Source organism: Bidens hawaiensis, unplaced genomic scaffold, assembly GCF_021521415.1.
Source record: "Bidens hawaiensis isolate Kalapana, Puna unplaced genomic scaffold, B.hawaiensis_p1.1 tig00022295_1, whole genome shotgun sequence".
Taxonomy (NCBI): Eukaryota; Viridiplantae; Streptophyta; class Magnoliopsida; order Asterales; family Asteraceae; genus Bidens; species Bidens hawaiensis.
Window position 1 is genome coordinate 154487 of NW_027493461.1, and position 72089 is coordinate 226575.

The 72089-nt window shown below is 39.3% G+C and overlaps 2 pseudogenes across 1 annotated transcript; both read right to left on the minus strand.

The window, feature by feature from the left end:
* Positions 1-15922: 15922 nt before the first annotated feature.
* LOC143565176 (U6 spliceosomal RNA) lies at positions 15923-16035 on the minus strand (annotated as a pseudogene).
* A 2303-nt stretch (positions 16036-18338) lies between these two features.
* On the minus strand, positions 18339-21582 carry LOC143565167 (G-type lectin S-receptor-like serine/threonine-protein kinase At4g27290; annotated as a pseudogene). The gene is made up of 7 exons (XR_013141010.1): positions 20809-21582; positions 19960-20682; positions 19716-19855; positions 19313-19523; positions 18968-19205; positions 18720-18870; positions 18339-18644 (listed from the first exon to the last, which is right to left on the minus strand). The product of XR_013141010.1 is annotated as a G-type lectin S-receptor-like serine/threonine-protein kinase At4g27290 (transcript).
* Between the last annotated feature and the right edge of the window lie 50507 nt (positions 21583-72089).

The following is a 72089-nucleotide window of genomic DNA, read 5'->3' on the forward strand; positions in this document are numbered from 1 at the left end:
TACCAAAGTTGAGAGATCAAAAAGTATATATATGAAACTTTTGTGATATAAGTTTTGTGATATAAGTTTGATAAATTAAAGTTTGTGATTAAAGTAGATGAGCAGAAATCATATCTATTAAACTTGCATTGCAAATAGCGAACTAAAATTGATTAATTAAAGTAGAGGGCCAAAAATTATATTCATTAAACTTGTGTGACAAAAATGAACTAAAGTTAAAAAATCTTAATGCATGTAGAGACCTGTACTATATGCAAAAAGTCAGGTATATTTGATGAATAATAATAAATGTGAGTGAGAGATATTTTGGTTTTTAATAATAATAATGGTGCCTTTACGCCTCCAGGCATTGTATCATCTGCAGCTCAACATTTCAAAGTTCTGTAAGGCTGAGGGGTGTGGAGCGCTAGGAAGGGCGCAAGAGGCCAGACGCTCGCGCCCCGGGGCGCGAGCACCACACCACCGAGGCGCGAGAGGGGCGCGAGAGCGGAAAACGAGGCAGGCGCCAGGGTGCTAGCGGCTGAGAATGGCGTGAAGTTTTCTTGGAAAGCGTGAATAGAGCCGTTGGGGGGGTGATTTATTAAAAAAAAAAACGTTTTTTTTTTCCTATATATAATAACAAACCCATATCAAACCTATATCAAACCCGATTTTGTTTCTCTGTATTAAACATATATCAAACCCAAACCAATAACACATACCAATATCACATACCACACCCAAAACCCGAAATCACCCCATCTTCCAAACCTTTTTTTAAAAACATGGCTGGAAATTGGTACCCAAACCTAGATTCAGATTACAGTTACAACGATATATGGTCGGCACCCCGGACCAACCGATGTTTTATTCGGGGTCGCAACAACCATCCGGCTTTCAACCATCCAACATACAACCGTCTCCTAACTTTGTAGTTCCGGAGACACAAGAACCAGAACCAGAAGGTGAAGCTGCGGGACAAAGAAGACGCGTCCACCGGAAAAAACAAGTTGCAACGGACGGGTCGGGTTCGGCTTCGACTGGAAGGGCGAAACGGAAAATCACTCCGTGGTCATCGGATGAGAAGGAAGCCCTGTGTCGGGCTTGGATAGCCATTTCTGAGGATCGGCGTTGCGGTAATTGTTTTAACGTTTTTAAAAATGATTTTAAAAAAAAGTTAAATAAAAAAGTTAAATGACTTACAAATTTATTTATGCATTTTGCAGCCGACTACCAAAAGAGCAAGGTCTTTTGGACAAAGGTTAGGGAGACGTTCTATTCGCTCGTTGGGAGTACAGAGCGGAACCCCGATATGATTTCGGGTCGGTGGACCGAAATCAGAAAATTTGTCGGCTTGTTTACTAATCTGTTCAACAGGAACGCCGGTCGTATGAGACCAAGTGGCAGTGACGATTTGGCGGTCTATAATTTCACTGTCGAAGAGTGGAAGCAGGAGTGCCTGCGGAGGTATGGGACGGTGAAGACGTGGGACGGTGTAAAGGTGTGGGAGAGGTTGAGAAGGTGTTCCAAGTGGGTTGAGCTGGTGGCGCCGGACCTTGATGCGGAAGTAGGGCCGAAACGGACTAAAACTAGTTCGTCTGGAGCGTACAGCACTTCCGCCGGGTCGGATTGCCGGGTTGGATTCGACCTAAACGTTGCGGGGGAGGAAACGTCTTCACCGCCGAGGAGGCGGCCATTGGGAAGGGACGCCAGGGGGAAAAAACCGGCTGAGGGGGAAGCCGTAAACATCAACGATCTTGTTGAATCCCTCAATAAATTCAACAAAACCATGGAGGTGGTCTCTATTGACAAAAAGGAAAAAAAAAAGAATGAGAGATTTGGACTTCCTTGCAAGAGACTTCAGCCACCTAAATCCGGTCGACCAAATGCTGATGGAAAAACAAAAGGAACGTATCCGGAAGAGGTTGATCGAAGAAGACGAAGCCGAATAATAAGAATAATGTTTTTCTTTAGTACTTTAATTTTTTTTTATATATTAATGTGTTTTTTTAATTAATGTGTGTTTTTTTAAATAATTTCTTGTTTTTTTAATAATACGTTTTTTTAATACGTTTATAAAAAAATAAAAAAATAAACCGCTCGCGCCCCCTCTCGCGCCCCTCCACATCATGGCCCGGGGCGCTATCACCACTACCAACACCCATCTTATCAAGTTTCTCTCTCTGCCACACGTCACAATATTATTGGCTGGCGCCCCCACTCACGCCCCCTCTCGCGCCCCCCACAAGGCTGAGGGGTGTGGGGGGGCGCGAGTGGGGGCTCCAGCCAATAATATTGTGACGTGTGGCAGAGAGAGAAACTTGATAAGATGGGTGTTGGTAGTGGTGATAGCGCCCCGGGCCATGGTGTGGAGGGGCGCGAGAGGGGGCGCGAGCGGTTTATTTTTTTATTTTTTTATAAATGTATTAAAAAAACGTATTATTAAAAAAACAAGAAATTATTTAAAAAAACACACATTAATTAAAAAAACACATTAATATATAAAAAAAAATTAAAGTACTAAAGAAAAACATTATTCTTATTATTCGGCTTCGTCTTCTTCGATCAACCTCTTCCGGATACGTTCCTTTTGTTTTTCCATCAGCATTTGGTCGACCGGATTTAGGTGGCTGAAGTCTCTTGCAAGGAAGTCCAAATCTCTCATTCTTTTTTTTTTTCCTTTTTGTCATTAGAGACCACATCCATGGTTTTGTTGAATTTATTGAGGGATTCAACAAGATCGGTGATGTTTACGGCTTCCCCCTCAGCCGGTTTTTTCCCCCTGGCGTCCCTTCCCAATGGCCGCCTCCTCGGCGGTGAAGACGTTTCCTCCCCCGCAACGTTTAGGTCGAATCCAACCCGGCAATCCGACCCGGCGGAAGTGCTATACGCTCCAGACGAACTAGTTTTAGTCCGTTTCGGCCCTACTTCCGCATCAAGGTCCGGCGCCACCAGCTCAACCCACTTAGAACACCTTCTCAACCTCTCCCACACCTTTACATCGTCCCACGTCTTCACCGTCCCATACCTCCGCAGGCACTCCTGCTTCCACTCTTCGACAGTGAAATTATAAACCGCCAAATCGTCACTGCAAAATGACCTTGCTCTTTTGGTAGTCCGCTGCAAAATGCATAAATAAATTTGTAAGTCATTTAACTTTTTTATTTAACTTTTTTATTAAAAATCATTTTTAAAAACGTTAAAACAATTACCGCAACGCCGATACTCAGAAATGACTATCCAAGCCCGACACAGGGCTTCCTTCTCATCCGATGACCACGGAGTGGTTTTCCGTTTCTTCCTTCCAGTCGAAGCCGAACCCGACCCGTCCGTTGCAACTTGTTTTTTCCGGTGGACGCGTCTTCTTTGTCCCGCAGCTTCACCTTCTGGTTCTTGTGTCTCCGGAACAACAAAGTTCGGAGACGGTTGTATGTTGGATGGTTGAAAGCCGGATGATTGTTGCGACCCCGAATAAAACATCGGTTGGTCCGGTGCCGACCATAAATCGTCGTAACTGTAATCTGAATCTAGGTTTGGGTACCAATTTCCAGCCATGTTTTTAAAAAAAGGTTTCGAAGATGGGGTGATTTTGGGTTTTGGGTGTGGTATGTGATATTGGTATGTGATATTGGTTTTGGGTGTGGTATGTGATATTGGTTTATATAGAGAAAAAAAATTTTTTTTTTAATAAACATTATGAGCCCAACGGCTCTATTTACGCAACCCAAGACTCCTTCACGCGTATTCCCAGCCGCTACCACTCTTGCGTCTGCCTCTTTTTCCGCGCTCGCGCCCCTCTCGCGCCTCGGTGGTGTGGTGCTCGCGCCCCGGGGCGCGAGCGGATGGGCTCACGCGCCCCCTGTCGCGCTCCACACCCCTCAGCCTAAAATAATGGTGTAGTTAAAACTTAACAGCAATCATTACTCAATTGTTTTTTATTTGCATTTTGAATTTTTTTAATTAAAACTAAACAAATAATATTTCGTTGAAAAATAGAAATTACATTAATTTTCGCCTATTGTCAATTACGTACAAATCGTTAACTCCGTCAGTTTTTTAATGTTACATGAGGGGTATTTTTTTCCAGTTATGCTTTCTAGAGGTAGGATCAAATAAAAAAGGTTTTTTTTTTTTTATTATGAGAATGATAGAAACCAATCATAAAAATGCAAATGGAAATTAATAATTAAACAAAAAAGGGAAGTATAGTTATACGTCAAAATAAAAGTTATCATAATTCCTATAATCCTGCAAAGTCTACCGCAATCGGTTACAAAACATCATTTCATGAATTACTTAATGGCTATACGATCATATTCATATTCAATTAGTCTACGATTTTCTTCCATGATCCCAATTGCGTTCGTTCAATTTTTCACTTTTATAATGGATGATCCGATTCCAGGTGTGCATGTATGTTTGTCATGTTTTTGTTGTTTGTCGATCATTGTGGTTAGCGATTATATCATTCTGATGTCGTTTTAGATCAATCATACATTTTGGGGCTTTAGTTTTTTTTTTTTTTTTTTATTTTGTACCACTTAAGAATTGGATAAAACAAAATGAAAGCTATCTGGTAATGTATAAGACTTTATATATCAGCACATTTAGTATTTGTACTTTGAGAACATAACTAAGGAGTGGAAGACGTGTTTAATGAATTTTACAACATTTTCTTCTTGTTGTAATGATAAACAACATAATAAATTTCAAGGTGTTGCTCTTACATGGTGTTGTTAATAAGTGTGCTGGTTTAATACAATCTCATCTTGTGCTTATTTAATTCTCCATTTTCTCCATCTTTTATGACTGACTATTCTTTTGATTTTTGAACGAGCGAGCTGTTAACAAGTGTGTTGTTAAGGAGGATGCTTTAAGGAGTGTGTTGTTAACGAGTGTGCTGCTAATGAGTGTGTTGTTAACAATTGTGCTATTTACGCGTTCAATGAAATGAGAGCGCCAGACGAAGCCAAGTAAATGACTAATCCAAATTCTGCAATGTTTCATTTTTTATTATATATTTTGCTGAAAAAATTTGAAGTTGTATGTTTATATTTGTTACTGTTAATACAAAGGCTATGGTTTATAGTGTTGTTTTTGTCATCTATCTTTAGTGTTGGCTTAGTTATATCGGATGTGTTGTTTATATACACTCATTGAAAGTATTGTTTTATAGATAAGTCTAACCTACGGTTTTTACTCATGTATCATTCATCAGTCATTTCATGCATTAGTGTCTTCATGTTTATTCTTTGCTTCATGGATAATATCCTCCACCTATATGGAAATATCAAGTTGTTCACCCATCTTCTCAAATAGTTATTTCCATTCCTGCGAAATAGATCATGAGTAACTTTAATGCACACCTCAGATTATGAGACAACCTATTTCCATCACAATTTAACTATTATAACTAAAATAAGACCATACTAAATAAACCATACCCGCACAAACAAAACTATGCATACCCCCAAATAAACCATACTCGCACCTACATCACACCCATACTAGCCCATTTATTTGATGCAACTATATAAGCAAATAAAAGTCGAAATCAAATCCGTAAAATAGCACATTATGGATTCTATTAACAGCAACAAAAGATCTGCACATTATCAACACTAATAAAGAATCAGCACATGATGGTTTCTACCAATACCACACCAGATCGAAAAACATCACCCAATAAGCAAATCGCATAATATCACAGTATGGTTTCTGTCAACACCAAATAAAAAATCACCCAATAAACATCACACTAGATCGACTGACACCATATTACAATATTGTGAATATCATAACCTTCACTATTGTAGAAACATGAAATGAATCTGACCTGATCCATGACGATGTTCCCGGGTCTTCGGGATGAACGAACCACGTCTTGATCTTCTTCTCCGGTTGCCTGAGATCTGCAATGGCCTTTCGGGGGTGTGGAGGTGACTGCTAAGAAATCTCGAGGATCTCTTGTTTACAGACACAAAAATGGTTATGGTGGTGGCTCTTATTGAGCATGACCCCCTTAATAAGGAGGTGGAGACCTCCTTATATAGGGAGCCTCATGGCCACCATCATGGTACCCTAATGGGCCTAGCCCAGTTAGGGTTACCTCCACAAAACCCCCTCAGCCCAATAATATTGTATTAGTCCATATAATAAAGTAAGCCCAAACATAATACATTAAGGTCGTGAGCCGGGTTTAGTACCATACCTCTACAAGCCCCCCAAGTCCAGTGTTGCTCCTAGGCGTGCAAGCGTTTAGGTGGAGCGCTGGACTTCATAAGGTGTGTTAGGATATGAGGCGGTTTTTTCCCCTTTCTTCGGCCTTGTCTTTATTGTCTTTGAGTTTTGAGAGGTTTTCTCCATGATGGTGACATGTTGTGATCCTTATGATAATGATGGTGCACTGACATAAATAAGATATAGCACGCATCATAACAATAGTGGCGCGGGGCCTGATAAAAGATAGAGTGCGCATCTCGATAATAATGTAATGCAACTTGCGCGCGAGGCAGCTTACGAGCTATAAAAATAATTAAGCTTGCGCGCGAGGCGACTTACGAGCTATAAAAATAATTAAGCTTGCGCGCGAGGCGACTTACGAGCTATAATATGATGATAATGACTGGCCCACAAGGGCCTCTTCTGCGCAGGATGACTATCCCGGCTTGTCTCCAAAATAATAATGGGGGCACAAACGACCAGAATAATAATGATGTCATAGGTGCTTGTGCGACTCGTAGCCGAACCTGCAAAAACATATCAACTAAAAGTGGATTTATTACAAGGTTCCCATCCTCGGGCAAATTATGAGGTGTACCCAACCTACGTTGGCGCGTGGCCGTTTTGGAATATTATTAGGCTCCCGACCTTTATGTTTGGCGCATGGCCATGTGGGATATTATTAGGCTTCCGACCTTTATGTTTGGCGCGTGGCCATGTGGGATATTATTAGGCTCCCGACCTTTATGTTTGGCGCGTGGCCTTATGGGTTTATGAGGATTCCCAACCTTTAAGTTTGGCGCGTGGCCTTATGGGTTTATGAGGATTCCCAACCTTTAAGTTTGGCGCGTGGCCTTATGGGTTTATGAGGATTCCCAACCTTTAAGTATGACGCGTAGCCGTATAGGTTTATAAGGATTCCCAACCTTTAAATTTGGCGCGTGGCCGTATGTTCTACATTAATATAAGCACAATTTTTTGTGCCATTTCATGCAAATCTTATATACTCATACTTTTCGTTTTGTTTTTATTTTGATTGTTAAACCAAAATCAATATAGGCAAAAAGTTTGAGGTTTTGTAAAAACTTGTGAAGTAATTCACTTGAGGAATTTGTAACCAAGCATGTGCTATTGTTAGCGCTCTGGGATTTGGTCGCGAGGATTCCACGCTTCCGACACGAGTGTTCCGTGCCTCTGACGCGAGAATTGTTTTCGCTTTGCCATGAGAATTCCACGCCTCTAACGCAAGTGTTCTGCGCCTCTGACGCGAGACTTCTTTCAGATCGAGGAAGGTTTCCTTGTTATACTTGTAGAGGGGGGGTAAATGTCAACAGCTTAAATCCTTATTTTGTTATCATAATAAATATGACTCAAGAGTTGAGGGGGCGTGTCGGAGCAGAATAAGACCTCCGCCCCAGTTTGTCGATTTTAAAAAGTTGCGTTGCGAAGATGTATGCGTTCTTTAGTGATCAGTGTTGGTCTAATCGGAGTGTTGATCTGCGGTGCGCGCATGCATGGAGGCGGAGTGGTGATCCAAGGTCGCGTATGCATGGCGGGAGTTGAGCGCGCATGCATGGCGGGAGTTGAGCGCGCATTCATGGCGGGAGTTGAGCGCGCATGCATGGCGGGGGTTGAGAGCGCATTCATGGCGGGAGTTGAGCGCGCATGCATGGCGGGGGTTGAGCGCGCATTCATGGCGGGAGTTGAGCGCGCATGCATGGCCGGGGTTGAGCGCGCATTCGTGGCGGGGGTTGAGCGCGCATTCGTGGCGGGGGTTGAGCGCGCATGCATGGCGGGGGGTTGAGCGCGCATTCGTGGCGGGGGTTGAGCGCGCATGCATGGCGGGGGTTGAGCGCGCATTCGTGGCGGGGGTTGAGCGCGCATGCATGGCGGGGGTTGAGCGCGCATTCGTGGCGGGGGTTGAGCGCGCATGCATGGCGGGGGTTGAGCGCGCATGCATAGCGAAGGGTTGCGCGCGCATGCATGGCATTAGAGTCTTGACCCTCAGCACTGTGCATGCGTGGCGTCGGGGTGTTCCTCCAATGCGGCGCATGCATGGCCGGGAGAGTTCGTCCGCAACGCACTTGCTATGACATCGGAGTGGTGATCCGTGAGTGCGCATGCATGGCGGCAGAGTGTTGGTCCGCGGGCGCATGCATGGCGACGGAGTGATGACTCGCGGGCGCGTGTGCACGGCAGTGGAGTCTTTTACATAAAACCAAGGTATGGAGTCGTCTTCCCACTTGAACAGCGATGCGGATGCAAGAAACCAAATTTTTGGAGGCGCCCATCCATAATGACGCGGTGTTGTTCCGCGACGGCGCCCACGCATGTGGCGTAGTGTTCTTTTGACGTGATTGCGTAGTGGTGATCCGCAAGTATGATGGCGGTGTGTTGTGAAAATGAGTAAAGGACTTAGAATATATTTTCTTGCCTGCCTCCAACTGTGGAGGTGGTGTGATATTTCTATTAGGGTTTCCAATGATTGGGCTCAGACCCAATTAGGGCCTTTTTGGCCTCCTACTATTGCTTCGCGCCACGTGTACTTAGGACGCCTGGTGCTTTTTCATTGATTATTCTCTGACCAAGGTATTTCACCTGACCCATGTGTCATCACGTGGTGGCACATGGGCATTGCTGAGTTGTCCACCCTTCATTGGCAGCTGTCAACATCAGCATATTCTTTATTCCTTAAAAGATACCTTCTGAAAGGTTGTCTGATGAGCACAATCATGGTTGTCCTTATCCTGATTTGGATAAGGACGTGGTTGGTTGTGCATATGTGATATGCGCCTATCCTGGGGATGCGCGAGGTCCTCTTTATTCTCACGCGCAGATGTGATATGCGTGAGCATATGTGATGTGCGTGAGCATATGATATGCGTGAGCATATGTGATATGCGCCACGCGCAGATGTGGTATGCGTGAGCATATGTGATATGCGCCTATCCTGGGGATGCGCGAGGTCTTCTCTTTATTCTCACGCGCAGATGTGATATGCGTGAGCATATGTGATGTGCTACGCACAGATGTGGTATGCGTGAGCATATGTGATATGCGTGAGCATATGTGATATGCGCCACGCGCATAGGTTTTGGCTTTGTGTCTTCATGACATCCTGATTTCAAGCCTCTTGTCTATATCTTGTGGGTTGACCCGCCCCGCTTGATGTTAAGGCGGGTGCATATCCCTTCAAGCCCCCCCAGTCTAATGTGTCTTGTCTCGCGCGAGCAAGGTAAGATAGATATTAGACTTAATAGTTTGCTTTTTTAATAGGGCTTGTTTTTTCTTTTTCTTTTCTTGTACGCGCGTTGCGCGAAATTCCATCCCTTTGGTTAAAACGAATCGTCAATGCATGTGGTTGGTTGGTGTTGACATGCATCAGAGATGGAGACGTTATGTGTCAGACCTTTCGTGTGCTCGGCGCCAGTGCGCATGCGTGATGGCGCGCTGCTGCTTCATAGCAGTGAAACTCATGCATGGTGGCATGCATCATGGCGGCCAGATGGTTACCCGCGGTGGCGTGTACGCGTGGTGGCGCAATGACATTACGCGGTGGCGAGGTTCACTTGTCGTGGCGCGTATGAATGTTGACGGAATGTTAATCCGCGACTGTGCGCGTGTATGGTGGGAATGTATTGAACTGCGGTGGCGCATGAATGGTGGCGATGTACTGTACCGCGGTGGCGCATGCGTGGTGGTGATGTATTGAATCGCGGTGGCGCATGCGTGATGGCGGTGCATCGAACCGCGGTGGCGCATGCGTGTGCTTGTTGAATATAAGATATGCTTACATATTGAAACTTGAACAAGGTTGTAAGGAAATTATTTCTACTTAATCCTTAACAGTTGTCGTATTTCAAGTTATTTTGCGATATTCTGATTATGCTGACATGTGCCTTGGCCTTTCATTATTCCTCTTTTGCGCGACGTTATCGTGCATTTATTATAGGGAATTATGAATGAGTTTTTTAGCCTTTACGTGTCAGTATGTGTTACTCTGCCTATATCCATTATAATCCCATGCGCGGCCCCGACCTGAGACCTTAACAACTATGCTTTGGCATGTGTTTTGCCTTAGTTGTGCTTAGGTATTTTTATGGTCCAGCTGCGCAATGCGTAGGATGGATGCTATGAGTAATTTGAGCTAAGGCTCATATTATTGGGCTAAGGCCCTGACGTTTTAGAGTTAAAACTCGTTAACGCATCTGAGCTTGAAGCTCGCGCATGTATGTTTTACTTCGTTTTATTTTTAGTTTGATGTCAATACAATGTTGTCATATTGCTCAAAATTAATAAAGGGAAGTGTGAAACATGTATGCAAAATCAAAATCAAGCTCGCACATGCATGGCGGCGGAGTCGTGACTCGCGGGCGCGCATGCATGCCGAGAGTTGAGCGCGCATGCATGGCGGGAGTTGAGTGCACATGCATGGCGTTGGAATCTTTCATAGGTGGTGGAATGTTGATCCGCTGGCGCATGCATGGCAGCGGAATCTTGATCCTTGGTAATGCGCATGCATGGCGGCGGAGTGGTGACTCGTGGGCGCACATGCATGGTGGCGAAGTCTTGATCTTCGGCACTGCGCATGCATGGAAGCGGAGACTTGATCTCCGGTGGCGCGCATGCATGGTAGCAGAATCTTGATCCTCCACATTGCCCTTGCATGGTGGCGGAGTGGTGACTTGCGGGCGCGCATGCATGGCGGTGAAGTCTTCTGCGCAAAAAGCAAAGGCCTGGAGTCGTCTTCTGACCCACATGGTGGGTTTTTGTGAACGCGCATGCATGGCGGAGGAGTCTTCTGCGCCAAAGGCATGGAGTCGTCTTCCAACCCACATGTTGGTTTCCGCGGGAGCGCATGCATGGCTGCGGAGTGAGGATCCGCGGGCGCGCGTGCATGGCGGCGGAAGTCTTGTAATTTTTGGATCTACAAATTGAGAGTTAGATCTGTAATTTTAAACCTAAAATCCAGATCTGTAACCTAGATCTAGATCTGTAAACCAGATCTAGATAGATCTGAAGCTCGGAGTGGAGAGAATTTAAAACCATCACAGATCCGGAGGCTTGATCATCCGAATCAGGTAGTTTCTTTTTTGGATCTACAAATCTTTTTCAGCTTCATTTTTGCACAGATCTGGAAGCATCTTTTAGATCTATGGATCTTTTTGAGCTTTAATAGAACAAATCTTGAAGCATCTTTCTGTAAACTTCCAGATCTGAATTTTTCTTGGGAGAGATCTGAGAACCGAGACGAAAATCGAAAGGTAGCTCGTTGCCGTCCCACGGATGGCGCCAATGTAGAAACATGAAATGAATCTGACCTGATCCATGACGATGTTCCCGGGTCTTCGGGATGAACGAACCACGTCTTGATCTTCTTCTCCGGTTGCCTGAGATCTGCAATGGCCTTTCGGGGGTGTGGAGGTGAATGCTAAGAAATCTCGAGGATCTCTTGTTTACAGACACAAAAATGGTTATGGTGGTGGCTCTTATTGAGCATGACCCCCTTAATAAGGAGGTGGAGACCTCCTTATATAGGGAGCCTCATGGCCACCATCATGGTACCCTAATGGGCCTAGCCCAGTTAGGGTTACCTCCACAAAACCCCCTCAGCCCAATAATATTGTATTAGTCCATATAATAAAGTAAGCCCAAACATAATACATTAAGGTCGTGAGCCGAGTTTAGTACCATACCTCTACAACTATCATAGCAACACCTAGGTATACCAGCACAACCCCTAAATAACAGGACCAAGATGGCCTGCATACAAACCCAAACATCCCTAACCATCACATAACCTTCATTGTTATAACAACACCTAGGAAACACAAACAACACATATATAATGTGGACAAATCCAACCAAACCAACACATATATAAAAGCAGCACAGTCATAACCATGATAATCATCACACCAACTGCATGCACATCAACAAAGAAATTGTAGGTCCCGAAACCGGATCCAACAACGAATGGCTTTGTTCTTGATAAGTGCTCGAGACGGGTGCGGTGAAACAAACGACCGAACATAAATAATATAAAGATAAAATAAAAGAACGATCTCGTAACCGGTACGAAAGATTCATAATATTAAAATGAACCGATCCCACCCAAGGTGAGTTCCCCTTGGGTGGTTGTTTACACCATCAAAACACACACATAAATAAAAATACACATGACATATTTATAGCCTAACATGCATATTCTTTCTAAAAGCCTTATCCCATTGAAGCTAAGCGCGCGTGCCGAAGCCCTTGTTTTGTGTCCGGTTTTCTCGCCGACATAAATTATTAACTTGACCATAAATATATAATGGGTTTCATACTTTGATATCGCAAGTCACATTTTTGGCCTTACAATCACCCCCTTGACTTGTGATCTCAAAACATCATCGAACCGTGTCTCGCATTTTCGCAAATCATCCAGATAACCGAAGCTTCTTCAATCACCCCCTCAAGGTATGATTCACCTAATTCATTCATAAAGACGTTCTCGCTTCTTTATCCATCTCGGATCTTAAGCAATATAGGTTCAAAAGAGCTTGACGAAATACCGGGGACAACGATCAAATAACAAAGCTTATTATTTTCGTGAATAAAATTATTTAAGTACCTCACCCCTAATAAATAAGTATCCCAGATACTCGTATCCCACATTTTCAGGTTGAGAGCTTAAACAATTTAATTCCCTATTAAATTCAACTTGTTCAAAAATTATCACCTGAATAAATAAGCATCCCGGATGCTCGTAGCCCACGTTTTCAGGATCTAATTCTCGAACACTTTGAAAATAATATATAAATAATATGCTTTGACCACTGTCCAATAATAACGAAAAACCCAATCAACTTTTACTTTATTCAGTTTGGTCAATCCGAACATATAATTATTTCTCGGTCAAGTAGTGTTCTCCTATTCAACAAAATCAATATTAACACTCATTTGTATTTGTAGGTGCAGATTTAATCTCTTGTATCATCCTCTAAAGCCCAGTTATTACAAGCCCAATATCCCATTTTAAAGTATTAGTTGATCCAACAAAAAGATCTAACACAAGTCCACTAGACCCGATATTTTTATATCCAACCTAAACCCAGTCCAACCCAGCAAACCAAACCCGGATTTGTGGATCCGACCCAGCAAACCCACATTCATTGAATCTGATGACAGAAAGGAATTAGATCTTACATTTTGACTAACGTGCACCATCTTTGCCATAAATATAGTCCTCGATTTCGTCTAAGTCGTTGCAGATTTCAAATTGCAAAATTATCACCAACAAAACAAGAGTAATAACAGGAGAATCATCACTTGTATGAGCAACCGCCGCTGTCAACTTTGTAGAACCGTCATCAGGTGCCACGCTTAACGATACGAGCTTTCACCGGTGAAGAATGAACCAACGGCGTACCTTCTAGAAACCAGATTCAGGTCACCGGCAGCTGGAAAACCGATTTCCGGTGACCTGCTGCCGTCGTCTTCATTCGTCATTCACCGCCGCCATCAATCCAGCCCCGGCCAACTTCACCACAGCCATAGCCACTCCTACCGCCACTGTAACCACCGCCGCCGCGCGAACTTGCGGTTATCTCGCCGGAAAACCGAATGGCCAGAAAAACACAACCACCACCACCACCACCAGCAATTACCAGCAAACCCCTCGGTCACAGCTTTATCCAACACATCAGACATAACCGATGCTCATGCACATCAGAGTTTGATTTTTACATCTTCAACCTCGGAATTGTCGCCGGGAAGGACCGTAGGGTCGCCGGATTTTTGGCGTATGGCGGAACGGTTCCCGAAACGCTCGGATCTAGCACTTCTAGATTCCGAACATCCGGATCTACAAGGAGAAGCTTCAAACACGCTTATTTCCCACTTTATTTCCAACTTTATTTTCAAGATATTCAAACTTTATTTTCAAACTTCAATGGGTCTTTAACGTCGCGGGGGGGGGGGGGGGGGACGTGTGCCCCGGCGTTTTGGCCCAAAACACCACTCAAAACGTGCTGACTACGGGCGGTCTTATGATATTATATGTATACTTGGAGTCGCAAGCCTTTTATTGGGGCAAGTGGTGACTTTTTATTGGGCCATGCTAATTTTTTTAAAGTTTTGTTACGGTAACAAATGTAACGAAAACCAACCGAAGACGTGTAGACTTGGTGCCGCCTGAACGGTCAAGACTGACAAGGCTCGGGTTTTACACGTTCAACTTTCACTGACTGAGGGTAGGGGTGTTCACGGTTCGGTTTGAAACCGTGAAACCGCCTGAACCGGTCATCGGTTTAGTTTCACGGTTGATTTTCTTTTTTTAACTTTCGGTCGGTTGGTTTGAAAATTTTCAAACCGTAGCGAACGATTTGGTTTACGGTTTGCACCGAAAACCAACCGTATAAAACCGGACCGGCATGATTTAATCATATATATATTTTTAAGTATTTTATAATATATATATATAGATATATAATACTAGAAACATATAATATTTATAATATTAATACGTGTATATAAATATGCATTGACAGTAATTGAAGTGGGCTAAGCCCAAGTGTCCAAAACACAATAAACATTGTTCCAATCTTTAAATTTTTTAGCTGAAAACAAAATCGGTAGATGCCTGTTAGATTTTATAATTTATTAGGAACTTTACATTAAAATTCAGAAATTATTTTAGCCATTTTATATAAAATCCCGACACGCCCAAACCGTGAAACCGAACCGGAACCAAACCGTTACTAACGGTTCGGTTTAAGAGTTCAAAGGTTTGGTTTTGGTTAACGAAAACTAAAAACCGTTACCAACGGTTTGGTTATGGTTTGACCTAAAAACCGCGAAAACCGGACCGTAAACACCCCTAACTGAGGGCACCCTATTGGTCCACCTCAATTTTTATATTTTCTTCGTAATGAAACCGACCGAAGTCACGTAGACTCACTGGCTTAACACCTGGGACTGACAATGCTCAGGTTTTACCAAAGACTGTAACTCAACTGAGGCACCTCATTGGTCCACCTCAATTTTTATATATATATTTTTGATTTTTATTTTGTTTTAGATCCGGAATGTAACGAATGTGATCGAAACCGGCCGAATTCGCATTGACTCACCATGTCAACGTTTGAGAACGACAAAACTTGGGATGTTACCAACGCTTGGTTTTACCGACCGAATAAACTTCGTTTTAAAATTTTTATTTTTTATAAGTTAATTTGACAAATTTATTTTTTGGGTTTTAACGCTCAGGTTTAACCAACATTGTTCATACCATAACGAACATAACCGATACCGACTGAATCACGTCGACTCGCTGTCGTAACGCTCGAGTTTTACTAACACCTGGGTTTAAACGCCTAGCGTTTACTAATCGATTTCGTCGCGCAACGCGTGGGTAGATAACTAGTTATTCTGTATTTTCATAACACTGCCCCGGTGTTTATACGGGTCATAACTTACGGGTAACCGAAAGTTTAACCAAAAAGGATGGTAAAATATAGCAAAACAAGTAAACTTCAATGGACAGATATCCATTATTATGAAGAAATATAGGCCTTCAGTATAATTTCATAAAACCAAGAACTAGAATGTACATTGCAGAGTTTGAAAGTTCACAAAAATTCGACGGTTATCAATTTTCATCCGACAAGCAAGAGCCTTAATTGATATTTGATAATGAGCTAAATAAGGACACATGTTCATAGAATTCATACATAATAGAAATGATTAACATTTTGTTTATTTGTGTGCGTCGTCTTTGAGCGGGGTCATGCAGATTTTCTCTGTATCGTACCAATTTTATTAGATGCCCGGACAATAGATGTTCCTAGCCTCTAACCCTAAAATTATAATATTTTGCATACTCTATACTAATCTCTTTGAATTGTGTCACTTGTCTTGATGATGTTCTTAGGAGGATATCTAGAAGGAACTTTTCTTTAGGAGGATAACTAGGAGGAATTTTTCTTTAGGAAGATATAGATATAGCATTAGTGTGCCCCGAACTGAACAAAAATTTCTTAATATCATAAGAGATTTATACCGAAGGGTGGACCGATCAGTGCTAGATCTGCCGCTGGAAAATTCTAGCAAAGAAGAAATGAAGAATGGTCGTTTGATGATGGTCGCAATTGTCGATCAGTGCTAGATCAGTGCTAAGATTTATCAAGGACTAAATCTCTTTATGTAATCGTAAATTAGGACAACCCAAGCTTTAATTTATCACCCTTCTCTGATTTCTTGAACTTTTGGTAAGTAATCTTCCATGTCTTAATGTTGGAATCTTGTGCTAGGGTTACATGTTTAAATTTAAATGGTGGTGTGTGATTTTAATATCTGTTCGAGTTGCTAATGGATTAGGAATTTACAAGAAAGCATGTTTGGCATGATAAGAATACTTGTTGGATCAAATATTTGATCTGCATGTGTTAAGGTTCTTGTTAGTAGGAATCTACACTGTGAAATTAGGGTTGGAACCACATGATAATATGTTTGAGATGTGAAGTCTTAATTTTAGAGCATAAATGTACTTGCATGTCATGATCTTGAAGTGGACTGGTATGAATTATTATTATTCGAAATTGTATCATGATATGCTTAAAACTAAGTTTGCTAAGCGAATAGACACAATTGATTTGCATAGGGAAAATTGGATTTCAATAATCCATACAATTATTTATTGTTCAATAGTAATCATAACCAACAATCTAACCATCAACAATCCCAACTATTAGTTTTGTTATCAATAGCAGCCCCATTCTAATAGGCCTCTAAATTCGTTAACTTTTTGATGATGTGACGCATGATTTGGCAAAAATATTTTTAATTTTAAATTTAATAATGCCATTCATTAATTTAGTGGACCCTATCTACTAAACAAAATAAACCTAAAAATCTAAAATATCACCACCCCTACTAGGGGTGTGCATGGGTCGGTTTGGGGCGGTTTTTGACCAAACCCGTAACCATAACCTATATAGCGATTAATAAATAACCATAACCATAACCATAACCGATCCGTCATGGCGGTTTCGGTTAATCGGTTTTAACAGTTATAGCGAGTCGGTTATGGGTCGGTTAACCGTGACTAAAAAAACAATCCTTCCGTATGATTATGAACACTGAATAGTCGCTAATTGTACTGTGGATTTCATATATATTTTCTTTTTTTTTTTATTATTGCAACTTATGAAATATGCTTATCTAATTGACATATTAAATAATTGAAATGACAAATTTGGATGGAATTTCAGAACGACAATTATGGAACATTGGAATAAATATGGTAACCAATATCACTAATATTATTGGCCTAAATCCTAGTAGGCGTGGAGAATTTTTTTCTGTAACGGCAATAAGTGTAAAAATATCCTTCTCATGCATTAATTCTAATTTCCAAACTCTTATTTCTCGATTAATAGTTACATAAATGGGGCGGTTCGATTATGGCGGGTTTGGAATTAAGATTAACCAAATCGACCCACATTTGGCGGTTTTCGAAAATTCATTAAACCGACCCACGGTTATATCGGTTATCGGTTAAAATCGGTTCGGTTTGGTCGGTTATGGTTTGGTTTGCGGTTATGACGGTTAATTTGTTCACCCCTAACCCCCACCCCCTTCGTTATCCTCAACCCCCATTCCATATGCAGTTCTGTCGCCACCCACCGTTGGCTGCCACCTCGCTCCTTCACTTGTCTCCACCAAAACGATTGGAGCTCCCGTAGCCTCACATAACAAGCACCTTTTCATGTACCTTGAAGTCAAAATAGATCAAAAGCAAATTAAAATTATTAGCCGAATTCATGACTAATTTGTGGACTGACTACATTTTAATCATTATATTGTTAAAAATTTCCTTTAAATATCATTGGATTTGGGGTTAATTCCAAAGTAGATCAAAATCCAACTACATTTTAATCATTATGGGGTTGCTAGTAGTTAGATGCTAGTTGAATTAATATTGACCAATAAGTAATAGTTTGGATTATTAAAATCCAATTTTCCTGTAAATTAGTATCATTGAATTCATACTTGTAAATGTATATTGTTCTTGATAAAAATTCAATCTATATACATATATGTGCAACAAATAATACTTGTGAAACAATGATGTGATAGAAAACTTAAGTTTTCTATCGAGCATCTAGCTCTGTAATAGTACAAGCGTTCATTGAACCTTCTGTGTAAGTAACTGAAGAGATATTTGCTACATGTACTTGCCTTTCCATGAAAAATAACGGCTGCTTAGGCTGTGGTGTTACACCCTCGCCGCCCAACATTTGAATTACAGATGACATGTGTGGCCTGTCTCCTGCATTGTGTTGAACACATAACAACCCAACTTTGATTGATCTTATTACTTCAGGAGGATGACATGTATCAATGCAACTTGAATCTATTAAATTCATTGACTTGCCTTCATTATAGAGACTCCATACCTTAATATAGTTTAAAAGTTATTAGATTTGTAAAATGAATTGAAGCCATATATAGTTTGTGACGGGTGAACATACATGTTCTATAAAGTTATGTTCATTTTCAGATCGAACAAATCCTCTATTCTTCTTCCCACTCACAATCTCCAGCACCAAGACACCGAAGTTAAATACATCTGACTTTATTGAGAAAATACCATCTAGTGCATACTCAGGGGACATGTAACCACTGCAAGCACGCAACAGAATGCTTACAAGAAAAATACTAAAAGAATTCAACGAGAAGAGAAACAGGGAATGCATGAAAAGTTGGTCCAAGAAGTTACTATGTGCCAACTACTCTTTCCGTGTTTGCTTGCGTCTCGTTTCCTCCAAAGCTTCTAGCTAAGCCGAAGTCTGATATCTTAGGGTTCATATCGTGATCTAGTAAAATGTTGCCAGCTTTAAGATCCCTGTGGATGATTCTTAATCATGAATCTTGATGCAAGTAAACAAGTCCTCGAGCAATTCCTTTGATAATGTTGAAACGCTTTGTCCAATCAAGAAGTACGCTTTGAGTTTTATCTGGCCAACATACTGGTTTAGTAATGCTTTGTTTCATGCTACAAGTTCCTAAAGTTAAACCAATGTAAATAATAATGAAATATATGTACTTGGTATATGATATTTACCAAAAATAAATGAGTCCAAGCTTTTATTTGGCATGTACTCGTAGATCAACAATTTCTCATCTCCCTCTATGCAAAAGCCATGAACCTTCACAAGATTTCGGTGTTGAAGTTTCGAAATGCAGATGACTTCGTTCTTGAACTCATCTTGTCCTTGACTAGAATTCTTGGAAAGACGTTTAACTGCAATCTCTTTCCCATCTTCTAGCATACCCTGAAAATTCACCATTTTTAAATAAAAAACAAACTGCAAAGGTGACTTCTGATTTGCCTATATTTTTGTTTCACGCTTACACTGCATAGATTCATTTTCTTATCATGCATATGGACCGACCGTGTTGGATGATTTAAATGAAATATCGTGTATTATGGATCCTTCCCACATTTATTCTCATATAGTAATTACCTTATAAACTGGTCCAAATCCACCCTCTCCAAGTTTATTATCGGGTGAAAAGTTGGCGGTGGCATTAGCAATGGTGGAGAAGCTAAATAATTTTTGCTCCATGTCTTCTTCCTGGCTTTTAGAGGCAATTAAGATTTCCACTACGAAAAAGAAAAAAAAAACTTCACATATGGATAGCCTATTCAAAAGTACTCCTATTCACAGTACATACTACTCTAGTTGTTTACTGGTGAGAGACATTTACCTTCCCCTGTTGGTTTGGTTTGATTCGATTTTCTCCTTGCGTAACACAACCATGTAGTGATGCTCAAGCCCATGAGAAGAACCATGTATTACACAGCAACAAGTTAAATGCAATCATTGAGGGATGAGGCAAACATAAAAAAGTGCCTTGCACCTTATTACCTAATTCAGATGAAGCCATCCTTACAAATATATCAGAACTGCCACTACCTTCGTGTGACACTTGGATGTCTAGAAGGTCACTAAACCAATGTAAGCAGATGCTTCGAGTGTCATCTGGATTTGCATAAGCATTACAAGTACAATTCTCTAAGCATTTTGTAGCACATTCTTCAAGAGTCATGCTCATGTTAAACCAGGCATTCTCTGTGTCTGGCAGTTTTACATTAGAGTACTTTATAAACCCTTCTGATCCTCTTTTGCATTCCAACGGTGTTCGTCTAATACAACCGCCTGACCAATCAGCTGTGTCCCAATCCTTTTGGTTCTTGGGTACAAACCTTTTCTCATCTAAGCAAGTACAAAAGTGTTGATTCATATTAAAGTTGCAGGTTCCATAAGCGTTACAAATGTTGTATATATCACAGGGACCTCTTGGGAATTGCACAATCTGCTGCCAGCCTCTACTTTCTTCTACCCATGCCCAACATTCTAGATGCATAGAAGAATTCAAGGTGATTCTCGATAGGAGAGAGTCATCTTCAATATTATAAGCAAAAGACACCTCACTTTCATTAATAATTTCATGCTACTAGAAGTTTGTTTTAATGTACGTTATATTCAGCTTACATCGAAACAGAAGGCAAGCGGGCAACAAGCTGCGCCGCTACCCCTTTTTGAATCGCAAAACCCAATCTTTTACAATAATTACATCATATGTAAAAGTTATCCTCTTGCCAAATATGTAAACCCCAACAAACCGTTCATTACTCCACGGTCCATCGCGAAATATGATGGACGCTCCTTATTTTAGTTTGTTTTCAGGATAACCAAGTGTGTCCGCACCCCATGCAAGATCACCTGGAGCTGGATCTTGACTACTCTTCCACGGTGTTAGACGCCATGTGATTCCCCTTGAGTGATCTCTCCCTAACTTCATGCCGCGTAGAAGTGTATCGGTTGGGTAATCAAAACTCTGCCAGATAACCTTCTCCTGTTGATTAATCACAACAAGATTTCCGTTGTCCTGAAGCCTTGCAGTTGTGTTTCCTGAGGCGGTTATATTAGATGACCAAATCATGTTGATGTTGTGGAAGAGGCCGAGAATTCCTTGATCAACAATCTTGAACACAAGCGTTGATGCGCCAGGAAGTGGGAGGTCTCTGTTGGCAACCCAAACCACTGTTCTGTCGGCGATTTTTTTATACCAGATACCGAGATATCTGTTCTTAGAACTACCTGGCTTAAAAAATCCGAGTTCAAAAATTCCAGCAGGCGAGACCAACGTGTCTCCATCTATCAGAAACCTTGTATCTGAAATGAATGTCGAGTTCAACAGCAGTGCTTATGCAAACGAAAAGTAAGCAGCCCAGAAGTATGGCTGCTCCCTCCATTGAGATGATTTGAGACCAGCCTTTGTTTTAAGCAACTAATGTTTAAAGAATAATAGTAAAGTAAAAGAAACTATTAGAATCAACGTCCATTCATCTATCATTCTATCCCTACACAGATTAGACCACAAAACGTATGGACCTGCATTTCGGTTGACCATTGACGCCCTGATAAGGTGATAAATGGAACAAATGGTTTTGAGTTAACTTCGTTTATATGAAAAGTAGTATATGAAAAGGTTAAGTCTCATATATTTTCCAAATATCATATTCAGATTTTGAGTTAACTTCGTTTACTTTTAACTAATTATTATTTTTTTTTAGTGATTCCTAGGGTTTTCATTAAACTCAAAACGATTATAATAAAGTAGTAGGAAAACGGGCAACAAGTTGTGCCGCAGCCCCCCTTTTGAGTAGCAAAACCAATTATACTAAAAATGAAGTTTTAGGACTTAGAAGCCGATAGAGTACCATACACGACACGCTAAACCTACGTAGAAAATTTACAGTCTTCGGGCCAAAAAACCAAATGTTTACTAAAAACTATATATAGTTTAGTTTGTTTGTTAAGTTTATTTCAACACACTTCAAGATTCAAACCTTCACCTTTCGGTCACCTTGCTTGTTATATCCTTAAATTAACTTCAGTAATTACAAAAAATATCGGTTTGTTACACATTACGTTGTTTTCACTAACAAAGTTGGATTTTGTTAAGTTTTCTTAAAATTGAAAATTTTGTAATTTCATTTTCTTTATTTTTGTTTTATATTTTCTTTTAATCAATTACACTTGGGTCTTTTTTATAGGTCAACTTTTATTTTTGTTTTATATTTTTTTTAATTAATTACACTTGGGTCTTTTTTATAGATCAATTTGCAAGTTATTTTAAAAGTTGTAACACACTACATCATTTCCACTAACAAAAGTTTAGACCGTATTAAATTTCTTTTTCTTGTCTAAAAGACAATTTTATGCATACAATTGAACTAAAGAAACAATAGATCGTAAAATATAATACAATGACGAAAATATATAAAAAAACACAATGATAAATTAAAAAAGACACAGTAGATCGTAAAATATAACACAACGTTGAGAAATATAACATAATATCAAAAAAAAGGATACAATGTCAAGGAAAAAAGACACAATTAATAACGAAAATAAACAAAAAACACAATGATAAATAAAAAGACACAATGGTTTTTTTTCCTCAATATTTTTTTAGAACGAGAAACACGGAGAAAACATTTTTGTTTTTGTTTTTTTTTTTACTTTTTTCGTTTGTTTTTTTAGACAAAACAGCAAAAGACGTCCTTTATGTTTGAACGTTTTTTCAGTAGACGTCATTTCGCGAAACAAATGGTAGAAAACATACTCAATGTTTCAAATCCCTTTCACGTTACATCCTTAGCACTAACCTCGTTAGTTTTTATCGTTAAATATGGACATGTGCAAGGCACATGAGGGTATTATTGTAAATTTACATACTTATTTAATAAAAACATTAATATAATTAAAAATAAATACTTCCCCCACCCCACCCCACCCCTACCCATACCCACATCCATTCTCTTTAATCTTTATCTTCCTCTTCTCTCTCTCTCTCTAAATCCTCACCACCATCCACCACCACCAATCCCCCTGCTCACACCCACCGCGTACCCTATCGCTTCTATTTACTTAGTTTCCGAGCTTTTCACTCTTCAATCGTGGATGGCGGCAGAGGGTGGGAGGCGGCGGTGCCCCAATTTACTCCGATCGGTTGAACCCCATGCGAGTAATGTGACCACCATTAATGGTGACCATGTTGATTAGGGCTAATTCATCACTACACCATCGACCGACAACCCAAATTAGGACTAATTCACCTGAGCCGCCGTGTTTGGTTATTATAGAATATTAGAATGCAACACTAGTGGTGGTTAGCGGGTCCGGTAGAGCCAAGAGCCACCTACGGTGGCGGAGACGGAGACGGAGACGGTGGTGACTTAGGGTTCCGGCGTCACTGTGATACCCGACAAAATAAAAAGTATTATTATATTCCATAAACGAGATTAAGACATGTTTAGACTGGGTTAAGTGAGAATTAAGACCCTTAAGTTAAATATAATATTTTATGCTAAGAATGAAGGGAATATATATATTTTAAAACGCGCAAGGAGTCAGACAGAATAAACAAATTTTGGTGATAAGTTAAGACGACACAGACATTTTCGGTTAAGCGTGTAAATGTTCAACCCGACATTCGATAAAATGTCCATGGTTGAATCCATTTGAATAATGTAGAGGATTGAAAAGCAAGAGCTCCGGCGAAAATGTGACTCAATTCCAAGTTATAACGAAGCGAGAAAACGCAAATTAGTGTTTCAACAACGGTCGTAATATCACACGTATTGAGAAGATAATAAAATATATACTATTATTATATTCGAGAATTATTATTTGGATAAGATAAATCGAATAGACACCATAAGTTTGGATGGGTTGTTTTTCACTAGTTTTATTAAGTTTGGAGTAACACGGAACCGATACTGACACCGGGAAACGATCGATAATAACTTATTAGGGAAATAATAATTTAACGAGACAAATTTAAGTCGGGAACGAAATAAATATTTTGACGAAAGATACATGGAAAATATAACATCACTTAAAATAGCGAGTTCGTTGGAGCAAGAGACCGATACACGAACGGAGACCACAGAGATAAAACCGGCTATATATAGCCTTCCATCCCCTCATTCTCTCATTTTATAACATTTTAGAGAGAGAGAGACTAGAGAGAGTGAGCAGAGAGCTGCAAAGCTTTCCGGCAGCGGCGGTGGTCCGGTGGCTGTCCGGAGGCGATCCGGTGACGGCCGAAGGCCGTCGAAGCCCGTTTTCACTATGGAACCATTTTTCGACGTCCCGAACGCGATGGTAAGCTCTGATTGTCTTGATTTTGAGCTTAAGTTCATTAAAAACATCTTTTAAAATCTGGACAGATTTCTTTCAGTTTGCATGTTCTCAAAGAGCGGCCTCGTACGTGAGATTCAACCGTCCGAACATCCTTATTTCTTTTCCGAGGGTTCCTAACCCATATAACACCATTTTGAATCGGTAAAGAAAAGATTTGAAGTTGTTTAAGTATGGTTTTGATAGCCATTTTCGCAACATTTTCCAGGTTCGGATTTGAAAACACAGCTATAAAGAAATGCAGATTTCCAGAGATCTGGCCGTCGGATTGAGCTGAAATTTTCGGTGACCTTTCCTAAAACCTAAATATTTGATTCCACCAAAGGGATTGATGATCAGATGTCTGGATGGTGAGTTATAGTCTGCGTAATTTACTGGTCAGATTTTAGAACGAAAATGGTTCTTTAAAATGGTTTGCATGTAGGTTTTGAGGTGTCGTATGGACGATCCGAGACCGGAGAATTGTTATGAGGCAAAGACGAACGCGCTGGTATATCCGGATCGCGTTGCATGTAGGCTACGAGTAGATTTTTAGACGTGAACCGCACGCGAGAGGGTAAACTTTTATCTCTTAAAAGTTTGATAAAGTTAGATTTTAGATAGATTGGTTTAAACAGTGTTACCGCGTTTAGTTGGGACTGTTAAAATATGGTAGATGATTATTTTAGCTATAGTAAGTTTATGAATGAGCGTTAAAAATATACTATAAAAGTGAAGAATTAACATAAAGTAATGACCACTTGTGCTAAAAATTATACAATCGAGACTTGGACGATATCGTGTGTGTGTGTATATATGCACGATATTTGGACTGAAATAGTTTATCCGGATAGTGACCACCATTAATATAAAAAATAATAAATAAATATACTTTTAGAAAATGTAAACGTTTATATAAAATATGAAAAAAAAATTATTAAGTATATTAATATAACGCGTTTCGCTATAAATAATAATAACGGTTATATTATGTTTTGTAAAAATAGTAGTATATAATATATTTGTCAGAATTTAATCACGTTTCTCTATGATAGATAATATGTTGATAAAAGAATGTTATATTTTAAAATAAATATATACGTTTTATTAAATAACGTCCAAGTTAAGTTTTGAAAACATATATTAGTTTTACATCGATTAATTGAAACTATGTTGTTCCAATATATTTATAAGTATTGTTAGATCTATCGGGGCGACGCCCTCTACTCTTCCAGTCACTCTGGTTGAAAAGGTGGGAATATTTTGATTTTGGTATGCATTAGGTTTATCATAGTGATAGTCATACATGTGTTGTTCTCTTTGCTCGTTTACAACTAACACGTTTTGTTTAAGAAATATATTGCTATGTTTGGAAAAAGTTGGAAATTAAATTTCCATTGAAAAGAATGGTGAATGATGGAATATTGTCATTAATAAGAATGACGAATAAATGGATGTAAAGTCGAGAACTGTTACATCCCGGTTTTAATTGAGAAACTCACCAACATTCGTGTTGACAAAATTATTTTAACATACTTTTCAGGTAAATGAAGAAAATTGATGCTTTGTGAAGGATTCGGGAAAATGGTGTCGTACGTTTGAATGAATGATAGTTGGACTTGTAATTTAAAATAGAACCGTGCATGTTTGACACGTGTAAAACTCTGATATTTAATAAACTTCAACTTATGATTCATTATAATTAAATATGATTGGCTGAACAACATCTGTCACCGCCCAAATTAAGATAATTAAGTCTTCTGCTGCTAAGTTAACGATTTTGGGGTGTGACAGAAGTTGGTATCAGAGCCAGCGGTTGTAGCGAACTAGAAATTTCCGAAGAAAATTTCTAGACTATAACCGAATATTTGAAACAAACATTTTCCCACTTCACGAAGCTAAAAAAAATTAAAAAAAAAATTGATGCGAAAGAAAATGCTGCATTGAAATTGTTTGTGTATTATGTGAAATTTACTTGATAAAATTACGTGTTATTTATATTTTATTTTTATCAGGATTACTTAGTACGGATTATGTCACAAACGCCTGATTCACACACTTTAACGAAATACACAACACTAACACTAAGCTGTGGGACCGTTTCTGCCGACCTCTGTTATGTTGGCAACCATGCACGCACTTCTATAACATACTCCCCTACTAGTTTTTGGCTACATGTCTTCGTTCCGCACAAGTCAATTTGCGTTTGTTACTGTTGGGTATCCTATGGCTAATTCAAGTAATAAGTGGATTGAGGATGACAATGCGACCCTACCTCTAGCGATTCTTGAGGTTGTGTAACTCAGTTGTAGGCGCTAGTACTGTTTCAGTTAAGGTATTATAACTATTAATATAGTACTTGGACCTCCAATAACTTTCTTTTGTTGATCTAGATAGGCATCGCATGCCTTGGATATTTGAGTATGAAAAAAAAAACTTGTGATTGGTGCTGATGCGTATTCACACCTAATATAGTAGTTATTTCATTAACTCCTAAACAAGTATTATAATTTTCAAGTTAAAATGTCATGATGATCTTTGGCTGATTTATTGATTATTGTGTGAATGTGATTATTTCCTATATTTAGTCACACACATTTAATAATTAATAATGAATATTGTTTTATCTATGTTATTCAAAAATAACATAAACAACAAAATGCCACCGAAAACAAGACAACTTTTTGCTAGTATAAGATATGGATTACCGACCTACTCCGAAGGAATAGCTCAACTAATCTCTCAACACGTTAACACTGTTTTAGAACAGTGAAATATTAGCCAAGAGTACTATGACTTGGATATTAAGAACGTCTAATATTTGAGTGTAAATATTCTAACTGTGGTGAGAAAACTTGGTCAACTTTAGTGTACGCGGTTACACAAATTAAAGTCCTTATATGAATTCTAAAAATGGATGGGTGGAATATGTGATTAGTATATAATACATGTATCTCTGTGCAAACTTGTGTTATCTACAGTATGAATTTATGACCCACAATGGGAGAATACTAGAATGATCCTGTAAGGTAAATTGACAGTTACACTTGATATCACGTAATTGTGAATTTACAGGTATGAGAGAATTCTGGGAAATTCTATTGTGATGACCTATGAGTATAATGTGATAGTTAATTACTATTAGGGATGCGATAGTAATCAGCAAGTTAGCCATCAATTCATAAAAGTTTGTTCCCCTAAAACTTTGATACGTTAATAAGGAATTCGTTGCGATTACACTCTGGTTTAAAATCTTAAAGAACCCATTCTTTCGATCCCAGTGATCATTCTATCATCTTTGGGCTTAATCATGTTATATTATGGTTATCCTGGCACCATTATTACACTCGTATGTCTTCATTATATTGATCTATTGATGACATACGTGCCAGTTCTTGTCTCTTAACAAGTTTAGCTCCATATCTTAAATCTTGATAATTATATTATCAGGGTAAACGCTGTACAAATTCCTTTGCGGATTTAGGATATTACAATTGACTCTGGTAGATGCATCAAAAGATTTTGAGAATGAAGCACATATATCATATCTTTATTAAAGAAATCGTCTTCTTTGGAATTAAGGCATGAGTAGGATATTCCTATTTTCTCAAACTCAAGGATGACACCACGCATGAATGTGTTAGTTCATTGCAAAATGATAATGAATTCTTCGCTTAATATTCCAATCTGACACTTCCTTTATTCGCCTTTTGTATCATAAGTGACGTTACCTTTATATGCGTGTGATACCTAAATGTGGTGTGAAGACTAAAACAAGGACAAGTAGGCATCGTAGCTCTTGTCAAAATTCTAATACGCCTATCATAAACTCGCAACCTGAAATCTATAGATGAAGAACTAACTGCGCAACCACCTCAACAATCACTTAACCACCTTTATGATTGGAGACACTTTGAAGATTCTGAATGTACTGTCAGGTCTGGCATATTCATAGTTGTCCACTAAGCTATAAAGTTACACGTATACGTAAAATTTTGTTGACCTCCTTGTTTCAAATTCATTTCTAATGGATAAAAGATAAGTTATCGTCAACCAATCAATTGCTCATAAACATTATATGACGATCATGCTATTTTCACTAAATAGAATATATTATCGGCTTCAAAAATATTTTGATGGAATTAAGTTAAGTATGATTTTCTCAAATCAGTAGGCCCCTCACTAATGATAATGATGATGAATATAATCACATCCTTAATAATTCAAACTCTAGAACCTAAGACCAAAATTTTGGGATCAACATCTAGTAAAAAAATTTACAACTCAGCTCTCATAATGAAAACGTCGACCCTAATTCGATGTAAAATAATGATTTTGTGAGATTAAGTCTTCAAGAAAAATGTATCCATACTCGACTTTCGTTAAAAAGGAGTTATAATGCATTGATACCATTAAGGCTAAATAAAAAGTTGTTAGGTTTACAGAACCTAGTTACTTGAATAATGCTTATTATAAAAGCCTATGATAACAATCTTGTAAGATCATTACTGTATTATGTTTCCTACTACCTGACTTTAAAATGATGCGTGATCATTTGACTAATCCTTGGTAGTAATTTATATTTCAAACTCTTGCTCACCCCCGCACTTCTAAACTTTACCCGCAAACCGAAATTTCAGTCGATTTATCAATTGCCCAAAGCAATAAATATATGATCTTTCGTCTGGAATTAATCACCTATGATTTGTTATTTTCTTCCTTTAGTAATGATAACTAACACGCAGTTAGTACTAATGTTGTTACTTAGTAGCAAGATTTCGTAACATAGGATATAACTAATGCTTCTTTTCATTAATTTGAACCGAACCTCCATGGTTCTCGCAGCACCCGAGTTTCTTAGTAAGATTAAATAATATGATCTTAAACAGTTGTCTCAAATTTAGCCTAACTTCAAATTCGATCATTAGTTACATAACATGCATCATGCGCATTCATACTAATGCTCAGCCATATCTGTATGATACATTAACTTCGTATTGGTTAAAGAATGTAACCCCTCGTTAACCTCTTATCCTTTAATGAAAGGCTTGCTAATGTACATGGACCCCATCCTTGTTACTATTAGGCCCCATCGAATCTGCTATTTCAGTTGTATTCAGTATGTACATCAAATTTTGTGATTCCCTCATATAGCATCATATTGTTGCCACTTCAACATGTAATGATGCCTGTTGCTAACAATGGCGGGTCAACGTCTTATTTTGTCTACGCTTCCTTGCATTAAAAATTAGTATAGTCTCGTAAGACTTAGGTTCGAACACACATATAAGTGTGATTTACTAACGTTCTATGCTAGGTCGATCAATTCCTTAGCTAGAGATATGCTAAGTAATATGGCACGAATGAGTTATTGGTGCAATGTTCAGAATTATATTGTGACTTCTACTTCTTAGGAGGTTATGTAATCGAAGAATCAGGCATCAAAATATTTTGTATTAACAATCGTCATTGTGGAAATTTAAGCATTTTAATGAAAATGCATGTGGTTGTGCTTAGATAGAAATTATGAAAATTTCGTCGAACGCGTGTGTGTGTATAACATGAATTGTCACGTTATATTATTTTGAGCTTTTCCAAGGTACTAGTTTATAAACCAATGAGTTTTGGTAATGCATATAATTATTAAAAAAATATATTTAAGCATATCTGATCATACGCTAAAGAGTTTTATATAATACTTTTAGCACTAGGAATTAAACCTTAGTTGGTTGCTTGTATTGTGAAGTCATATTAAGTTATACCCTATACTTTCGTTATAGAAAAGTGTGATAATAGTTCACACACAAGTCTATGAAATCCAAATATCACGTATATCTATATATACGATCCATCTTTTTAAACACGGTCACGCTAAAGTATATATAGTCATGCCAATACTGTATATATAGCGATGTCGAACTCTGTGTAGGACATACGTTCCCTAATCAATTCCGATTGCATTCTTGAAAAATATTAATGAGTTGATATCTCCTTACCCATCAAAGATAGTAGTAAGGCGCTATCCTTTGTAGATTTTTCAACTCCATTGCTCTTCGAATACTGTGCAGCGTTTGCAACCACAAATTCTAAAATCTTTAATTATCGTTGTAGCTTTGTCTACTAATTCATTGACCCTATTGTGAATTCATTGTTGTCATTCTATTTGATTCCAGCATACATTATGTACCCACCTTTCATGGTAAACAAATACTAAACGTTTAGGTCCTTCTATGTGACGACATTTAGTATTTATGTCTTATTAAATGAAGGTTTATTCTTATAGTGGAATAGATCCCTTAGACTCTAGGAGATAATCTTAGGATAATATTTTTACTACTCGTTATAGAAAGAAGCAATATACAGAGAAGGCAATTGCTTAATTCCCTTTTCAAGACACGAAACATGCAGAATCAAAGTTGTCTATCTAAAGACTAGCTAATATTGTTTCGGAGAAGACTGGCTCAGAAGGATGCCAAATTTGAATACAGGCGTGGACGAGATAAAGTCTCCCCATGTCAGAGACAAGATTAACCTTAGAGAACCAGTGTATAAATTATAGGCAAGATCTAGTAGTTTACCTTGTTAGAGTTATCAAAGTTTGAGTGTGTGCTTACACAATGAGGTGGAGTATACGTTTATGCACAACAAAGTTGCACTCGTAAGATAAGTACTTGGCTTTGGATCTGTAGTTAATTAAGGATCTTGATAGAAAAGTTTATATCATGACAAGTAGCTAACTCTATTGTCTCAAGGGGGATTACTTTGTGATCAAGGAGTGATACAGTTATTAATACTGAGGATTTTATTCAGATCAGAAACGCACGCTAGATGACGATAAAGAATCTGATAATTGAGAAAACGGTATATTACCGGCAAGCTACCAAGTTAAAGCAAAACATTAGCATGTTACACCCTCTATAATCTGTCAAATCTTGAGGACGATATTCAAATAAGGTGGGGAGAATGTGATACCCGGCAAAATAAAAAGTACTATTATATTCCATAAATGAGATTAAGACATGTTTAGACTGGGTTAAGTGAGAATTAAGACCCTTAAGTTAAATATAGTATTTTATGCTAAGAATGAAGGGAATATATATATTTTAAAACGCGCAAGGAGTCAGACAGAATAAATAAATTTTGGTGATAAGTTAAGACGACACGGACGTTTTCGGTTAAGCGTGTAAATATTCAACCCGACATTCGATAAAATTTCCATGGTTGAATCCATTTAAATAATGTAGAGGATTGAAAAGCAAGAACTCCGGCGAAAACGTGACTCAATTCCAAGTTATAACGAAGCGAGAAAACGCAAATTAGTGTTTCAACAACGGTCGTAATATCACACGTATTGCGAAGATAATAAAATATATACTATTATTATATTCGAGAATTATTATTTGGATAAGATAAATCGAATAGACACCATAAGTTTGGATGGGTTGTTTTTGGGATAAACAACTAAACTAGTTTTATTAAGTTTGGAGTAACACGGAACCGATACTGACACCGGGAAACGATCGATAATAACTTATTAGGGAAATAATAATTTAACGAGACAAATTTAAGTCGGGAACGAAATAAATATTTTGACGAAAGATACATGGAAAATATAACGTCACTTAAAATAGCGAGTTCGTTGGAGTAAGAGACCGATACACGAACGGAGACCACGGAGATAAAACCGGCTATATATAGCCGTCCATGCCCTCATTCTCTCATTTTATAACATTTTAGAGAGAGAGAGACTAGAGAGAGTGAGCAGAGAGCTGCAAAGCTTTCCGGCAGCGGCGGTGGTCCGGTGGCTATCCGGAGGCGATCCGGTGACGGTCGAAGGCGGTCGAAGCCCGTTTTCACTATGGAACCATTTTTCGACGTCTCGAACGCGATGGTAAGCTCTGATTGTCTTGATTTTGAGCTTAAGTTAATTAAAAACATCTTTTAAAATCTGGACAGATTTCTTTCGGTTTGCATGTTCTCAAAGAGCGGCCTCGTACGTGAGATTCAACCGTCCGAACATCCTTATTTCTTTACCGAGGGTTCCTAACCCATATATAACCATTTTGAATCAGTAAAGATAAGATTTGAATTTGTTTAAGTATGGTTTTGATAGCCATTTTCGCAACATTTTCCAGGTTCGGATTTGAAAACACAGCTATAAAGAAATGCAGATTCCCGAAGATCTGGCCGTCGGATCGAGCTGAAATTTCGGTGACCTTTCCTAACACCTAAATCTTTGATTCCACCAAAGGGATTGATGATCAGATGTCTGGATGGTGAGTTATAGTCTGCGTAATTTACTGGTCAGATTTTAGAACGAAAATGGTTCTTTAAAATGGTTTGCATGTAGGTTTTGAGGTGTCGTATGGACGATCCGAGACCGGAGAATTGTTTGTGAGGCAAAAACGAACGCGCTGGTATATCCGGATCGTGTTGCATGTCGGCTATGAGTAGATTTTTAGACGTGAACCGCACGCGAGAGGGTAAACTTTTATCTCTTAAAAGTTTGATAAAGTTAGATATTGGATAGATTGGTTTAAACAGTGTTACCGCGTGTAGTTGAGACTGTTAAAATATGGTAGATGATTATTTTAACTATAGTAAGTTTACGAATGAGCGTTAAAAATATAGTATAAAAGTGAATAATTAACATAAAGTAATGACCACTTGTGCTAAAAATTATACAATCGAGACTTGGATGATATCGTGTGTGTGTGTATATATGCACGATATTAGGACTGAAATAGTTTATCCGGATAGTGACCACCATTAATATAAAAATAAATAAATAAATAAACTTTTAGAAAATGTAAACTTTTATATAAAATATGAAAAAAAAATTATTAAGTATATTAATATAACGCGTTTCGCTATAAATAATAATAACGATTATATTATGTTTTGTAAAAATAGTAGTATATAATATATTTGTCAGAATTTAAGCACGTGTCTCTATGACAGATAATATGTTGATAAAAGAATGTTATATTTTAAAATAAATATATACGTTTTATTAAATAACGTCCAAGTTATGTTTCGAAAACATATATTAGTTTTACATCGATTAATTGAAACTATGTTGTTCCAATATATTTATAAGATATTTCGAAACGTTAGATTCAAATACGATTTTCATAAACAATAAAAGTTTGTAATTTAATTATTAGAATTATCATAATTAAGATACGTGAGGATAAATAAATTAAGTTAGGATAATATTATATTTGTATCTACGTTTATGTGTTAATATAATTGGTAACATGGGAATCCGGTTATTATTTGGATGAATGCTAATAAGATCTTGACGTTGATTGGCATAGGTGAGTTTTCTCGTAAATCCCGTCGTTTTAATGATTTATAAATGTTTTTGGGGGAAAAGTATGTAAACTAAGGGCTTTATATTTTACAAATTGTGTTAAATGGGATGAGTCATTATGAAAGGAAAAACCGTTAACCTAGAGAGAAAGGGCCTTAAAGTATTGTTAGATCTATCGGAGCGACGCCCCCTACTCTTCCAGTCGCTCTGGTTGAAAAGGTGGGAATATTTTGATTTTGGTATGCATTAGGTTTATCATAGTGATAGTCATACATGTGTTGTACTCTTTGCTCGTTTTCAACTAACACGTTTTGTTTAAGAAATATATTGCTATGTTTGGAAAAAGTTGGAAATTAAATTCCCATTGAAAAGAATGGTGAATGATGGAAGATTGTCATTAATAAGAATGATGAATAAATGGATGTAAATTCGAGAACTGTTACATACCGGTTTTAATTGAGAAACTCACCAACATTCGTGTTGACAAAATTATTTTAACTTACTTTTCAGTAAGTGAATAAAATGGATGCTTTGTGAAGGATTCGGGAAAATGGTGTTGTGCGTTTGAATGAATGATAGTTGGACTTGTAATTTAAAATAGAACCGTGCATGTTTGACACGTGTAAAACTCTGATATTTAATAAAGTTCAACTTATGATTCATTATAATTAAATATGATTGGCTGAACAACATCTGTCACCGCCCAAATTAAGATAATTAAGTCTTCCGCTGCTAAGTTAACGATTTTGGGGTGTGACAGTCACCAGTGCTCTCTTTTCCATATCTCTAGATTTCTCCTTGCATAACATCACCAATCAAGGCCGCCACCACCACCGTGGCCTCAACTCCACCCAAAAACAAGGCATCTTCCCTCCAAAGCTACCCTGATTAGGTTCAAAAAACAAGCCGACGACTCCAACCCCAAAACCCTACCAACCATTTTTCGGTGATATTGTCAAAAGCCACAAGCAAATATTGAACTCAGATCTGACTTCACTTTGCTTTGGGACTACCGATTTGAAGGAAATCGAACTCAAATCTTTCTTTGGCTTGAAACCCTAGTCATCGGCGGAGAGGATTGCCAAAATTTATGTTGAGACCGGGTTTGTTTTGGTCTTTGGCGGTCGCCATGGTGTTCGTTTGAGCCGGTGGCGTGGCGGTTCGTATGAGACACCGGTAGTGGTGGTGTTCCTGCATTTATTCTATTGTGTGGTCTGTCTGTGTATTCTAGAGAGAGAGAGAGATTTATTTTTTAATATCATTTAATTTTTTATTTTAAGTAAAAAGACTAAATTACCCTCATGTGTCTGGCACATGACCGAATTTAACGAGAAAAATTAACTGGATTGTCACACCCCAATCTAAGGCGGAAATTCCGGGGCGTGATCCGATTGCTCACAGCTCAAAGATACTATCATAAATAAAATGTGACAATATCTAATTAATTATTTTAATTCAAATGTACACACAATATAACAAAACAATTCAAATAAATAAATACAATCAATTTACTTTAAGTTTGTCTTCAATATAACCTATGGTCTTGACTACATATCCATACTTCAATTTAAGCAACCTACAATTACGTAGAAAATGGAGTTTGTCAACAACACATGTTGAGTGAGATGATCAACAATTTTGAAACATTAAATAATAGCATATACATATATATATATATAGTTGATAAATGTTAAATGCGCAAACCAACCATGTGATAATAATCAATCGAATCATAACAAACATGCATATAACCAAATCATGTGTGCCAATGAAATCGTTGCCAAGTGAATCGGACATTGATTACAATGACTAAGGTTATTGTTTTACCTTTGCCAAGCGAATTGGGCTCCGGTTACTAAAACGGTCGTATGATCATACTAATGACAACCCTCTACAAGGGGATATGTTGAACCTCTCTGAAACATTATCAAGTAAACAATTAAACATGTAGCAACTAGCAAATAGCATTCAACTGATATTCACACAATGATTATATTTGCGATTTTGTGTATATATATATAGATAGAAAATATGAATAAGTACGCATATGTCCCCAAAACATTTTATAACAGTAGATAATAATGGGAATGATCAAACTCACTTTAGACGGAAGGCAAGTGATTAATAAATTCGACAAACGAACTAATGATTTAAGCGAGTCTTCCAATACACGTCCAACGAGATTAATGATCAGAATCTGAAACTTTGTGATATGAAACTATAAATAAAAACGAACTTAATGCCTCTGGAATCAATCCAAACGAATGAGTAGAACTCTAGTTATGTTGATTTTAATGTTTAAACGAGTCAAGTCTGACTAGAATCCGAACTTCGATTCGGGAGTCGGGTTTTGGTCAGAACTCTTAAAACTTAATTACGAGAAGAAAAGTCTTCTGGACCAAACATTGAATCCGACCAGAAGTATGAGAAAATGAGAAGTCAAAGTTGTTGACTATTTTACCCTTTATCGGGTTTTAAAGCAATTGACCAATCAATACCCTTCAATCTCAGAAATTGATTAAAGTTTATTGACAAGGGAATATGTATGAACAATTTTACAGTTTACAACTTACCCGGAAAGTGAAAGGATCAAGAGATATAACGAGTAAAAGATCAACATATAAGCAAAGTCAAACGTCAAGGCTTGTGTCTTTAACGAATATGCAAAAATTGAAGGGTTTGAGAATGAGCAGAGGTAGGTGATGGCTGGAGGAGATGTAGTAGGGTTAGGTTAAGGTTTACAGCAGGGAATTATGATGTGTTTTAAGAATAACTAAAACGAACCAAATATGGGCTTTTTGGCCCATTTAAGCTAGTATATGCGATTTAAGGAAAAATATTCGATTTATTCACAAATATCTGATCTTGGACAAAGGAAAACGAATTAGGAATGGTATTTTAGTTGTATGATGTTTACTTGGACCTTAATTCACTCTAACATGCCTAAAATAAACGATTTTATACCTTAAACGAACTAGAAAATGAACTAAGGCTTAAACGATCTGTGCAGGTACCCCGTCGCGCCACACGGCCACCTAGGGTGGTCCCGTCGCACAGCGCCCCAGGCCACAATGGGGAAAGTTTTATTTTTTGCATTTTTAGTCCATGTAGTTTGATATTTGGTCCATTATTGAACTTTTTATGTTTTAAATAAGGATTTAAACATTATATAAAGTATGAGGAGTATAAATTTAACATTAGAAACTTAAATATATTATTTTTGTTTAATAATGAAAATCTAAATTATTCCCGGTCGGTTTAAACGTAAACGAAAAATTCGAGATGTTACATGGATTAGGACCAAAGGGCATAATGTGATAGAGTTTTAAAGCATAAAGGATGTTTTTTGCCATTAAGATTGCGAAAGGACAACCATTGAAAAAACGTGCAAACATAAAGGACTAGTTTGTTGTTTCGTTTTGTTTTTTATTTATTTTGAGTTATGATTGTTTTTGTTATTGTTGCTGTTGTTGTTGTTATATTGTTGTTGTTGGTGCTTTATTGTTGTTGGTGTTTTATTAATTTATTTTTTTTGTTACAAATTATTCTCATCATTCTCATTTTTGTCCCCCATTGTAGAATAACTTTATATTTTGTTCAAGGGTATAGTTGGGCAATGACGTGTGCCACTTGAGCTAGAAAACGCCCCATGTACACACCATTATAGGTGGGTGTTTTTGGAGCGTTTTGGTCACATGTATACGAAAAACGGGTGTAGGGCAAAGAAAATGAAGAAATTATGGTATTCAAGTTAAGGAAACTAAGCAGCGCATGGCTTCAAAAGCCAACAGCCTTGGGTCCACATTTCGTGACACAATTATGGTATGCAAGTTACTAATTAAATTCAGCATCTGATAACTTCCTGTAAATAATTGCATCTGGAGAACAACATTCTGATTTGGGCATTATATCTTTTGATGAAATAATTGGAAGATTAAAGACAAGAGTGGATCTATTCCAAGAGACAGTTGAACTGATTACTCAAACAGACCATGAAGGAAGATTGGGTCAAGGAGTGATTATAAATACAGATGGGAGGGACATGCCTCTAATGAGTCAGGAAGAACTGATAAGAAATAAAGGAATGATGGTAAGCAATTCACAGTGGATACTAGGGCCCCGCTATGCGTGAAACGTGTAACCGGGCAGCTGTACTTGTAAAACGAGCAAAAAACTTTTTTTTGTTAATATATGATAAAAAAATTGTGCTAGCCCTGAAATTATGTTATAGATCTGTCACTGGCAGATACACATGATAAGCCTCACATTAAGTGTCACATATGATAAGTCTCACATTAAGTGTCACCGATGTGAAAAACTTGGACACTATGCTTAGGAATGTCTAAACCACAAACACAAGAACAGTAAGTTTCTTTTATTGGAAACTGAAGATGAAGATCCCGCCCTCTTTGCCCTCTTGATGATAATACAAAGAAGGAAAAAAAAGACCATGTGATATGAGGTCATGTGAAGCAATCAAAGTTGAAGAATTTGTTGTGTGAGGCAACCATAATGATAAACTGAATCCTGTGATCAATACAATTAAATGGGGAGAATCTGTGATAGATCAAAATGAAGAACCATGATATAGACTTGTGTGAAACAACTAAATGAGAAAAGCGTAGACTGCTTGAATATTGGTGTGTACCAATCAAAAGCTACGAAAACTGCTTGTGTGAAACAAAAACGAAGGTGTGAAGCTAATTATGTGAGACCATCTACGACTAGTAATATATAGACCAAATATAATCTGAGTGATTTAGAATGTGTGATTATATTGTGTGATACGATCAAGATCAAGTAGTATAAATTGGTATTATTATTCTGGAATACCATTTAAACAGTTTAGGGTCAAACAGATCCCCTCTTTTTCCAATATAAATTGTGTTTCCATAGGCTATCTTTGGGGTTTACCAAATATAGCATGTAACCTGATATCGGAAACTTTACTCGAATCCTCTTCGACAAGGTTTTAATTGACTTGGGAATTCTCTTTGTGAACGTCCCAAGTCTTAATCGATCAATTGGGAATCTGTGTGATAATTAATTGATCAGGTGATAGAGGCCAAGTTTGAGATTGGCTAATCTCCTTCTAAAATAAAATAACAATAAATATAAAGAGACTTGTTTTGATCAAAATTTTCATGTTCTCCATTAAAAACATTCCTTTTATAGGCTTACAAGAAACGTAATTAATGAATGAAATAAGGAAGATAGGGTGACTGGTATAACTACCCACTAATAGTTCTAGGAAATGAAATAACTAAAATAAAGGAAATAACCAACTAATGCAAATAAACATGGGATTGACTAGAGAGCATGTAGCTAATTGTTGTGCGTCATAGGGGATCCGTATCATTAGGGGCTGTGAACAATTTATTCCAATTAAGAACTTTGATAGAGGGTTTGAGATAATTGATCAATCAATTGGATTTAATTGACAATTGACTGGTTATTTTGAGAAGTCGATCAAGGAAAGAACCAAAAGGATTCAATCCATTCACTTGTGTCATATTGAATCAAGAAATCTATTCATTGCAAAAGCAAGTCATCATTGATTGAGCATCCCAAGAATTATGTGTGATAATCAATAGATTTAAGGGTAGTGAACAATTGATCTCGTTTGAGGGCCGATAAATAAAAAGAGCGGTTTTTTGAATTGATTCTATTTGATCAAATTGTGGGACAAAACATCAAGTTACCGTTTTTGATCAATTAAAGACAAACGTGGCTGCTGGGATTTTTGGTTCTGGCCATTGAACCCAACAATCCATAGAAGTGACTTCATCATTTTATTTGATTTTTTGAAATTGATGTGTGGAAAGTATGTATAATATTATAACCAAGTTTTACCGAATTTACCTAAAAACCACACAATCGGCAAGTGTACTGGCCGTTATGTAGCTAGCAAGTAAGAACGGATATCGAACCTAGGACACTATGGGTAAACTCTAATTATTAAACCTAATTAATTACTTATCTAGACTCTCTTTTGATTTTTTTTTTAAATATTAATTAAACTAATATTACTTAACTAATTAAAAACTAAACTAAAAATGAAACTTTAATAAAAATCGGGTTTTAACCAAATGCGAGAAACGACTACCTAGGTAATGGAATCCTACTAGTTAAATTAATAGTTAACGAACTTGACTTAGTTGAAAAACAATATCTAAAAAATATGACACTAAAGACCACTAAAGTACGCTAGATCGCCTCCCGGCCTCACCAACGACACCCTAGAACTCTAATACATGTGAAGATCAATTGTTAAAGGTTTGGATCACCTCCCGGTCTCACCTTACCTAATAATACTATGGTACCCCAAAATCCAAATCACCTCCCGGTCTCTTCGAATACAATATATTAATATAAAGGGGGTATTTTTAATTAATTTGAACACAACTTGTATCACAATAATCTAAAGGGACCTAGGCTAACTCACTCCCGTACAATTAGTACCCAAACCCGCAAAAGACAAAGATGCAACAACACTAAATTGCCTCCCGGCCTCTCTAGAGATAGAATAATAAAATCTAATCCGCTTTCTATAATTACTCCTACGATTTTTTCGACCATAAATCGCAAACAAGTTGAAAACACAAAGTAGACAACCTAATCATGCATCTAACAATCACCAATGACTATCAAACACGGGTGGAATAATTATTAAAGCAAAAATTGGATTCAATTACGCATATATATCATGACCAAAGTAACTAAAAACTTTACCAAAGCATCAAATCAACCAACGTCAAATAATAGTTCGTCAAACCATTAATATAACATAGTATTTAACCAAAACTTAGCTAGTAAAAAGTATTTAGCTACTCATAACAAAGTATGAAACAAAAATAAATAAGTTCATGACAAGAGATAAAAAGGAGTTCAAATAATTAATTGACCGATATGATGATGAACTCTTAAATTATTGCCAAGTAACCGTCAAAATAATTCTTGTGTATACTTCTTGCTCCAAACCCTTGCGACCCCACTGTGGACTTTTCTTTCGTTTCAATCTCCCCTGCTTGCGGCTCTCCCTATAATAATATATATATCTTTTATTTTCTTTTGTTTTTTTTCGCCGCACCCAAAACAAATCAGTAGGGTTTTTTTAAAATTCCTTCTTTGGAATCCCCACCTCACGTCCGTATGATGTTCCCTCCATGACATCTCTTATATATATATATATGTATATATATATATATATATATATATATATATATATATAATCATAAGAATCTCTTAGGGTTTTTTTTCTTTTTTAGCCCACAATAACACCTACGGCCCACGAACTAGTTAACAGCCCAAGAGTAATCCATGTCAGCTCCATCCGTCTACAAGTCCAACCAGATAAGAAAATAAGCAAACCATATTGATTCATATAATTTAACTTTAGGTTTCTTTCTTTTCTTTTTTTTTTCTTAGTTTCATTCTTTAATCTCAAGTTTAGTATAAATATGCTAATTTAGCTCCCTTGACTTTTGAAACTTATAAAATATAATATGAGCCACGTAAGAGTATTATTTAGTAAAAACTAGCTCAAAACAATTCAAAAGTGTAGAGAACATATATATAAATTATGTATATTTTAGACCATATCAGAAATCAATTTGAAAGTTCCATTTATTTGGGAATACTGTGGTTGATCAAGTCAATAATCTGATTCGTTTAGAAGTTTGAAGTATAAAATATTGAAGGTTCTTTAATTTTTGTTTTCAACAAAAGTTAAAGAATAGTTGGTTTGATTTGTTGTTGGCAACTGAAAATCCGTGTATTGTTGTCGGTGGAGACGAACTATTGGTTTTCATTTTCCTTGCAACCGAAAACCTGTGTACTATTCTTGGTTGAAACGGTTGGTTTTTTTCACTTTGTGACCGATAAACCCATATACCGTTTATGTTTGGAATAGTCGGCTTACGCAACGGATAAGCCCGTGTACTGTTGTTGGTTGAGACACCCAGTTGCTTTTGGACTGCCTTGTAAAACTTGTGTACTATTCTTGGTTTACAAAAAAAAACGGCTGTTTTTTATTGTTTAGAATAATCAGCTTAGGCAACGGATAAACCTGAGTACTGTTGTTGGTTGAGACAAACAGTTGGCTTTGGATTGCCTTGTTAAACCCGTGCATTATTCTCGGCAGAGAACGAGTGGTTTTTACTTACATTGTGACGGGAAACCCGAGTACCTGTAGGTCCCGAAACCGGATCCGACAACGAACGGTTTTTTTCTTGATAAACGTGCGCGAGACGGGTGCGGTATAAACAAACGATCGAACATATAATGTAAAGATAAGATAAAGGGTAAACGATCTTGTAACCGATACAAAAGATTAACATATTAAAACGGAGCGATCCCACCCAAGGTGAGCTCCCCTTGGGTGGTTGTTAACACCATCAAAACACACACAAACAAATGAAAATACACCTGACATATTTATAGCTAAAACCATTTCTTCTAGAAGATCTTTCTCCCGTTGAAGCTAAACTTGTGCGAAGCTCTCGTCTCGTATTCGGATTTCTCGACCACATTAATTATTATCTTGACCGTGAATAAATAATGGGTTTCGTATTTGATATCGCAAGTCACAAATATTAGCCTTACAATCACCCCCCTTGACTTGTGATCTCAAAACATAGTCGAACCGTGTCTCGCATTTTCGCAAATCATCCATATAACTGAAACTTCTTCAATCACCCCCTCAAGGTATGATCTACCTAATTCATTCATGAAGATGTTATCGCTTCTTTATCCATCTCGGATCTTAAGCAATATAGGTTCTGAAGAGCTTGACGAAATACTTGGGACAATGATCAAATGACCAAGCTTATTATTTCTGTGAATGAAATTATTTAAATAACTCACCCCTAATAAATAAGTATCCTAGATACTTGTATCCCACATTTTCAGGTTGAGAGCTTAAACAATTTAATTCCCTATTAAATCCAACTTGTTTAAAAATTATCACCTTAATAAATAAGCATCTCGGATGCTCGTAGCCCACGTTTTCAAGATCCAATTCTCGAACACCTTGAAAATAACATATAAATAATATGCTTTGAACACGGTCCAATAATGACGAAAAACCTGATCAAATTTGACTTTCTTCAGATTTGATCAACAACGAAAAATAACCTATCAGCCCAAAATAGATAGCATGTTGGTCCATTTCATGATCATTAAAAAGCCCATGCACATACTAAGCCCAAATGTCTAAGCCCACTTCATTTTTAACCAGAATTCATATTTCAAACCAGGCCCATTCTACTAAAAAAATCTAGTCCATTAAAAAAACAGCCCACAAAAGCCCATTGTAAATCACAAACCCTAGCTGCCATTTAATGTCCCTACCGTGCACCAGCCTCCACATACACCACCGAAGAGATTCTAGCCGGAATAACATATTCCGGCAGTTCCAACATCCGCCGGAAAATAGTGCCACCAATAATATCCACCACCTGCTACCATGTTGTTCACTGGATAACTGCCGTCACGAGTACTCATCCACCACTTCTTTATCCCGCCGTCTCGACCTTTTCCGGTTAACCACACTAAAACTTCAACAGCAGCCACCATAAAGTTACCGCCGACTGGTTCATCCGGAAATACATATTTCCGCAGCTTCACCTACTAATTTGTTCCGTCGTTGTGGCTGGTAAATCGTGTCGCCATTGTTAGTAACTAGCACCGCCGCCAACACCATTTTTCCTACACCACCTCTTACGACCTACAACACCACGGAACACCAGATGTTACACCACCGCCGTCCGGCCTTCAATCCTTCATCATATAACAATAAATGAGCTAGATCTGGCAATTTGCAGCTTCAACACACACACACACATACTGTTCTTGGTGTTCTTCCAAAAAAAACCATAGAACTCTTCATAAAACATTTAAACCTACCTCGTAAACAGCCTTGAATCTGAATTTACGAACCCAAGACGAACTTCAAGCACGTTTATTTGCCCAAATCTTCACACTTTACTTCCAAATACCAAACTTTATTTCCGAAACTTCACCGGGTCTTCAAGAAATTAACGTGTCAGTTTGGGTAATCGCGGAAATAGAACCTGAATATCAAGAACAAAGTTGAATCGGTTGATTCAAACCCGCTTTGATACCAATTGTAGGTCCTGAAACCAGATCCGACAACGAATGGTTTTTTTCTTGATAAACGTGCACTAGACGGGTGCAGTATAAACAAACAATCGAACATATAATGTAAAGACAAGATAAAGGGTAAACGATCTCGTAACCGGTACAAAATATTAACAAATTAAAACGGAGCGATTCCACCTAAGGTGAGCTCCCCTTGAGTGGTTGTTTACACCATCAAAACACACACAAACAAATGAAAGTACACATGACATATTTATAGCTAAAACCATTTCTTCTAGAAGATCTTTTCTCCCGTTGAAGCTAAACTCGTGCGAAGCTCTCGTCTCATATCCAGATTTCTCGACCACATTAATTATTATCTTGACCGTGAATAAATAATGGGTTTCGTAATTTGATATCGCAAGTCATAAATATTGGCCTTACAGTACCGTTGTTGTTGAAATAGTTGGTTTTGAAAAACCCGTTCACTATTTCTGGGATTAACAGTTGGTTTGTTTATAACCTTAGTATTGTTTAGATTAAAGGTTGACAACAAATTGTTCTAAATTTGTGATGTCAATTTATCATTATCAAGATTGGGAAAAAGAAAACTCAAAAAATGGTCGAGTCCAAGGATAAAGAAGTTGTGACTTCAAAGGATGGAGGGACATCAATGAGTTTTCAATGCAATGCCCTGTGTTAAACCTGACAAATTACACCATTTGGGTTGTAAAGATCAGATCGATCTTTAATGTGCATGGAATTTGGGAAGCCGTTGAACCAAAAGAGGGCACCGAAGTTGATGAGAAAAAGAATAATACTGCAATTGCATTGTTATACCAAGCAATTCCAGAAAACATGGTATTGCAAATTGCTAATCTTACTTCAGCCAAAGAAATTTGGGATGTGCTAAAGGTTTGACATATCTATAAGGCCCTGATCCCGATGCCCTACATTGGGTGTTGGATTTACTCATAAACACAGTTCTATATATCATAGTGAATTAAAACCTTCGCGCAATACTTAAAACTTCAAACATTACTACAAAATCTAAATTTTAAACAAAACATTTAGACAAGTTTTATAAGTTCAAACATCACAAAACATTTTAACTTCAAATCTCCAGATGCCAGCTTCTTTATTCTTCTGCCATGTGTGCTTCTCAAGCTAGCTGCCACAGTCTATTTGCCTACGTGCATACTAAAAGTCAGCTACGCTGAGTGAGTTCTAGTTAATCAGGCAACATACATTGCATTCATATACGCATCCGAAGATACATATTACATACTTAACATGCTTACCCTTCCTTCATACATACCTACATACATACATACATACATTTTTTCATACTTTCATACTACATGCGTAACTATCTCTACCATCTCAGATATTATTAGGGTCTGGTCCATTATATCTCAATATTATTAGGGTCTGGTCTCTTCCATCTCAGAAATTATTAGGGTCTGGTCCCTTCTATCTCATATATTATTAGGGTCTGGTCCCTTTTTTACGGATAACCATACAACTATACAACTATATATCCATACATACCTTCTATCATATATATACATATAGTAATATACATCGTACACTTACCAATATAATAAGTGTATTAACCTATCACATAGAGTATGCACACAGACCCAAAAAAACATAACAGAGAAAAGGGGCCAGAAACTCACCTGGATCCGGTTACGTTTAGAGATAATAGTAATCCTCTTCCTTAGTTGTGAAAGGCTAACTGTTTAACATATTCATTTATTAATTAACCGTATAACTAACTAACAGAACTAATTAAATTTTATTTTAGTTATCTAGCGTACTGGATAAGCTAAACTTGTTTGTTTAGGTTAATGAATTTAACAGGGTTACTTTGTTTAACGACGGCCTTTAGTTCACAATCATACTCTTATTATTATAGTAATTCATCTCCTTTATTATATACCAGGCGGGTGCCCGCGCGATGCGACGGGTATTTGAAAACATGTATTGGTAATCACGTAAAAATTATGGGTGTTCATGGTTTGGTTTAAAATCTTAAAACCGTGGTCGTATTTTGGTTTCATAGTTGCTTTTTATCATTTACTTTCAATTGATTGGTCGATTCCAAAACTTTCAAAATGTAGTGAATGGTTTAGTTTACAATTTATAACAAAAACTGTCCATATGAAACCAGAACATAATGTAAATGTTTAATGCATTTTAATCATTTTGATTGTTTAGTATTAGATATGGTTTGTTATACACACACACATATATATGTATATATATATATATAGGGTGCGAATCCTAAGAGAACCTTTTGAAATTGAGATCTTTGAGAACCATTTTGTGCCATAAAAGAACCCCTTAAAATTATAAAAAAATTATAAAACGAAAAAAAAAGAAATTTTTAAAAAAGTAATAAAACCAAAAAAATTTATTTTTCATCCAGGTTTCATTAAAAAAACCCTAACTATACACATATGTATATTTTTATTTAATCTTGATTTACATAATGTACAAATATGTACGTTATCATTTATCTTAAACTAAATTTACTGTTAAAGCTTAAACTGTGAAATCAAACAAAACCAAACCGTTAGTAATGGTTTAGTTTCAATTTTTAATTGTTCACTTTCAATTTTTGATAATAAAAAATTCGTTTCTAACGGTTGAGCTTATACGTTTAACTTAAAAATATCAAAACTGGCATTGAACACCCTTAGGTGACATATCAAATTTTTTTTTAAAACTAAAAAAACTATAATAATATCATACTCAAATTAAAGAGCGTAAAAATCTCGTTTTTATGGTGCAATTTTTGTACAAAAAAAGTAACGTATGAAAACTCTTTTAAAAGTCGTAGGGGTTGGTTGGTTTGAAGTTGAAATAAAAAATGTAATGTGATTAAAGATGAGGGGATAAAATTTTAAGTTGGTTGAATTATATTTAAAAGACAAGTTTACCCCTTCTTATACATGTACATTATGAATTAAAATGTGTAAAACTCTAAATCAAGTGTTTTAATTTGCCCTTGTCTCATCCAATCGGATCGGATCGCATGGATCCAAATCCATTCTCATTCCAGCCCACTCGAGTCGAGTAAGCAAAAGTGATGGCGGGAACTGGGATTCAAACCCGAGATCCTCCATTCACACCACAACACGCCTACCATGCTGCCAAGACAGCTGGATGTTAATCTTACGAATCCCAATCTTTATATACAATTACTCCTTTTTCACCACCCAATCCTCATAATAACTATCCCCTTTGTAATTATTGAAGAGGTATGTACCCGCCTCAGCACCGAGCAAGGCGGGTCAACCCACAAGATAAAGACATTATGAAGGCACAAATCCAAAACCTATGCGCATGGCGCATACAAAACATGCTCAGGCATCATATGCCCAGGCACACATATGCTCGCGCATCACATATGCGCGCGGCGCATCAGCGCGCGGCGCATATCACATGCTCGTGCATATCACATCTGCCTAGGCACACATATGCTCGCGCATCACATATGCGCGCGGCGCATATCACATGCTCGTGCATATCACATCTGCGCATGAAATATCTGCGCGTGAGAATAAAGAGAAGACCTCGCGCATCCTCAGGATGGGCGCATATCACACGTGCACATAATCAACCTCGTCCTTATCCAAATCAGGATTAGGGCAACCTTGATTGTGCACGTCAGACAACCTTCCAGAGGGCATCTTTTTAAGGAGTAAGAATATGCTGATGTTGACAGCTGCCAAATGAAAGGTCGACAACTCAGCATGACACATGTGTTACCACGTGATTACAACCAACGAGAAAGCGCCAGGTGTCCCAGAGGACACGTGGCGCAGTGCGATTGGAGGAGGCCAACGAGGTTGAGCCCAATCAGTGGAAATCCTAGCATTATAAATACAGCATCAACTCCACTTTGATGACACATTCATACTCAATCATTGACAGTTACAGGCAGTGATATCATATTCAATCATATTGAATTACATTCACTCACAGTCAGTTACATACAAACACACAGTCTCACAATCAAAGGGTATTCAGCTATTAAGCAATACTCTTGAGATTCCCTTACACACATTATTATCTTCTCCACCATATACTGATTCTCACGCCGGAGGGTTACCCCAAAGAGGACCCCTCTGTCCCTTTCTGAGGGGTAAGTAACGGCGCTGTTCATTTTGTAGGTGGAAGAACACAGATCCAGAAGAACCATCGGTGAAATAGTATAATCACACCCGAGGAAAGTAGATCTGCTACCAGTGAGTAGATCCACGTTTCTTCATTGGCGCCATCCGTGGGAGCATCGGCAATCAGATCTCATCAGATCTACATAAAAATCAATCACCATGGTTTCTGGCGTTCGTAACGTTGATCAAGCTCTGGAGGATATTGAACGTGAGGGTGTTAACGACGGACAGCAGGTTCTGAGGGTTCCGCGTGATTCTACGCGTACCACCAGCAACCGTCCCTTCGTCACAACCCCTCACGGCCAGACTGAAACTCCTCCAGACGATCTCACGTTACAAAATATGGCCGGCGCGAAACTGAAAGGACCAATGGGTCCAGAAGAAGAAACAAATGATCCGAATGAATGGCTCATAAACGAGCAGCGGCGTCTGATGGAAAAGTACAATGAAATGGTCAAGCAGAAGAAGCTAGCCGACCAAACACAAAGGCAAGCTTTTGATAAGCAGACTACAAAAAGGCCGCGCGCGCCGGAAGAAGGACATTCTGTTCACACTGCACACACTGAGTTCAGTGATGAAGAAGTGCATAGCATGAGGAAGACGCGGGATACTCATGCAGGAGGCTCACAACTCCGCGCGCCTGTGAACATGGCGCCTGGAGCCAGAGCCGATCTGGATCTGCACATGCCGTACAGCCCACCAGTCAGAAGGCAAGTGGACGTAACCACACCCTACAGACCAGCCATCTTGGTGAAACACTCAAAGTTCACTGCGCGCATCGCGCAGGCTCCCATCCAGCACAAGACCAAGATGCCAAGTGGTTTGGGTAAATATGACGGCACGACAGATCCAGACGATTTCTTGCAAGGTTTTTACAACACGGGAAACCTATAGAGCTGGACGATGCCAACATGGTGTCATATGTTTGCTCGCTGCCAAACGGGCGCGGCGCGAGTATGGTTCGAGAGCTTGCCGACTGGGCAAATTGATGGGTTCGAGGAACTATTAGAAAAGTTCCAAGCCCACTTCGTACAGCAGCGCAGGCACACGCGCGATCCTGATGACATCATGCACTGCGTACGCAGGAATGATGAAACGATTGAAGATTACATCACTCGGTTCAATCAGGAGTCTCTGGCAATCGGAGGTATAACCGAGCAACTCCTGCGCGTGGCCTTTATACAAGGCGCGCGCAGTGATCAATTACGAAGAGCTCTCGTGAGCAAAGATGGCATGCCCACAACGTGGGCCAAGTTAATGGAGGCATCGCGAGTTTTCGCGAGAAATGAAAAACAGATTGCCCAAGATAGGGCAAGAGAAAGAGCGCATCAGGCTGAATCACCGCGCAGCAAAGAGAAGAGGGCCAAACAGAACTCTGTATGGTCCAGGTTGCAGCCAACAAGTTTTTCTTCCGCAGAAAAGCAAGCGCAACCAAGCTCACCCCAGCCCCAAAAAAATGCTCGTAATCGCGGGGAGGGTGACAAGAGGGAGGGCGGCAGAGATCCTAGCAGACCTCTGCCAAGAATATGGACACCCCTCACTAAAACACCTTCACAGGTGTTAAGTACTGAGAATGTTCAATTCAAGCTCCCCAAGCAACTACACTACAAGGGACCGCAAAACAGTGGCAAATATTGTGAATTTCACAGGTCCCCGGGCCACAACACCGACGCATGCCATCATTTAAAGGATGCGATCGAGAAGGATGTAAAATCAGGCAGGCTGGCTCACTTGGTGAAAAACCAAAGAATAGAAGATGAGCAAACGGAAGGAGCCTCTGCCAGCAAGAAATACAAAAGAATCTGTGTGGCTGAGGGGGGACGACAAGGGCAGACGTCAAAAAAGAGAAGCGCGCAAATCCATGGAGATTGGCTCGAGCAGCAAGTCATCTTCCCAAGAATCAGGGGAGGCCCTTCAATAAGCAGTCCTCTCGTCATCACCACACACATTGCTCATTACGAAGTGTCAAAGGTCCTGGTGGACACTGGAAGCGAATCTGACATTATGTATGAGCAATGTTTCAGAAAGTTAGACCCGGCAGACCAAGCGCGGCTCGAAATTGTGAACGCACCAATCTGTGGTGTTTCAAATGAAATCATCCATCCCCTAGGCCAAATTCAGTTTGAACTAACTATGGGGGATGATGAGCATAAGCGAGCCGAAGTTGTCAACTTCTTGGTCTTGCCCACCACGTCATGCCACAATATGATCCTAGGTAGGGGAACGATTGCCCAATTTAATGCTGTACCGTCGCCAGCGCACGGCGCATTGGGGTTCCCTACACCAACAGGCGTAACATTTGTTTACCGCGATCATTTGTGCGCAGTGACAAGTACGCCGCGGGAAGGGAGAATGAAACTTCCAATGGCGGACAATGCGCCAGAGAAGTGGATTTTAAACCCAAAATTCCCAGAGCAAACGGTCACAATTGGCGCTACCATTTCAGACGAAACGAGATTGAGAATGAAAAGGTTGCTCACAAAATACACGTCGGTTTTCGCGTGGCAGCACTCCGATATGACGGGGGTCCCGCGAGACCTGGCGCAACATTCTCTTAACACGTTCAAGTCGGTGGAGCCAATTACTCAGGAAAAGAGAATCATGGGGGATGAAAAGGCGAAGGCCATGAATGAGCAAGTGGAGGACCTGTTGCGCGCAAACATCATCCGCCCGATCCGATACCAGACGTGGGTAGCCAATCCTGTGATGGTAAAGAAAAGCAACGGGTCATGGAGGATGTGTATTGACTTCAAGGACCTCAACAAAGCATGTCCGAAAGACTGTTACCCCCTCCCAAACATCGACGCAAAGGTGGACTCCGTGGCGCCATTCAAGTTCAAATGTTTCCTGGATGCCTACAAAGGCTATCACCAGATTCAAATGGCACCACAAGACGAAGACAAGACGGCCTTCAGGACCGACAAGGGTGTTTTTTGTTACACAAAAATGCCCTTTGGTCTAGAAAATGCGGGCGCCACCTATCAGAGACTTATGGATTCGGTTTTCAGTGAACAAATCGGAAGAAATCTAGAAGTCTATGTTGATGATTTGGTGATCAAGAGCAGGGAGGAGAGACAAATGCTCAAAGACATCGAGGAAACTCTTCAGCGCCTAACGGAAGTTAACATGAAGCTCAACCCGAGCAAATGTACTTTCGGCGCGGAAGAGGGGAAATTTCTTGGTGTAATGGTCACTAAGGATGGTTTCAAGGTGAACCCTGAAAAGGTGGAAGCCATCCTTGACATGCCTTCACCATCCACCATGAAAGAGGTTCAGAAGCTGAATGGTAGACTGGTGTCAATCAACAGGTTCCTAGCGAACCACGCCAGCAAATCTACTCCATTCGTCAACACTTTGAGGAACTGCTTGAAGAAGAGCCAATTCAAGTGGACGCCTGAGGCTGAGCAAGCTTTCACTGAGATAAAAGAATGTCTCATAAAGCTGCCCGCGCTAACAGCTCCACTTCCTGGCGAAACCCTTACATTGTACCTGTCAGCTGGAGACCGCGCCATCGGCGCAGTATTATTGGTGGATCGCAAGGGGATCCAAACGCCAATATACTATGTGAGTCGGGTGCTGACAGACCCTGAGACGCGCTATTCCATCATGGAAAAGTTAGTTTTGTCACTAACACACGCGTCGCGCAAGCTCCATAGATACTTCAATGGTCATCCTATTGAAGTTCTGACTGGTTACAACATCCAGCAAGTCTTGCGACGCCCCGCGCTCTCCGGAAGGCTGACAAAGTGGGCGCTGGAATTAGGTGAACACACGATCACCTATAAGCCCCGTTCAGCAATAAAGGGTCAAGTTTTAGCGGATTTCATCACGGAAATCCCAGAGGGAAAGATCGAAGAAGCTCAGCGCGAGGTAGACCCTCCGCGAGCAAATGATGAAGAAGGTGTTTGGAGGCTATTCACTGATGGGGCCTCCAACAACGAAGGGTCCGGCGCAGGCCTCAAACTGGTGGACCCTGATAATCATGAATATACTTATGCTATTAGGTTGGACTTCAAGAGTACCAACAATGAGGCTGAGTATGAAGCCCTGCTGGCTGGTCTGCGCATTGCGCGCAAGTTTGGGGTTAAAAGGCTAGAGGCCGATGTTGATTCTTCCTTGGTAGCTGCTCAGGTCAACGGCCTATATGACGCCAAGGAGAACACAATGCCTCTATATCTAGAGCAGGCAAAAAAGCTCGTTGAGCAGTTTGACTTCTTCAGAATCATACACATCTCGCGCAACGAAAACAAGTCCGCTGACGCGTTGAGTAAAATGGCGTCAACTAATTTTGATCACTTTGGCAAAGATGTCAGGGTGGAAGTAATGAGCAGCCCGTCAGTGCAAACGCAATCGGTCCTTGTAATTCATACAACCCCTTCATCCTGGATAACTCCAATAATGGAATTCCTGAAGGAGGGGAAGTTACCGGACGATCGCGCACAGGCGAGGAAGATAAGACACAAGGCGCAGAACTATGAACTACTTGAGGGTACATTATATCGACGCTCTTATCTTGGACCGCTCATGAAATGCCTGGATGCTGAAGAAGCAAGCTATGTGATTAGGGAGATTCACGAAGGAATCTGCGGAATACACGCTGGCCCACGCATGGTGGTTGCCAAGGCAATGAGCGCAGGCTACTATTGGCCAGGCATGTACTTGGGTGCGCTAAAAGAAATCCAAAAATGCAAGGCATGTCAGAGCCACGCGCCAAACACCATGCGGCCAAAGAACAACTTGATTCCAGTGACCTCCGCATGGCCTTTCCACAAATGGGCCATTGATATTGTAGGGCCCCTGCCGCAAGCGCAAGGGCGAGTGAAATTTTTGGTAGTGGCGATAGACTGTTTCACGAAATGGGTTGAGGCCAAGCCACTAGCAAAAATCACAGCTGAGGCGATGAAGCAATTTATCTGGAGCCACATCATTTGCCGTTTTGGCCTTCCTATGGAAATTGTGAGCGACAATGGCAAACAATTCACTGACAGGAAGATATCCAGCTGGCTCAAAGAATTGCACATCAACCAAATCTTCACTTCGGTCTACCACCCTCAAGGGAATGGCCAAGTGGAGCGCGCGAATCAAAGTTTGTTAAATGGGCTGAAGAAAAGGTTGGAGGGAGAATCCCATTCTTGGGTCGAAGAGTTACCTAATGTCCTGTGGGCGCACAGGACATTAAGCAAAACTAGCAATGGCGAATCCCCGTTCAGCCTAACCTATGGGACAGAGGCTATGATCCCAGCAGAAATTGGATGCCCATCCCATAGGGTACTCATGATGAGCAAGACTGATAACGAGCGCGAAAGAAGATTGGACCTCAACTTGCTTGAAGGACGCAGAGAAGCGGCTATCATCAATGAAGCCAAATACAAGAAAAAGCTGGAAAAATATTATAATCAGCGCGTTAAAGAATGCCACTTCAAGAAAAATGATTTTGTCCTTCGAAACAATGAAGCTAGCCGCGCGATAGCCCCAGGAAAAATGTCCCCCAACTGGGAGGGACCTTATCAAATTTCAGAAGATTTGGGGAAAGGCGCGTACACTTTAAAAGATTTGAATGGAAAAAAGATACCGCGCGCGTGGAACGCGGCACAACTTAGAAAATGCTTCATGTAAAAGTTCAAATATGTAATCAAGGCTTTTAAGCCATCATGAATGATGATTCGCGCTATCTTTCAATATTTGTTCTATTAACTTTGCATACATGTTTCACACTTCCTTTATTAATTTGGAGCAATATGACAACACTATATTGACTTCAAAACAAAATAAAACGAAGTAAAACATACATGCGCGAGCCTTAGCTCAAACGCGTTAACGAGCCTTAACTCTAAAACGTCAGGGCCTTAGCCCAAACCTACGAGCCTTAGCTCAAACACGTTAATGAGTCTTAACTCTAAAAACGTCAGGGCCTTAGCCCAAAACAAAGAGCCTTAGCTCAAAACACTCACAAACATCCATCTTACATCCCGCGCAGCCTGATCATAAAAATCCTTAAACACAACTAAGGCAAAGTACATGCCATATCATAGTTGTTAAGGTCTCAGGTCGAGGTCGCGCGCGGAATCATAGTGGATATCTGAGTAACACATGCTGACATGTAATGGCTAAAACTCATACTTCCATATAAAAATCGCGCGACAACGACGCGCAAAAAAGGAATTGTGAAAAGTTACCGCGCATGTCAGCATAAACAAGATACTGCGAAACCACTTACAAAATAGAACAAAGGTTAAGTGAATAATTTCCTTACAACCTTGTTCTTATTTTAACGTGCAAGCATATCTTATATCTATACAAGCAAACATGAAGAGATGAATGGAAATGCGCAAGATGAGAAAAAGAGAAAACAAGTTTCATTCCATAGCATTGAAATTTACAAGTATGATGAGTTACAAATTACAAGTATAAAAAAAAAAAAATATAAAATTTGATGAAGGGCTTCTCAAGTCTCCACGTCGACGTCAGCCGCTTCATCACCCTCATCATCTCCCTCAGCATCTGGCGCGGCCCGCTCCTCATCTCCGAACTGACCATAGTCAAGTTCTTCCTCCTCATTGGAGTCTTCTATCACGACGGTGTCAGGAGCAGGCTCTTTCGCAGCGCCAGAGCCGCTGGCAGGGGCAACATCCCCCGCGCCACCATCATCGCTACCAGCCCTCTCGCATTCATCGAGCAACTTCTTTAGCGCGCCGAGATCGGGCTGGTCAGCAAGCGCAGCTATCTGCAAATCATTAGAAAAATATTGAGTACAAAACACTTGGAAAATTAATCAAGTAAAACTCATTAAGGTCAAGGTACCTGCATAAGGATGGGGATGGGAGTATTCATATACTTCTCCCCCACCGCGGCCATGTCCGCGCAGGCCGCGTCGCTCTTGTAAGGGTACTCGGATGGGTTCTTCTTCAACATGCCATATTCATACCCATCCGTAAACCCTTCAGCTCGACCCACCAAGCGCGCGGCAGCATTGCAGTCCATCACAAGGGCCTGAAACTCGGCGGAATATTTCATCGCCAAAGCGCAACGAGTCATGCCCTGTGACACCAGCCATTGGCGATCCTGCGCGAGGCCAGCAACAGACGTCTCGAGGACAGGAACCTGGGAGTTTAATAACTCAACAGTTTCCTGGGTCTTTTTTAGCTCCTCTTTATCAGACGCTGCTGCCGCCAAAATTTTTTCTTTCTCCGCCTGCGCAGCATCAAGTGCTTCCTGGCTGGACGCTGCCGTCGCCAAGGCCTCATCTCTATCGGCCTGCGCGGCCGCCAACTCCTTTTTCAGGCGCGCAACCTCGCTCTCCAGTGATGATTTCTCAGTGATACTCTGGACGATAGCTTGGTCACGCGCCTCAGCCTGCTGTTCCAAGACACGCACTCTCCGCGCGTACTTGGCAACTTCGGCCTCCGCCACCTGCTGCTTCTCCCGCGCAGCTTGGAGCTCATGCCCGCGCTTGATAAAGGCGGTGTTGGCACTTGCTCGGTTTTCGCTGAGCTCCGCCTGGAGTTTCTCAGCTCGTGCGCGAGCATCAGAAAGGTTCCAGGCGGCCACCTTAGCCTCTCGCTGGGCTTCCACAAGAGCATCGCGTACTTTAATATAATCACGACGAAGCTCCTGGGAGGCAGCAAAGAAAGCTGACCCAGCGAAAATATGGTCATTCAGCAAGTCCGCGCGGGTGCGCTCCTCCTGATACCTCCTTTCAGTAGGAGGCACGGCATGAGCCCAGAAGTCCTCGCATACGCCCATGGATTGGAAGGAACTGTCTTCATTAATATTCCATCTCGGGCGGTAAACGTGGTCACCTTCCTGCAAAACACAAGAAATGTTCTAAGTCATAAAGCATACTTATATGGAGGTACGCGCAGCGGAGCAACAAATTAAAACATACCTGCGGGGATGAAGCAGAAAAGTCAGTGCCAGCCCCACCAGAAGTCTGCGCTGCGAACTCTTGTGGCATCGCAGGGCTGGCACGGTCTCCCAAGGAGTCTTCAGCTTGAGCCCCCTCATCCTCCTCATTTTCTTCAATAGGCCTCTTCTCCTGCGACCTGGTGGGCTCCAAACCACTCTCGCGGGGAGGGCTGCGTGTAGGAGGAGGCGAGGGAGGTCTCGACGCCGCCAGTTCGGCGCGCAATACGGTTTCCTGCTCCTTGGTAATCCCAATAAGGGGAGACTCAGCACTAGCAGGAGCAGGAGCAGAACCAGCGGCGCCGGCAACGGCGCCAGGAGTGTCACCAGCAACTTGTGCGCCAGCTACAACTCCTATGAACAAATCAACAAGGAAAAATGGTTTATGACTGAAACCAAAAGAAAAAATTCAGGAGACAAATGTGCAAAACATACCTTGGCGCAATTCTGTTCGCAGCGGCGAACATCGCCATAAAGTTCATTCTACCCTTTTCAGAGGGTAGAACAGGGGACTCCGAAGCAGCCCCCGGCGCAGCCTCAGCACCTTGTGGCGCCTGCGGCTGATCTGCTACCGTCGCCGGTTCTGCAAACATTCAAAGGAGCAAAGGTTTAATAACAATTCAACCAGATGAAGACAAGCAAAGTATACCTGTTGCAGGCGCGGCACTGCTTCTCTCTTCAGCCGCGCGAACGGAGGAGGTGACGCCACCATACCTCAAGTGGACAGGAGGTCTGCCCACTCTCACAGGCAGGGAAGCTAAAGAAACCTTGGTGGTAAACACCTGGGTTTCCTTAGGTCCCTTCGTTTGAGCATGGGGATGAGCGACAGGGGTGTCATCTTTCTTCTGTTTCTTACTGGCCCCTACGCCAGATTTCCCCTTAGCTTTGCGCTTTAGTAGGGGCGCCTCCTCTTCCTCCTCCTCCTCTTCCGCGAGCTCCAGCTCGTAGTTTTCAAGCGCATCTGCAAAAACAAGCAACAGAACTGTTAATAAACTTGGGTATTCTAAAGGAATGAGCATAAGTGCAAAGGCTTACCAGGCGCGTCACTGTCACAGTCAAAATCCAGATCCACTGGGATGAACATGTCATCGAAGCGATCTGGGAAACCAACCTCCCCAGCGCCAAGCGCGACGGAGCCACCCTCCACTTGATAATCATAAGCGGCAAGGATATAATCCTTGGTGACTGCGCAAAAACAAGTCAAGTGATATCAGCAAAAGAATTATGTTCGCGCAGAAAAATAAATAAAGCAATGAAATAAACTTACACAACCCGTCGACTTGGATAACGGGCTCAAGCGCGCTGTCGGCCCATAGCTTACTCATGCCGACCCCCACCAGCGCCTCCTCGCAAATTTTCTTCGCGGGGGATGGTTCGGCGGTCAGTTTCTTAACCCAGGCGCCGGTTGGGTTTTTAATAACATCCGCATCCGCGGGCGCAGAATCGATCGCGCTCATCGTCATGCGGATGGGGATTACACCAGCCCTTATGTAAAAAAACCTCTCAGACCAGTCATGAAGGCTCTTGAATGAAACAGTGGAGCACTTCACCTTCTGACTGCGAGGAATAAAGGAGATCCAAGAATCTTGGATCTTGGGCTTGTAAAAAAATTGAAAGCGCCGAGGGGTGGGCTCCTCGCGCTGTGATTTGCACATGAACTCGAAATGAGTCATGCGCACAAGTCCAAACGGATGGACTTGGGATATATGAATCCCGAAAAAACGTAACACCGCGCCTACAAACCTTGTCATCGGAAGACGAAGGTTGCAGTGGGTGAAAAAATGGGTGTATAATGAAATATAGCCGGCAGGCGGGTCCGCCGCCGTTTGCCCGGCCCCAGGCAACATGCAGCCAAACAGGGTGGGAAAACCATGAGAGGCGATGAGGCTGTCGAGATCGACCTACCTCAATTTGCAGGGGATTTCATTCCACCTTTTGGTGGCCTTGGTCCTCCCTACTTCCTCCGATGTGGTCTCAACAACCCTCTTCCCCTTCCCCTTTTGCTTCAATGTCGACATTACCACAGATTTCACACGGCGTCTTCGAGAGGCAATAGAGGTGATTGAGGGGCTAGACGAGTCTGAACTATCAGACATACAACTGCAGCAGCAGATAATCGAAGTTTCGAAACGATGAAAACACTCAATTCAGAATATGAAAGACAGAAATTCGAAAATTAGTAACAATGAAGATGAAGATAAAAAATTTCCTAAGGACCTGCTTTTATAGGCCCAGGAGAGAGAAAAATGGTAACTGATGGGATTTCACGCGCCCCCACTCGCAGGTGTAGGCCAACGAGGGCGCGGCACGTGTCCCTAACACTGTTGAGGGGACATAAAAACGTAACGGACCTGCCACGGAGCAGAGACGCGCCCCCACTCGCAGGTGCAAACCAATGAGAGCGCGACACGTGTTCCAGACAGCTGTGCGAGGGGACATGAAAGGCAACTGTAGCACCTCGAGCACACGAAATGTCTGACACGTTTACGGCGCACGACACCACCAACCAACCACGTGTTTGGACCCTTCGTTTCAACCAAATGGATAGAACTTCGCGCAACCATGGAAAAAACCAGGAAAACGACAAAAACCCATTAAAAGACCAAAATCAGTAAGTCTAATATCTATCTTACCGCGCTCGCGCGAGATAAGACACACATTAGACTGGGGGGCTTGAAGAGGTATGTACCCGCCTCAGCACCGAGCAAGGCGGGTCAACCCACAAGATAAAGACATTATGAAGGCACAAATCCAAAACCTATGCGCATGGCGCATACAAAACATGCTCAGGCATCATATGCCCAGGCACACATATGCTCGCGCATCACATATGCGCGCGGCGCATCAGCGCGCGGCGCATATCACATGCTCGTGTATATCACATCTGCCCAGGCACACATATGCTCGCGCATCACATATGCGCGCGGCGCATATCACATGCTCGTGCATATCACATCTGCGCATGAAATATCTGCGCGTGAGAATAAAGAGAAGACCTCGCGCATCCTCAGGATGGGCGCATATCACACGTGCACATAATCAACCTCGTCCTTATCCAAATCAGGATTAGGGCAACCTTGATTGTGCACGTCAGACAACCTTCCAGAGGGCATCTTTTTAAGGAGTAAGAATATGCTGATGTTGACAGCTGCCAAATGAAAGGTCGACAACTCAGCATGACACATGTGTTACCACGTGATTACAACCAACGAGAAAGCGCCAGGTGTCCCAGAGGACACGTGGCGCAGTGCGATGGGAGGAGGCCAACGAGGTTGAGCCCAATCAGTGGAAATCCTAGCATTATAAATACAGCATCAACTCCACTTTGATGACACATTCATACTCAATCATTGACAGTTACAGGCAGTGATATCATATTCAATCATATTGAATTACATTCACTCACAGTCAGTTACATACAAACACACAGTCTCACAATCAAAGGGTATTCAGCTATTAAGCAATACTCTTGAGATTCCCTTACACACATTATTATCTTCTCCACCATATACTGATTCTCACGCCGGAGGGTTACCCCAAAGAGGACCCCTCTGTCCCTTTCTGAGGGGTAAGTAACGGCGCTGTTCATTTTGTAGGTGGAAGAACACAGATCCAGAAGAACCATCGGTGAAATAGTATAATCACACCCGAGGAAAGTAGATCTGCTACCAGTGAGGAGATCCACGTTTCTTCAATTATATTATTATCATTTTTTTTATTTGCTGTTGTGCAAAGATTATTATTATCATTGCACCATCATCATCATCTTTGTGTTATTATTATAATTGTAGTATTATTATCATCCATTCAATTGCTATTATTATTATTATGTGTCTGCTGCTCCTACGTATTATTATTATTATTAACTTATTAATACTATTATTACTATTGTTTCTATTATTAAACTCATCCAAGATCTAGCTCGTTTTGGATAAAGTTCGAACCTTTATCGATTTTAAAGCCCAGTTTAACTAGATCTTGAAACTCTTAACAAACCGTACATAAACGGTCAAGCTTTCAAGCATGAAACGTACCTTGTAAACACGATCTTATATGCTCCTTATTACTTAGATGATTATATCGCGACGGGTTAGTCCTATCTTTGTAGATCTCGAATCCGACAACAAAGAGAAGGAGGTGTGTGTGTGTTTTGAGTACGTGTTGGTAAAAATGGAAATGTGAGATCTAGGGTTTAGGAAAAGTTTAAGGGGTTTATACCCAAGTCCAAGGACCCTAGGCTTACAACACTCCTTAGTCCATATTTTATTCCAAGTCCATCTCTATAGAGCCTACCATCCTTAATTATTTTATTATTTATTTGGCCTGAATATACGTAATTAAATAACAAAATTTATTTAATCATTTCTTTATTTATTATTTTTAAAATGTCGGGTGTTACAATTTCGAAGTTGACAGAGTTAAAGAGGCGCGTTTAGAAACACTCGAGTCAGATTTTGATTCACTGAAAATGGGTGATGACGAGTTGCTTGATATTATTCCATGAAAATTAGTGAGATTGCATCACAAGCAAGCAATCTTAGGCATACGATGAATGACAAAAAAACTGGTCCAAAAACTACTCAGTTCAGTCAGAAAAGTTCATTCAGATTGTTTATGCGAATGAGCAGTTTGTGGATGCTGGTGTAATGCCATTCCAAGAAGCCGTTGAAAGGTTAAAGGCTTTTGACGAACGCACCAAGAAGAAAAACAAGGAGGTAGACATGCATGACATACTTCTGTTCAGTAAAGAAGGAAAAGAGAAAGTAAAGGAACAAAAGTGTGAACATTGCGGTCACGAAAGTTCAAAGCAAGGAAACAAAGAACATGGTCAAAGCAAGTATGGGAATACTTGGAAGAATAAACAAGGAAATCAAGCCCAGCAGAACAAGTTTCACATAAAATGTTTTAAGTGTACTGAACTTGGCATTTCATGCATGAATTGTAACATTTCGGATTATTCTAAACCGTATTCGTTTACGTTTAACCCGACCCGAAACATTTTTAGACCTTTATTATTATTGAAAATCAAGTGTTTATAAATAATTAAGTTTATAATGTTCACTTTAGGCCCCTTATACTTTATATGTTGTTAAAATCTTGAACTATGCATAAAAAGTTCGTTAAATGACTTAAAACCAAACTACAGGGACTAAAGTTGACAAATAATGAAATTCTACTCCTTTTAGCCGGAGCACCACGTGGTGGGGTGGCCTAGGCCCACCAAGCGGCACCATGGGCTACCTGCAGGGCTCGTTTCGTTTATTATTGATTCCCAGTTCGTTTTTGGCCCGAAATCGCTTATTTTTGACATAATCAAGTGTTTAAGACCCAAGAAGACTAATATAGCTTAGATGCATGTCCATACTCATTAAACCTTGATAAAGAACGAAATTTACTGGTTATAATGTTGATTTGATCATTAAAGGCTTATCTAGTTCTAAAACAAGTAAGTTACCATATTTAGTTCGTTTTAGTGAACCCTATATAAACATGTCATATATTCTCTACCACAAATCATCCCTAAACCCTAATTCACACTTCCCAGCCGTCATCCCTGCTGTTCATCACCAATCTTATTCGGTTTTTGCTTTAATGTTGAAGATATACGCTTAATCGGTTGACTTTGCTTATGCACCGACCTTTGACTTCCGTTTCTCATTAATTCTTTCACTTTCCGGGTAAGTTGTAAACATAGGAATCATTCATATATATTCCCTAGTCAATAAACTTCAATTAATTTCGGTGGTTGAAGGGTGTTGACTGGTCAATTCGTTTAAAACTCGTTAAAGGGCAAAATAGTCAACAAGTTTGACTATCCGTTTTCTCATACTTCTGGTCGGATTCAACGTTCGGTCCAGAAGACTTTTATTCTCGTAACGTGATTTTAAGGCTACTGACCAAAACACGACTTCCGACTCGTTGTTCGGATTCTGGTCAGTACCAGCTCGCTTAAATCTTAAATTTAACATAACTTGAGTTCTAAATGTCCGTTTAGATTGATTCCAGTGGCAACGAGTTTGTTTTATTTATATTATCATATCCTAAAATCTCATATTCTGAATTGTTTATATCGTTTGACATGTAGTTGACGACTCACTTATTCGTTAGCTCGCTTATTCATATTTATATTCGTTATTCATTAATTTAAGGTGAGTTTATCATTCCCCTATTTTACCAACTTTTCTAAATGTTTTGGGGACATATGCGTACGTATCCGTATTTCATACTATATATATATATATTCAAACAAATGCATACGTGTTATTGTGAGTGATTTCATCAAACATACGTGCTATTTGATTACTTGTGTTACCATTCAATCAATCGTATATTAGGATTACTATTCAATCAATCATATAGCCGGTGTTCCTGCTGGTAACCAACGGCTGATTCGCTTGGCAACGGTCTACATACTTGTTTATGGTTTGATTATACTTACCGCACTTGTCACGTTATGCTTATTTATATTGTTGTATCAAAATTGGTGATATTATCACTCAACTTTATGTTGGCCAAACTCCATTTTCTACGTATATGCAGATTGCTTGTATTGAATATTAAAGTTTGGACACGTAAACAAGATCTTAGGATATAATCAAGATAATCATTATTTGAGTTTATATACATTGTATTTAAATTGTTTGTTGTAATTGAATAATGTGTGTATACTATTCAAATAACTAATTAGATATTGTCATTTATATTCATGATAGTATCTTCAAGCTGTGAGCAATCAGATCACGCCCCGACATTTTCGCCTTAGGTTGGGGTATGACATGAATGTCCAAATTTGAAAAGAAAGGAGGTGGCAAACCTGATCTGGGAAAAGGATGACGATCCAATACTACTGTGGTGGAAAAGACAAATCTCAAAAGAAGATATGAAGACCTCACTTAAACGAAGTTTAGTTTAAGATGGAGTATTAGTATCTAAACTAAACTTATTAATATTTATATTAAGGGTCTTATTGTAGTTAGTAGGGCTAATATGTAATTAATTACCTGTTCAGATTCTATAAATAGAGCAAACACATTCACGTAATTGTAATCGTGTATTCAATATTATTATCTAGAAATTCGGTTGTCCATATCATCTCTTGTTCTTAATATATTCAATTGAATTCACCTTCCAAATGTAATGATTCCAGTGTTTTGAAACCCGGACTGGACAGGCCGGTTCGACCGGTCCGACCGGGGCCCGGTACAAGCATCGGTTCAGTTCATGGTATTTAGCCGTTTTCTAAAAACCCGGCCGATTTTGCCGGTTTGGCGGTCGGACCGAACCGGTGAACCGCCGGATGAACTGGTAAAATGCTATTATTTTCATTTTTATGGATTAAAAAAGATTAGTATCCATCTAAAACAAAATAAATCTAACAATCTAAGACATTGATTTGTGGACCTCCTTTTGCCGTTATTGGAGGACATGCCAGCGGTGTTAGCGGGGAAACCCGTTCCGGCGTTGTTGGGCAGACCGCTCAAACAATTTTGATAAAAGAAATTTATTTTTCTTTTAATTATAGCCTTCATATAACATACAACAGCACTGATGTTTTGTGTATTGCGCTTTTGGTTGCTTTGGACTCCATTTTTAAACTTCAGTAAGTAGATGGAAATTTGAAGAGGCGGAACAAGGAGCAGGAACATAGCAATAATTATAAAACCCTAGTGATAACATTGCTTTACCCTTTTAATGATACCCACGTTTGTTAGTGGGCCTTTTGAGCTATGTTGGCCTGATTTGGGGATGCTTATTTAAGTGTAATATATATATATATATATATATATATATATATATATATATATATATATATATATATATATGATGTCATCCGGGTCAAATGTCGGTCCGTACTCCCGGGTCGGTCCGACCTTTGACCTGGTAAGACGTCCGAGTCGACTCCCGGGCAAGGTCTGAAAACATTGAATGAACCATCTACCTTTTCCTCATCAGTATATTATAATAGCAAAAGTATTTCTTAGCCTTGAGAATCCTACCCCGAGGACCCCTTCACTAAACATAGGGAAATCAGTTTTAGTTCGATTGTGATAATGGCCGGATAATTCCCCTTCTACATACCTTTCTGACCCACCATTTGATCCGTCTCTGTAGTTCGATTGTGATTTTAGGGCTACTACATCCTTTTGTAATGCATCTAATTGTAACATCCTCGTCTTAAGATTTATCTTAATTAAATAATACAAGTTATTTTAGTCTCGTGCCGCGTAACGTCATTTAAGTTAATTAAATAATAATTGTAGGAAAAGATAGGGTTAATATGGTTAGTGGACTTGAAAACAATTATGGGCCTAAAAGCCTTAGTGCTTGCCGACTTAAACCCCTAAAACCCTAATTCCATCCTTATCTTCATCATTTCACCATCATTCCTCAATCATTATCACATACCTATACACACACAAACCCTCTGTACACATTCCATTCTTTCCCTCATCCAAGATTTAAAAGATTCGTTTAAGATTTCCAATAAGCAAGATCTAATCAAATCCGTAAGGTATGAGTGCCTTAGAATCGTCTATATTTATTTCATTCTCATCTCATTTCTATTTTGTTAGATGTAGTAGTAAATGAACAAATAACGGATTTTAAAAGTTAGTACTAAAACGAGCCGAACCAAACCGACACGAATAAACCTTAAACGAAACAAGTGTGAAAGATATTAACCTTCAGCTGAAACGTTTGGATAAAGGTATAAATAATACGTGCAGGAAAGCTAATAGGATTCGGTTCAAGATGTGGTGGAGCCTCGGGTCAAAATAGTCAACATAAACCGAGCTCGGCTCGCATATTGTACCACCTGAATGGTTATGATTGTACTCAATCGAGCCGAACACAAGTTGGAACCCGAACTGACTCGGGTGGGTCTCGAATCCGGACCCAAACTGCCCACTGGTCTAGTTACGATACCATGTGTGAAACCCGCAATCGACTCGAGTGCACTGTGGCCGGAGCAAAGAACTTGAGCCCTTAAGTTGACTCGAGTGGAGACGGGAAGGTTGACTGAACCAGAGCGAAAACGATTCGCATGATTTGAATCGCATGACGTCATGCGACTCGACGCCGTGCGATTCGATTCCGTGCGAATCGAATTCATGCGAATAGGTTTCATGCGATTGTTCCCGTGCGAATGGATCTCATGCGATTTGTTCCCGTGCGATTGAAATTTATGCGACCTGAATAAGACCCGTGCGACTTGAATCCAAACCCTCGTGCGACTCGATTAAAGCCATGAACGGCTCCTTCCAACTTCTTTTCTTCTGATGACATGGCTGCCGGATACGGGGGGTGCAGCGGTGGCCGGAATGTTGGTAGGGAAAGGGGGTCTCTGGGTTGGTTATAAATGGCTAGGGGAAGGGGGCATTTTAGTAATTGATTAATAAGCTTAATAATAATAATAATAATAAATAAAAGATAATACATATAATAATAAAACTAAGATAATAAAAAGTATAATATGGAGACTAGGACTTAATCGAGACCCGAACCCGAGACCCGAGTCATTAAGAAAGTTTAAATATATAAACTTGGAGCGTACCCGAAAAGTTAAGAATGTAAATTAACAATAATGAGATAAATATAATATATATATATATATATATATATATATATATATATATATATATATATATATATATATATATATATATATATATATATCGTAAGGAATGAAAACTAATGAATTTAGTCCATTAGTAAAATAAGGTTAAGTACATTAAACTAATACGATTGGTTTAAGGAGGATACATGCTTGGTTCAGTTAACTTAAGAAAATAAATAACAAACCAATATAGAGAATTAATACGTGCACGTTATCAACAGTAAGTCGAGGTCAGTTGAAGAAAGGTATTACAATTAACTTTGAGCGGAACCGACTACAGGTGAGTTCTAGCTCTTTTTTATGTGTTATGTTTTCGGGGTTGTGTGCATACTGCGATGTGTTAGATTAATACACTTACCTTAAATCGTAAGTGTATATTAGATATATGTTTGCGTATGAATGTGAATGATATAGATTGATTAACTAGTATGCACGTAGTTTGATATATTAGTTATGATTAAAGAAAGTAAAAGGAACTGTAATGAAGGTAAGGTTATATGGTAAGTTAGAGGGCACCGGGCCCTAATAATAACCGAGGTATGTAGGATGCCGGATTCTTATAATTTTCGAGGTATGTAGGATGCCGGATCCTTATAATATCCGAGGTATGTAGAGAGCCGGACCCTTATAATATCCGAGGTATGTAGACAGTATGAATTATGAACAAATGTATGAATGTATGTATGCATGTATAAATGATAGATGAACATGTAAGTATTTAATACGTATCTTCGGACACGTATTAGCAACTAAGTGAATGTAATGCATGTTAATTAACTAGAACTCACTTAGCGTAGCTGACTTTTAGTATGCACCTAGGTGAATAGGATGAGACAAGTGGGTTGACAAGACGCATGACAATAAGACGAAGACTGGCATTGAAGAGAAGAGAACTCACGTGTTATTTATGTTTAAACGTTTAAGACTCATGTGATTTTACTTAAACAAGTACTTATGTAATGTAAGAATGGTGGACTTCTATTTCCGCAAGTTGTTTTAATTAACTCTGATTTCCGAATTATGTGAATGAGTAAATCCAACCCGAGCAAAAGTAGGGTTCCCGGGACCGGGGCCTTACCCGAGTTTGTACCATCATGATTCCCGACAATGGAACCAATGACAGAAATTAGATAATTAAGTAGGCTAATTTTATTGAATTGAAATGATAAGCCAATTCGAGAAGGCTAATCTCCGGTACATTTCAACATGGAAGACTTCAAAATACAAGAATAAGAACAAAAGATAACATAGCCTACTATTAAACTTGTTAACCAGTGTGTTAAATGCTCCTAAAATTAGGGTTGCAAACTTCTCTCAGCCATTCAATTGTCCCACAGTTTTTATGACCCACAATCCAAAAATGGTTTTAAATTGACCCTGATCCAAGTCTTTGATCTGATTCTTTTTCTTTTTTCGTATGTCTCGGAGCCGGTTCGCATCACATAGCTTGTAAAATGTATGTTTTGGATTTTTTTATTTTTTTTTTTGACGTTTCCAATGGGTTCCAATATGCAGAAACATAGATATTACATCAATATAGCAGGTAGGCGGACAACAAGCTGTGCCGCCACATAGATATCCACTCTACGACCGGCAGATTTGCTCCTTTGGTTGGGCCGGGGGAAAACACGCTTGTGTTGACCTCACAGGGGTATCTCCCTTAGCTGGTTTGAGGGATAATGGGTTTGTAGCTGGGCAAGCAATGAAAAGGGCTGAAACGAAGAAGGTGGAGAAACATGCTAAAGCCTGCGAAGAGAACCAACATGTTTTTGTCCCTCTGGCTTTTGATACATTTGGCTCCTTGGCACCGGAAGCTATCCGTTTTCTAACCAGGGTCCAACAGGTTGTGCATAGCAATGTGTCGACTCCAAAGGGGCAGGGGTATGTCTTTAGCAGGTTAGGGTTTGCAATTCAGAAAGGGGTGGCGGCGCAGCTTGTTGCCCGCCTACCTGCTATATTGATGTAATATCTATGTTTCTGCATATTGGAACCCATTGGATTTTATTGTGAAGATTCAAACTTTATGTCTTCTATACATGCTTCTGTTAACCCTTTACTTCAGTTCTAGATTCTAAATTTTGGATGTGTATATCAACTTAAGTGTCATTAACCCTTTACTTCATAAGTATTGTTCATATATTGTAAGATACAACGCTAGTTGCATTTTGCCGGCAACTTAAAAAAATTATAATATATATGAAATGTCTAGAATACCGTTGTTTAGAAACTATAAAACCAATAACAATATCATAGATAAACATATATTGCTTAATGACATTATAAAGTTGATATACACATCCAACAAATAGATTTCACTTTCAATCTCTTCAAAATCGTTTAAACATTTAGAATTGAAACCTACAAGCGAACAAAATTAACATGCCAACAATGGTATTTGCATATGTATATTTGTATATACAATACTTTTGATATCAACCTTATTTCATGCTCATCATCTTTCAGTGATCCTAAATTAGGATGATGCACGCTCGATTTTACCATCCATCTTTGATTTCTTGAACTCTTGGTAAGTAATCTTCCACGCCTTAGTGTTGAAACTTGAAACCTTGTGTTAGGGTTCCATGTTTAGAATCGTATAGCGGTGTGCGATTTTAGTATCTGTTCAAGCTGCTAAAGATTGGGAATTTACAAGAAAGTATATTTGGCATGACAAGGATAATTGTTGAATCAAAAAATTGATTTGCTTGTGTTAAGGGTTCTTGTTAGTAGGAACCTAAATGGTGAAATAATCGGGGCTTATTAGGGCTGGGATTACATGATAATATGTTTAAGATGTGAAGTCTAGTTTGTGAGTATAAACGTAGTTGCATGTTATGATCTTGAAGTGGACTAGTGTTAATTAGTATTATTATTCAAAATTCGTATCATGATATACCTGAAACTATGTTATGATTGTTGGCAAATTTGTTGTTTGGCCCGAGTGTAAAGTCCAGCCTAAGAATTATTAGGGTTTATTGTCACAGCCCCCGACCCCTATACCCCGGGAGGGGATCCGTGAACGTTGAGTGGTGGTATCGATGTTTATTAAAATAATTTGCAGCGGAATATTTCATCAGAACCGTAGTTAGGAAAATTAATCAGAGTTATAAAAACACCATAATTCTTATTTCATAAACTGGGATAAAAACCCGTTTTTATACAAACATAAGTTTTATAGGGATAAACCCTAATTTACAAAACACGTGTCTTTATTCTGGTGACAACCCACTTATTTAAGCTGGAAGCCCGTAGGCATCATTCCTTTGTCTCTAACAAGTCACCTGAAACATGTTTAAAAATATTTGATCAGCAGGAAATACTGGTGAGTACATTCATTTATAAATAACACATTTTATAGTTACAGCATTAAGATGTTTTTACATCTGCCTGCTTACAAATTACCGAACGGTACTTGTCACTCGACCGTATCTGTGACTGTGGTCATATTACTTATTGGCTAACACTTGTCCAATAAGTAACGTGTAATAGCCCAGTGGGCAAGCCTTGTATACAAAACCCCATAATATCAGTAGTAACCATCCCGTAAGTCTACAGAGACTTAATCACTGTAATGTATCTAAAATCGTTTGAAAATATTTGGACTATCTGTCATGAGTTTAATGGATTTAGAAAAGCATCATGACAGCATTGGAAAATTAGTTGTCTCACGCAAATGTGAGTTGTGCAAAAACTCGAATGTCTCACCTTGCAAGTTTATATTTAACAAGCCTTCTGATGTTAAGCACCTAGATTAAGCACATGTAGTATATCTCTATTAGTATAAACCCATAATCATAACGATAATCACGAGACATGAAACTTTACACGATGGCACAATGTCAAACCTTGGTTAGGTAGAGCTTTTGGATTCGTGTTATAAAAGTTCCTTTCAATCGGAGAGGTACCGTTACAATTACTCGGGTATAATACCAGCTTTAAGAACCATAAGAGAGAAAATATAAAATTTTTTGAACGAGTTGTGAAGTCCAGATTTCTGCCCTATTTAGACTTGAAATTGAGCATCTTCGCGTATCGCGAAGTTGCAGGATGCGAGCGTGCGAAGTGCAAAGTGCGCTATCAAAGCGCCACATTGCGCCCGAGCCCGAGCCCGTGCGCGTCGGGTGCTTCACACCCTCCGCTAGGACTACTGGTTGTGATTTGACACATAAGAATATTATCATGTGAACTCTCTTCTTTATAAAGAGCTTACAAGTTTTGTAATCTAGCGATGTGGGATAAGAGTTAGAAATCCTATTTATACCATGGTGGAAGCCTTCCATTTTCTTTCCTCCACCAATGTGGGATGAAATTTTCCTTTATATTTTCCATTCTTCCTTTTACTTCTTCTCTTTTCTTTCTCATTTCTTTTTTTGATTATTTTATTTCTTATTATGGTTTGTTATAGTCTCCCCTCCTTATTTTAAATCTCGTCCTCGAGATCTATTGAAATAGGTGTGGGTACTTCCGCTTCATTTCTGATTCTAATTCCCAAGTATATTTTGGTCCATGTTTTGAATCCCATTTTACTTTGACCAGAACTATTCTTTTATGCTTGAGATTCTTGATCTTCCTATATTCAATTTGTAATGGTTTCTCAACGAATTTCAATTTTTCGTTTACCTTTTATATCTTGAAGGAGTACTTTTAACGATTCTTCAGCTAGACATTTCCTTAGGTTGCTTACATGAAATACATCATGTATACCGGCCATTTCTTTTGGTAACTCCAGCTGATAGGCTACTGGTCCAATTCTTTTAATAATTTGGAATGGTCCAACAAACCTTGGACTTAACTTTCCTTTCTTGCCAAATCGGACTACTCCTTTCCATGGAGATACCTTTAGTAACACTTTATCTCCAACTTGAAATTCTAATGGTTTGCGTCGATGATCTACATAACTCTTCTGACGATCTCGTGCGGTCTTTAATCTTTCCTTGACTTGAATTATCTTGTCAGTAGTTTCTTGTATGATTTCAGGACCTGATAACTGTTTTCCTCCTATATCTGCCCAACACACTGGTGTTCTGCACTTTCGTCCATAAAGTGCTTCAAATGGGGCAGCATTAATACTTGTATGATAACTGTTGTTGTAAGAGAATTCAAAATCTATCACACAAGCTCTTAGCATGTCCTCCAACGTTTGTATGGTCCTTTCACTTTGACCGTCAGTCTGTGGATGGTATGCTGTGCTCAAGTTTAACCTTGTTTCCATGGCTATTTGAAAACTCTTCCAAAAATGAGAAGTAAAACGGCTATCCCGATCAGATACAATGGATAATGGAACTCCATGTAATGAGACAACTTTGTCTACATACAGTTTAACTAATTGTTCCATTTTAAAAGTTTCCTTCATTGGTATGAAATGAGCTGACTTTGTTAATCTATCCACAATCACCCAGATTGTGTCATTACCCCTTCTTGTTGTAGGTAATTTAGTAACAAAATCCATTGTTATTAATTCCCATTTCCATTCTGGCATTTCTAATTGTTGAAGTAATCCTGCTGGTTTTTTATGTTCAGCTTTAACTTGCGAACAAGTTATACATTTTAAAACATAGTTAGCTACGTCCTTTTTCATTCCTATCCACCAATAGGTTTTCTTTAAATCTTTATACATTTTATCTTTTCCGGGATGCATCGTATACTTGGATTTATGAGCTTCTTCGAGAATCCTTTCTCGTAAATTTCCAATGATTGGTATCCAAATTCTATTCCACATTCGGAGGATCTCATCATTTCCTTTGGTCAGTTGGTCAATTGTACCATTTCTTTTTTCATCAGCAATGTTATTTCCTTCCATTGCTTGTTTTTGAGTATTTTTCACTTCATCAATTAAATTGACTTGAAATTCTAATCTTAGAGCTCGTACTCTTTTAGGTTTCTCGTGCTCTTTTCTGCTTAATGCATCTGCTACTACATTCGCCTTTCCTTCACGATATTGGATTTCACAATCATAGTCGCTAACAATTTCCATCCAGCGTCTTTGCCTCATATTGAGCTCCTTTTGCCCAAATATGTACTTTAAACTTTTATGATTTGTGAATACAGTAAACTTACTGCCATACAAATAATGTCTCCAGATTTTTAGGGAAAAAATTATTGCTCCCAATTCTAAATCATGTGTTGTGTAATTCTCTTCATGCTTCTTCAATTATCTGGATGCATAAGCAATAACTTTTTCACGTTGCATTAATACACATCCTAATCCTGACTTGGAAGCATCACAACTGTTGGGACCAGGATTCTTGATCCTTGTGGATAAGCTATTCATGGCGACTGTTTCCAGGAATAAAGATCCTTTAAGGATAAAGGATCCTCAACAGCTGAAGACTTGGTCAAAGCATTTAAGATTGTAGACGTTGGAAGGAGTTACAACTCGTTTATACAAGTCATAACCGCTCCAATATTCTCGCAAGGACAATAAATGCTCTTTATGACTAGTTATTAGTTAATTATTCTTCTTGTAACTATATATATGAGTTGATTATATCACATAACACACACAACACATAGCATACAGA